This window comes from Rhinichthys klamathensis, unplaced genomic scaffold (assembly GCF_029890125.1).
Source record: "Rhinichthys klamathensis goyatoka isolate OS25496 unplaced genomic scaffold, OSU_Roscu_1.1 h1tg000040l_1, whole genome shotgun sequence".
Taxonomy (NCBI): Eukaryota; Metazoa; Chordata; class Actinopteri; order Cypriniformes; family Leuciscidae; genus Rhinichthys; species Rhinichthys klamathensis.
The window spans coordinates 8,190,994-8,263,082 of record NW_026606587.1 but is presented as its reverse complement, the minus strand read 5'-3'; the positions used below and the strand labels follow the sequence as shown (position 1 = coordinate 8,263,082).

Sequence of the window (72,089 nt, the reverse complement as noted above, 5' to 3'; positions counted from 1 at the left end):
ATGGAGCGCAGATATTACGAGTCACCATGGTAACAGCGCCAGACAAAAAGAGGTCTGCATATTTCTCACCAGCAGTATGCAAAAAAGAACTTTTTAAGTAACACGGCAGCAGCGGCGATCGAGAGAGTTAGTTTGGGAGAAAATAGTTGCTCGAATCAATGCGTAAGTTTACATTTTAATTACTGTTATACAGTGTTGGGTGTAATTACCAAGTAATCTAAATACTGTCATTTAGTTAAAGGGATTACTCTTAATTCTTCTGTAATATAAAGTAAAACATGATGTCATTGCATTAAATACTGCATAGACTATAGAACAATTCTGTTTAAAACAATAGTGGATTTAACATAACATTTTTAAAAGGTATATTTTTAATGTAACCTTCACTCTCTACACACTTTGGTCAATTCAAGAATAATTCATGCAATTGTATATTGTTAATTTGAAAGCATTAAAAGTGCAGTTTTGTCTCTTTTTGTATTGTTCAAGTGGTTGAGGTTGATATGGGATTTAGAAAGTAATTAGTAATAAGTAGACCAATACTTTCTAGAGATAGTAATTATTACATTAATCTAATTACACTGTTGAAGATGCCATTTGTAGTTAGTAATTAATAACTATTTTAGAGTAACTTACCCAACTGTTATAATATCAGAGGTATAACTGGAAGAACAGTATGTTATTCAACCTAATTTTAATTTTCATGTAGGTGCAATCCTGCAGGCATTAAAAGAACATGGCAGCAGCTGAAAATGAAATATAAAACATAATTCAATCAGGTAAGGTTTGAGCATATCATGGATGTAGGGTACCTGACTTTACAAACATTTGACATATTAAATAACTAAATAGCATCCAGTGTTTAGCAGTGCAAAAGCATTTTTAACATAGGTCTAATTAACACAATTAAATGGTCATTCTCATTTGACTTCTACTCAGCCAACAGAAAGAAGGAAGAAGCTCACAAAGATGGAGATGGAGATGCAGAGGAGATGAAGATGGAGATGCAGATGGAGATGGCCCTGAGCCTGAATGCTGGAAGGCCAATGGCTGAGGGAATTCCTGGAGGGACTTCATCAGAGCCAGTCACTCCCGAAGATTCAAGTGCCTTCATAAAATGTATAAGAGGTCTACATATGTGTTATTTTTTATAGGCTGTTTTTGATATTTCCATATATTTTACTTTGGGTTGGGTTTTTTGTTGCTCCCAACCGATTCTGATGGTAATATCTGTCTTTTGGAGCCTCCTGTCCCAACAGAACCCCAGGCAGTTGTAAATACTCAATACACCAGAAATTATGACAAATAGTATTATAAAATGTGCTCAATCAAATGCTCATCTTCACAGGATGATGGGGATGAAGAAACAGTTTCTGCTGCCACAGAGAGGCCTACAGAGGAAATGTTAATATTATCTGTCTACACATCAAACAATCTACACATTCAAATTTCTTCACATTATTTATGTAGAGTAGCCTATAGAATCTAAGTTTATTTCTAAGTATAAACGGACATTCTTATCTCTCCCCCTGTCCCCAGAGTGTGGAAGAACAGCAGGTGCACTTCAGGCATCAACTTCTGGTGCACAGATAAACACAGTTCAGTGATTTTCAGTGAATGCCACAGTTTAATTCTGTAAAATGTGTTTAGAACTACATGATGTAACTCTAATCTACTGTATTTTCAGTTGCCAGTTAAGAAGTTAAATTGACTTCATCTTATTAAAAAAATTGGGGAGAAAAAACCCAGCAATGAATAAATGTACCGAAAGAATGAATGAGGTGTTTGAACACCGCTTCCTCTTTAAAAAAATGGGAGGAGACCGAAATAAACTCTGGGTTTACGGAAGTAAACCTTCTCCCGACCAGGTTAGGTTCACAGAGTAAGTTAACATGGTAACTGACTCTGAGTATAAGTTACCTCTCTTTCAGAAACCGGCTTGACTTACCCTGCTTTCTCAGGTTTGACTTACCTCCCATTCTGAAACAGAAAACCCAGAGTTTCCCTCATTTCAGGGTTAACATACTCAGAGTTTTCACTTAACCTCCTTTCTGAAACAGGCCCCAGGACTTCAGAAAACACAACCATTCAAGGACGACGATCAACAAACACTGAGGGAAACCCCAGGGCTTAAATGAACGGGGACTGATGGGATAATTAACAGAACACAGGTGAAGGGAATTGCTAATTAAACAGACCAGGAAACACTAACAGGACTAAACCAAAATCACAAAGACAGGGGGAAACAAGATCACAAAACTGAACTAATAACAGGACTAAACCAAAATCACAAAGACAGGGGGAAACAAGATCACAAAACAGAACTCAATACATCAAAACCGTGACAATTCTTCGGGGCTTTTTTTTCCTTACTCAGGACATATTGAGGATACAAAATCAGTTGAGTTTGCTTCTGTTGCAATTTGTTCAACCTTTTTTCATAAAATGACTGGACTATAATGTGCTCGCGTGTTTGGGCGTGTTCGAGGATTTTGTCTACTGAAATGTATTTTTTTTAATATATATTTATTCATTTATTTTTCTTAAACCGACTTTTTAAATAATTTTAAACAAACTAAATGACTTAAAGTTAAATTTGCATGCTGAATGCTGATCCAATATTGTAACTCTCGAAGACATTAATATATTAATCAATCTTAACCACCATACATATTTAATATATCACCCACCTCTAGAAATAATGCTTGTAATGTAACGTTATTTCATTTCGTTTTGCATTTGAAGAGTGAGTTGTTCAGTTACTATTTGTTTTGGAATATGTAATATTTTTGTGCTTATCTGGATTAAACATTCATTTTGCAGGATCAGTTCACATTTGTTATTGGAGATACAGTGCAAGCAGTGTGGAACCACAGAGCTGTATTGATGAGGTGATGTTACAAGATTTATTATGAATTTCTGCCCAGCCAGCACACCAAGCTAAAACACTGCTATCAAGTCACCAAGTATCCCTATAACTTTTAATGCTTTGTATCTTTTCCATTTGCAAGTTATACATTCCCACCTGTGCATTTACATATGCCCCTATAATCATCATATATTTTACAGGTAACAAACCAAATGAAGAAGGCTTCATATTTCTACGCATTACTGTGTCAACCGTGGTAAATACAGGAACATCCTTCATGAAGATACGTGCGGCAAGCTTAAAATTCAAGATTACCTTTCTCAATTTGCATGGGTCATTAACCTATATTTGTGTAATTGATAAAGTTATGTTTAATTCCTTGTAAAGTAGCAAAATAAATTAATGACTTTAAGCCCAGTGTCAGTGAAGATGGCGTGGTCAGTGCAATCCTGGTGTTTGTGGGCAATAGAGGAACCTTGCCCAGCTTTCTACTAAGGTGTGACCCTGATGAGGTAATTCATCACATCACACATTCATCAACAGTTAGCAGTCAAAAGTTTACGTACACCTTGCAGAATAAACTGCTTCATCAGGGTAGTGTCACAGTCTACTAAAGGACGAGGATACGGAAGTAGAATATACACTGTTTATTTGACACATAAAGCAAGCTCCAAGACAACAGAAGACATAAGATCCAATCAGAGGTACTCAGCACACTGGATATACTTTACTGGAACAGTCCTGGGTACAGATCAATCACCAGATGATTCGCGAAGTTTTCCAGATCAAAGGAAGCACTGGTGAATGAAGCTGGGTGATTCAAGGGCGATCTCCACGTTGAAGCTGTTCAGGAGACACAGATAGGTTGTTAGCATGAGACTGACAATACTTTGCAAAAGGAGTCTTTCTAGAACCAGACAAAGATGGTTTGGAACCAGAGGGTCGTGGGTATCGTATAGACGAGACCGGACGCTGAGTGGAAAGTGACAGGGCTTTTTAAGCAGTGAGCGATAGAGGTGAGTGATGATGACATGCAGGTGGAACTGATCAGAACTCCGGAGATGATGAGCGAGACCAGGTGCGCTGAGTTGAGTTTGGTTGGGATGTGTCATTGCTGATGGGATCCGTGACAGTACCACCCCCCCTCCACGGCCAGCTCCCGAGGGCCGTAGACTCCGACGACGAGGGCGGCCCCGTGGACGAGGGCCCGGACGCTCCGGATGAGCTTGATGAAACTCTTGGAGGAGTGTGGGGTCCAGAATGTCGGCCCGGTGGACCCAGCAGCGTTCCTCTGGTCCGAATCCCTCCCAATGCACGAGATACTGGAGCTGACCCACTCGTCGACAGGAATCTAGAAGGGTGCGAACCTGGTAGATGGTCTCTTCAGCGGTGTCTACAGGAAGATGAGGGGGCACTTCGTCGGCATTAGGTTCTGAGGACGGAGAGGAAAGGGGTGCAACGTAAGGTTTCAACAAAGAAACATGGAAGGTAGGTGCTATCTTGAAGTGACGGGGAAGAGCAAGACGATAGGACACTTCGTTGATCTGTCTTACGATTGCGAAGGGCCCGATATAACGGCGACTCAGTTTCCGTGAGGGCAACCGGAGGCGTATTTCCCGGGTCGAGAGCCACACAAGCTGGCCTGGAGTGTAGTGGGGAGTGGCTCTGCGACGAACATCTGCTTGTTGCTGATGTCTCCGGACAGCCCTTTGGAGATGGACATGGGCTGAATCCCAGACTCTTTCACTTTCAATGAACCAGTGTTGGACTGCCGGAACGTCAGATGGTTCCCCCGTCCAGGGAAACAGAGGTGGTTGATATCCCAGGACACACTGGAATGGAGTTAAACCTGTCGAGGACTGACAAAGTGAATTCTGGGCATACTCTGCCCATGGAAGGTACTGATGCCAGTGATCTTGTGCTTCATGGCAGTATGTACGCAGATACCTTCCAATCTCTTGAATCTTTCGTTCTGCTTGACCATTAGATTGGGGATGGTACCCCGACGTCAGACTGACCGACACTCCCAATAGTTTAAAGGACTTCCAGACGTGAGAGATAAATTGAGGTCCGCGATCTGACACAATGTCTTCAGGGATCCCGAAGTGGCGGAATATCCCTGAGAACAGTAATTCGGCAGCCTTGAATGCGGTGGGGAGTCCGGAGAGTGCCAGTAACTTGCAGGACTTAGAGAACCTGTCCACGACGACGAGTATACAGGTTTTTGTGTCTGAGGGAGGTAGATCAGTGATAAAATCAACTGCTATGTGAGACCAGGGTCTGTTTGGGATAGGTAGGGGCATCAACTTTCCTTCTGGTAGTCGTCGTGGTACTTTGGCCATGGCGCAGGCGGTGCATCCCTGCACATACAGAGAGGTATCCGGAGACATACTGGGCCACCAGTAGCGCTGTCTGATAAGTGCGAGGGTCTGAAGATAGCCTGGGTGTCCTGAGCCTGGAGAAGTGTGCACCGATTCCATGAGGGGAATACGAAGGTTGGCTGGAACGTAGATCTTACCCTCAGGACCTCCCGGCTGAGCTGGTTCGGACAGGGTGGCATCCGCTATCAGTTCGTCAAGGTTCCATTGGATGGGGCTAACAATGAGGGTCGGAGGGAGAATGGTTTCGTTACTTTCTGCAGAATTCTCCGGTTGATGCAAACGGGACAGAGCATCGGCCTTGAAGTTCTTTGTCCCGGGACGGTAGGTTACGGAGAAATTGAAGCGAGTGAAGAACAGGGCCCATCGGGCCTGACGCGGATTCAACCTCTTGGCACCTCTCAGATATTCCAAATTGCGATGATCCGTGATCACTTGAAATGGATGATTGGCTCCCTCCAGCCAGTGTCTCCACTCTTCCAGTGCCAGTTTAATGGCCAGAAGTTCACGATTACCCACGTCGTAATTTTGCTCTGCCAGGGACATTTTCCGTGAGAAGAATGCACATGGCCGGAGCTGAGAAGGGGTTCCCTGTCGTTGAGACAACACGGCTCCCACCCCATTGGTGGAGGCGTCGACTTCGACCACAAATGGTTTGTCCGGATCCGGATGGCAGAGCGTGGGTGCGGAACAGAAGGCATTCTTCAACCTCTTGAAGGCGGTAGTAGCTTCAGTAGACCAGGTTAACCGCTTGACCCCCTTCCGTATCATCGACGTTACGGGAGCACAGATCTTGCTGTAATCCTGGATGAAACGGCGATAAAAATTGGCGAAGCCAAGGAAACGTTGCAGTTCCTTTAAGGTCTGAGGCCTCGACCAGTTGCGGACGGCCTCCACCTTGTGTTGATCCATGGAGATGCCCTCAGGACGAATAACGTATCCTAGGAAATGAATGGTTTTCTGATGGAACTCACATTTTTCTAGTTTGAGGTATAGTTGATACTCCCGTAGGCGTTTAAGGACTTACTGTACCTGTCGTACGTGTTCTTCCAGGCTGGTGGAGTAGATGAGGATGTCGTCGATGTAAATGATTACAAAACGGTGGAGGAAGTCCCGGAAGATCTCATTCATGAACCCCTGGAACACCGACGGTGAGTTTGACAGGCCGAAAGGCATGACCCGGTATTCATAGTGGCCTGCAGGGGTGATGAATCCAGTTTTCCACTCATCACCCTCGCGTACTCGGACCAGGTTGTAAGCGCTCCTGAGATCGAGTTTCGTGAAGATCTTTGCTGACCGAAGTTGTTCGAGTGCCGCAGGTACCAACGGCAAGGGGTATCGGTATTTGACTGTGGATGCATTCAGAGCACGATAGTCAATGCAGGGGCGTAGGCCACCATCCTTCTTACCAACGAAAAAGAAGCTTGAAGCGGCTGGAGAAGTAGAAGGCCTGATATACCCCTGACGTAAGGCTTCCTCCACATACTCCTCCATAGCTTTCTGTTCCGGTATGGATAAGGGATAGATCTTTCCACACGGTAGAGTGGCCCCAGGCAGTAGTTCAATAGCGCAATCCCATGGCTGATGAGGTGGTAATGTGGTGGCTAAACGTTTGCTGAACACGTCCTGGAAAGCAAGGTATTCAGGTGGAATGGTGGTGACAGAATCTGTGGTTGGACTTTCTACGGAGGTGGACCCCAAGAACATGGATGCTGTGGGCTGTGGAATAGTCTTCTTAATAGACCGAAGACAGTGTTCTTTGCCATTGACGTACCTCACCCGTAGTCCAGCAGATGTCAGGCGAATGTAAAGCGAGCCATGGACGTCCTAGGACGATATCTGCTGTGGAACCCTCTAGCACTAGAAACGAACATTCCTCATGATGCATACAACCCATGGATAGATCTATTACAGAACTGCAATGACGGATGTTTCCTCTGCCGAGTGGTTTGCCCAGAATGGAATGCATGCTCAACGGATGGGTTATAGTACGACGGCGGGCTTGGAGCCGGTTGAGTAATGATGCGGAAATGAAATTCCCCGCTACGCCTGAATCTATCAAGGCTTTTGCTGAAACAGAGTGTTGGTGATATCTCAAGATTACTGGGGTTAGTTTCAAACTAGAGACTGGGAAGGGTAAATCAACAGTACTCACCGCCGAACGTCTGGGACGGACGGGACAGTCTAGGCAATAATGACCCGGAGCTCCACAGTAGATACAGAGGTTTTGGTCACGACGGCGATTACGTTCTGCGGCAGTTAGATGTCCTGAGTCGATCTCCATCGGTTCAGGCGTTGTAGGGTCTATGGACACGGGGGTCGTGATATTGGTGCTGTGGTTGAACTTGAGTTCCTGAAGGAAGAGAATCGTGGAGAGGATGCTGTGGTTAAACTGAGACATGCAGCGCGCTGTTGCGAAATGAGAATGGATCGCTGGATCAGCTTCTCAATCCCTATGGAATCTTCATAGATGGCAAGTTGAAGACAGATGTCGGGATTTAATCCTTGTCGATAGGCGGACATCAAAGCAACCTCGTTCCAACCGCTGCTAGCGGCGATTGTTCGGAACTGCAGAGCATAATCAGACACAGTCGATCGGCCTTGGCGGAGACGTAGCAACTGATTGTGCACAGAAATAGCATTAGTAGTTTGAGAAAAAACTATTTGAAAATGTTCAACAAAGCTACTTAATGATTGCAGTGCAGGTGCATTGGAATTCCATAGTGCCTGTGCCCAGTTCAGCGCGCGTCCAGTGAGTAGGGACAGAATGAAGGATATCTTGGCGCTTTCTGAAACAAACTGGTTAGCGTTGATCTCCATATACAGGCAACATTGTAAAAGGAAACCACTGCATTCACCTTCGCCTGAATAAGATGAGGGTCTGGCCATGGGACTGACTGCGGCGGGTCTGAGATTTTGTAGAGTACGACTGAGTTCAGACAGAGTTTCTTGAAATGATGGTGGTTGCGTGGGTACTGCAGCGGCATCGTTGATTGGAGGCAGAGGTGCGGCGGCAATCAGATCGGCATCTATTCCCACTGCCGGAATCTCGTGTGCTGCTGGAGCTTGCATAGTGACGGTCCGGTCTTCTGTCACAGTCTACTAAAGGACGAGGATACGAAAGTAGAATATACACTGTTTATTTGACACATAAAGCAAGCTCCAAGACAACAGAAGACATAAGATCCAATCAGAGGTACTCAGCACACTGGATATACTTTACTGGAACAGTCCTGGGTACAGATCAATCACCAGATGATTCGCGAAGTTTTCCAGATAAAAGGAAGCACTGGTGAATGAAGCTGGGTGATTCAAGGGCGATCTCCACGTTGAAGCTGTTCAGGAGACACAGATAGGTTGTTAGCATGAGACTGACAATACTTTGCAAAAGGAGTCTTTCTGGAACCAGACAAAGATGGTTTGGAACCAGAGGGTCGTGGGTATCGTATAGACGAGACCGGACGCTGAGTGGAAAGTGACAGGGCTTTTTAAGCAGTGAGCGATAGAGGTGAGTGATGATGACATGCAGGTGGAACTGATCAGAACTCCGGAGATGATGAGCGAGACCAGGTGCGCTGAGTTGAGTTTGGTTGGGATGTGTCATTGCTGATGGGATCCGTGACAGGTAGTAGCTACTAAATAAAAAGAGAACATATACATTTTTGCATTTTTGTGTTCCCTCTTATTGCTAAAATTACTAACATTTTGCAGATACTGCAAGGTGTATATAAACTTTAAAGGGAAAATATCTATCACTTTCATTCATTTGAGCCAAATATAATAACGGACTGGATCTGTTTTATAAACAAATGTTTTCCTTCACTTTTTTTTTTCTCAAGGTATTTTTTTCTGACTTTCCTGCCTCTTTGGAACAAATCCATTCACATTTTCTTTGGAGAGCACCGGGACATTGACATAAACCGCACTTTCCAACTACTTCAAAACATTTGGTGACAAATGATTTTGGTTTTCTTGTTTTTGTGCCTTTAGATTTCTTCAGTTTTTTTTTTTGTTTGTTTTTTTTGTTTTTAGACAAACTTATATTCACTGTAATGCTGGAGTAAGCATTTTGTCCTGTTTAATGTTGGTGCTTTGAAAAGGTTCGGTAACGCTTTAATTAGGTCTCATTTGTTAATATTAGTTTATGTATTAGCCAACATGATCTAAAAAGGAATTTTTTTTACAGTATTTATGAATCTTTGTTAATATTAGTTAATTAAAATATAGTTTGTTAAAGTTAGTTAATACAATTTATAGTCATTGTTCATGCGAGTTCACAGTGCATTATAATTTTAATACACAACTTTTTAATATAATAATGCATTATTAAATGTTGAAATTAACATTAACTAAGACTAATAAATGCTTAAAGTATTATTCATTCTTAGTTCATGTTAACTGAAGGAGTTAACTAATAATACCTTTTTGTAAAGCATTACCCGTTTGAATGTTAGTGTTCACATTTTGCAGTATAACGTCAAATCACATTTTGTTTGCATTAATTCGTGGGTTGTGTGTTTGAAGTACTGTGTGTTTGCTTCTAAAATGATGTTTGTACTGGTAATCCCTAGGTTATGGTGACCAAATTACCCCAAAAGTATAGTAATACCAGTAAATTACATGGAAACAATCTTATAAATCATACAGAATGATGTTTTCTGAAAATGTAAAAACACAAAAATGTTTTCTGTGATGATAGGTTTAGGTACCTTTGTATGAGGGAGAAAATGATTGTGCATATAAGCATCATTGTCCTCCAGACTCTTTCTAAATGAGAGTTAAAGGGATAGTTCACTTTAAAATGAAAATTCTGTCATCATATACTCACCCTCAACTTACAATTAAGTGATCTTATGAATCACTGACAACTCTTAAATAACTGGTTTGTAAATAATGCTATACTTCATTTTAGAAATTATTAATTGATCATTAACAAAGTATGAAAATATAATTATTAAACACATTATAGATATGCTTATAAATCAAGAAAAAAGCATTTATAGCTGTATTTAGAAACTTCTTATTAATGTCTATTAATGCTTTATAAATGATGAATTAACTGTTAAATCATGCTTAACTAATGAATAATAGTGTGCAGTTATTATAAAGTGTTACCTTTCTTTCTTCTGCTGAACACAAAGGAAGATATTTTGAAGAATGTCAGTAACCAAACAGTTAACTGGTCCCATTGACTTCTATAGTAGGAAACAAAATACCATGGAAGTCAATGGGACCAGTTAACTATTTTGTTACTGACATTCTTCAAAATATCTTTGTTGTGTTCAGCAGAAGAAAAATTCATACAGGTTTGAAACAACTTGAGGTTGAGTATATAATGACAGAATTTTCATTTTAAAGTGAACTATCCCTTTAAAGTGTTGTAACTGTTTATGTATAGTGTTTCTTGGGTTTTTTCTTGTGCATCAACAGAAAGGTTTTTATGTATTTATTTTAGAGATTGTTTTGTCAGTAAATGTAGAGGGTTTTAAATTGAATTTGTGTTGATTGTAGCTAGGTTATTAAGACTTTTTTTTGTCCAAATTTGAAATAAATTGCAACTTTATTATTATAATTCTTTTAATTAAAAATGTATTTAATTATATAATAGTGTACATGTATATTACATTAAAGTATTTTAGTTCACATTAATTGCTTGTCAGTATATTTGGAAGTACACTTTTACCATATTTCAAAGTTCATATACAAATGTATTAAAATCCCACTTAATTTGTTCCAAAAAATAACTCTTAATATCAACTAATAGCATTTAATTTGAGCTTAATCTGTGATACATTTGAAATCAATTACATATATTATGCAATAAGTTTGTCGAAAACATTACACTTAATTCACATTTAAGTGTAGGCCTATTGTTAACTGACATTAAAGTACATTTTAGTTTACATTAATTGCTTGTCAGTGCATTGAGCAGTGCACTTTAAATACATTTTAAATAGACTAGAAGCAATTATAAAAAAGTAAATATAAAGTTGTATTAAAGTCCCACTTAAAGTGGTACCAAAAAATCACTCTTAATGACAACTTATTGCATTTTATTTGAACTTAATATATGATATATTTGAAATCAATTATACTTAATGTGCATTCAGTGCGCCGAAAACATTGCATTTAATTCACACTTAAGTGTATACCTTTAAAGTATATTATTTGTGTAATAAGTACACTTTATAAAAGTACACTAAAGTGCACTTTTTTTCACAAGGGTAAGCATACTCAACAAACCCATAACCAACATAACACACAACATTACAAAAAACAAACAAAAAAAAACTATAAATCATTTTGGGTTAATTTGTATGGAATTGTTTTTTCCACTGATTTATAGTTTTGTTTTTGTTTTTTTGTAATGTTGTGTGTTATGTTGGTTATGGGTTTGTTGAGTATGCTTATATGAGTGTTCTCTTAAGTATTATGGGTGGGGCTATTAGATAATTAAATTAATTGAAATCACGGGGTGGGTCAGTTGATTGTGAGACCTATTTATATCCCTGTATTAAATGTGTCCACCATTTGCCTGAAGAAGACCCAGTGGGGTCGAAACGTTGCTTTTTTGTTAAATATGGGAGCATAAAGCAGTGTTGCGGACGTTACATTTTCTTTTACTTCATTAGTTCTTCTTGTCCTGCACCTGCCAGAAGGTGGGATGTGCACACAATGACTCTTTTCTTTATCTTTATCACTTCTTTATCTCATCTTCCAGACAAAATATTATGACAATGTGTTTTGGGATTTTCATGTTTCACAAAGAAGCTGAGAAAGTTTTACTAATAGCACAGTAACGGGATATAAATGCTGCATAGCACATTTCTTATCGTTCATTTTGTGGCAGGACAGTGGCCAAGAAACTGTCTGAGCATGAGCTTCTTGATTAAAGACCTTGCAACAAATAATGAGGAACAATCTTCTGGTGCTAATCACTATGTATTCTATGGGTTCTGTCAGAAATAGAACCATGGGGTCATCTTGATGAAATTTGCCTTGCCTATTAGGTTGGGATGAAGACCAGGACAAATTTTCATCCTTTGACCAGAATGTAACAGCAACCTCAGCTAGGCCCATCATCAGAAGATTGTTCCTCGTATGTTGCTTCAAGGTCTGTAACATATGCTCCGTGAACTCAGCTCTTGGAGGGCCACTGTCCTGCAGAGTTTAGCTCCAACCAACTCCAACTCACCTGCCTGGAAGTTTCTAGTAACCCTGAAGAGCTTAATTAGCTGAATCAGGTGTGTTTAATTAGGGTTGAAGCTTAACTCTTGCAGGGCCGTGGATCTCCAGGAGCTGAGTTTTAGACCATTGACCTTGTGATACATCTTCGAAGGCAGAGGTCTTTAACCCTGCTTCTGTGGACCACTGGCCTGCAAAGTTTATTTCCAACCTGTTTCAGCACACCTGCCTGTGTGTTTTCAAGTGATCCTTGTAGAAGAGCTTGACTAGTTGATTGGTTCAGTTGTGTTTGATTAGGGTTGGAACTAAACTTTTCAGGACAGCAGGGTTAAAGACCTCAGTTCTAATGCACCTTCACTGCAAGATCATCCTATATTCTCTTCTTCTCTCAAGATCTTTGATCAAGAACCTCATGCACAGACAGTTTCTTGGCCATTGTGCTGCCACAACATGAAAATGTGCTATGCAGCATTTCTATTCTTAACTTGAAAGAAAGACTTTTTCACGAGTTTATGTCACAGGTCGGGGGGGTCAAAGCCAGACTGCACCCACCCCTAAACCCCGGACCACCTCGAGGAGCGTGCCAAAGACCAGACAGACAAGTAGATAAAAGTTAACAAGTTTTATTGAATAAAATGAATTTAAAAGTCTTAATAAGGTTCCTGTGTCCCTCGACAGGTGCGGGAGTCCAACCTCTGACCCCGGTCGGGGCGTAGAAGTCCTCCAGGCAACTCGTGCCAGACGCAATGGCTAAGCGAAGGAGGTCGGCTGCCGGTCCGACAGGCAGGTGAGTATCCAGGTACGTAAACCCTCCTGAGGTGTGGAGCAGGGTCTCGTGGTCGAGGATGATCTTCGCTGGGCGGACAGCTGAGTATCCAAGTAAGCAAACCTTCACAGACTGTTGAACAGTCGGGGCGTGGCCGGCACAGAAACTGATAGCCAGGAGGGGACTCTTCCACCAGACAGGTGAATAGCCAGGTACGTATACCTTCTCAAGGAGCGGAGCAGGGCAGCGTCTCGTGATGGAGGAGGATCTTTGCGGAGCAGGCGGTGAGTATCCAAGTAAGCAAACCTTCACAGACTGTTCAGCAGTCGGGGCGTGGCCGGCACAGAAACTGATGGCCAGGAGGGGACTCTTCCACCAGACAGGTGAATAGCCAGGAACGTATACCTTCTCAAGGAGCGGGGCAGGACAGAGTCTCGTGATGGAGGAGGATCTCCGCGGGGCAGACGGTGAGTATCCAAGTAAGCAAATCTTCTGCAAAACAGACAAGTAATTCACATAACGTGGCGGATGCTCTTCGGTGCAAGATCGAAGCTTACGGCTGGAGGGTGTTCTCCTGCAGCAGGCAGGGATGTATCCAGTGTGTGTCTCTCCTTCAGGCAGGCATCACACGTTAGCAAGGGAATCCTCTATTAGAGAGACAGAGTCAGTAATACAAGGGCATGCACGCTTTTCTTCAATACAGAGACGCGAGCTTACGGCTAGAGTGCATTGCTGCAAAGCAGACAGAGACGTGGCCAGTGTGTGTCTCTCCTTCAGGCAGGCATCACACAAGGGAACATTAGCGGAGGAATCTTCTATTAAATAGACAGAACAAGTCACACAAGTGCCCACATTCTTCTCACATGTAGAGGTGAAACATGCACATTCCACATTCGGAGTCTTCTTTAGTAACAGCAGACAAGAATATGAACTGGGGAATACTCGGCAGTTAATATGTGTATAAATCCCACACACTGAAACCACACTTCAAACCAATACCGTGTGACACTTCAATTCAGGCACTGCATATCCACTCTCACTCTCAGTGCAATAAGGCCAGCACTCACCCAGAGATCAATCCTTCCACTGTTGCGCTGAATCAGTTCTCATCAGAGGACGAAGAGATGCAGTTGACCTCTCACGGGCACAGGGGACAAGCGTCTTCAATGCTCTCTCACATTCAGAGGAAAGACAGCAGGAATTCGATGATGACTCAATCCAAACACTCTCAAGTGACAGTTACACTCGCGATCAATACACTTCACAACTTCATATCCAACTCGGTGCAGAGCATACATTCACATAGATCCGATGTCATATTACTTATCTCCCTTTCAATGATGATGACGTTTTCCGGTCTGGACTCGATCTCCACAATTCACTCACTTCCCATCCTTTGACGTTTTCAACTCTTGTTCACACAATCACCGTTGCACCCTCAATTCAGCCGAATCCTCACAGCATCCCCCAGATATCTCCGCGAATCAGCGTCACTGCCAAAGAAACGATTTCTCCCGAGGGAGCACCACCCTCGACTGTCTCTTCCCTCTCCTTTTATACACTCCATTTGTCTGTATAGCCCTATCGCAGATCCCCGCGCACATCCTCCACACCTGATGCTGATCTGTCATCAGCCGCCGCTGCCATGGCGACAGATACACAACCGGAACCGGCTCGGTGTTTCAGTAATGCCGTTCCGGGGGAAACACAATTTCAGCGGGATTTGGTTCCGCTTCACTTCGTCACCTCGTGACATTCACATCTACATATAATTATTATGGTAAAGGTTACGCGTACTTGGCGTGCTGTCCAGGTGGAGGGCTCCGAGCTCGGAATTTCTGCCCGAACCCAGAGTACTCCCCCCGTTGGTAAGAGTAGATGGAACTAAGGGGGCTTTCACACTGGCAGTTTAGTTCGGAACGGGGCACGGTTCGCATGAAAAATCATTAATGTGAACGCTGTCATGGGACCCGGGTGCGCACTGGGGTACCGAACCCGAGACTACCCGGAGGAGGTGGTCTGAGTTCGGTTGCTCCTGAACCGTGTAGCGGTTCGCGTGAATGTGAAAGCAGCACGGACTCGGGTGCGCACTTGTTCAGGAAGTAAAGTGACCCGCGCATGCGTTTTAGCTTATTGTGATGTATTCAGTTAAATAAAACACTTGTAAGGGATGATAGTGTTGATGATTTACCTTGGATACGAGCGAGAGTGAGCCTGCAGTGTATTCGTGTATTGCGCGTGAAATCAGGGCACCAAATTTGGAAATACACTGTCTCCTCAAAAGAGTCCGTTTGCAAGCAGCAGAAGGCCACCTTATGTGACACACGCACAGTAACCCTGTATTGTTCACTCAACTGCGCATAATAGCAGCGAATTAATAAAAAAACACAATATTGCCCTGCATTCTGTTTTCTATCATGCGCCGTGCACGTTTGCGATGACGTAATATGCACGCAAACGCACCAAGGTTCGATAGAATCAAGTTGAGTGTGAAACCAGACCAACGCTGCGGGGGGCGCCGGGAACAAACGCACTCGGGCTCGGACCGCAGCAAACGAGCCCAGTGTAAAAAAGCCCCCTAAAAGTGAGGAGATGGGGTGGAGGTGGGATGCTGATAAACTGTCAAGGAACAAGGGTGGGTTCTGCTGTTATTTATCTTGTCCTGAGTTGATTACTGACTGATTGAACAGCACCACTTGTGCTGATTGGGTTAATTATCTGCACCTGCTTCTCCTTAACCTTGTTAAATAAAACATAATTTTGTAGCAGTAGGGAAAAAGTTTTGTGTGGTCCAGGTATTCCCAACATTATGGGGGCAAAATGTCCCCACAAATATAGTAATACCAGAAATGTTTTAATCTTGTGGGGACATTTTTTGTTCCCCATGAGTAAAACAGCATATAAATCATTCTAAATGATTTTTTTTTTTTTTTTTTTAAATGTAAAAAGTACAGAAAGTTTTCTGTGAGGGTTGTGTTTAGGGGTTGAGTTAGTGAACATACTATACTGTATAAAAATCATTATCTCTATGGAAAGTCTTCATACAACATGTAAACCCTGTGTGTGTGTGTGTGTGTGTGTGTGTGTGTGTGTGTGTGTGTGTGTGTGTGTGTGTGTGTGTGTGTGTGTGTGTGTGTGTGTGTGTGTGTGTGTGTGTGTGTGTGTGTGTGTGTGTGTGTGTGTGTGTGTGTGTGTGTGTGTGTGTGTGTGTGTGTGTGTGTGTGTGATCCAGGTAAACCCTACGTTATGAGGACAAAATGTCCTCACAAAGATGGCTATATCTGAAATCCTTTTCCGTGTGGGGACATATTTTCTGGTCCAGCTTATAAATCAGACTAAATTATGTTTTATGAAAATATGAAAATGGTTTAGGGTTAAGGGATAGAATATACAGTTTGTACAGTATAAAATAATGTCTATGGAAAGTCCACATAAAACATGAAAACACAACATGTGTGTGGTAATATTGATGAATGGATATTGGATGCATGCAGTTCAGGGTAGGATAAAGTTCATCTCTGTCAAGTCAAGTCACCTTTATTTATATAGCGCTTTTAACAATATAGATTGTTTTAAAGCAGCTTTACAGTGATAATAGGAAATTAAAGTAACAGAGATTGTTTTGGCTTTACAGCAGCTCTAGAATAAAGTTATTATCCAGCTAATGTTAGTTTTGATTGATTCACTTCTGTCGCAACGATCATTAGTTATTAACTTAGGGGCCGCTAACACGACACCGTTCTAACAGAAAACCCTTAATGCGATCCGGCCGCTCATTTGCTTTGCACAAAACAGTGCCTGGTGGCTCGAGAACGCAAACCATGAAATAGGTTCCAAGGTACAAGCCTTGAAAAATGTATAATACAGAATTTATTTATTTTTATCGCTTCCGCGTAGCCACGTGAACCGGAATTATTCCGACAACGTTTATCTGTACAGAGGTAAAGGTAAGGGAAGGAGGCCTTCACAGGGGAGAGACTAGTTGACACTTCAGGACTGTGTTGTCGTCGTGTCCAGGCTCAGGTCCTTCATCAGATCCGGATACGGCCTGGATCCGGCGGACTGCGGTAAACCTCGGGATAAACAGAGAGACTCATATTAACGTAGACGCCATCCTTCTTATGATGTAACAAGTACATCAGGATTTATGGGAAGTGTTCCCGGTTCCGGCTGATCTAATCTATGCAGTCTAACATTGTCCTCACAAAGGGGCGGCAGTGGCTCAGTGGTTCATGTAGGTTGTCTACAAACCGGAAGGTTGGTGGTTCAATCCCCGATTCCACCTAGCCAAATGTCGAGGTGTCCATGAGCAAGACACCTAACCCCGGCTGCTCCTGATGAGCTGGATGCCGCCTTGTATGGCTGACACCGCCGTCAGTGTATGAATGGGTGAATGTGAGGCAAACTGTAAAGCGCTTTGGTGGCCATTGGGTCTGTGAAAGCGCAATATAAATGCAGTCCATTTACCATTTTACCATAACATTGAATTATAGAAGTCTATAATGTGTTAGGTGTATGCTAGGTCAAAGAGGTGTGTTTTTAGTCTAGATTTGAACTGACAGAGTGTGTCTGCTTCCCGGACAATGTTTGGAAGACTGTTCCAAAGTTTTGGTGCTAGTTAGGAAAAGGATCTACCACCAGCAGTCGATTTTGATATTCTAGGTATTCTAGATATTCTGTGAAAAAGAAAGCATGTTATACTCAAATTAGTTTAGTGTATATGTACGTGTTTTTTGTGTGTGCACGCATGTTTGTGTGTGTGTGCACGTGTCCACGCATGCACAGATCCGAGGCCTTTATGTTTGCAAGCACACGTCCACAAATAATGCTTTTTTCTTTTAAAAAAAAGTAGGTGCATATGCTCAGATCAATGAGTCCTACGATCAATCAGATCCAAAAAGAAACTCAAAACCTGTACTAATTGAAAGAAAACAAGTTGACCAAAAAAAAAATAATAATTAAACAGAACAAGAAAATGAGGCGCAGCTGATGTTTTGGAAGTCCAGGGCGGATCCAGTGCAATTATGGACCAAGGTGGAGTCAGAGGGCTGAGGGAGACTGGTGGAGCTTGAGGGATGGCAGAGCCTGGTGGAGCCGAGGGAGTTGAGCCAAGATGGAGCCGATGGGTCGGAGGGGCCAAGATGGATCCACTGGAGGAGCTGAGGGGTGAAGGTAGTGGAGATAAGGCCAATGAGCTGGATGGCTTTGGCAGAGAAGGAGGGAGAGGAAAGCTGGATGGGACCATTCACGATTAAGGAGACTTGGAGCTGGACGTCAAAGAAGTCTTGGTGCTTGGCTGAGCCAGTGAAAACTAAGACAACTTGGAACTGGGCTTAACCAGCGACGACTGAGACGACTTGGGACTGGCCTTAACCAGCGATGACTGAGCCAACATAGAACTGGGCTTAACCAGACAAAGATGACTTGGATGGGACCAGCGGATATTGTGGACCAGCAAATATGTCCTCATCCAGCTCATCCAATATTAATTCCGTTGAGCTCCAGCTTTGATTATATATACCTCAGGCACAGGAGTGTGCGCGGGGCTCCAATCCATGCCGATGAACTCCACCAATATGCCCTCGAGGACAGACGCTGATGCCAGCTCACACACCTGGACAAACTCCAGCGGGTTTTTTTTGTTGTTGTTTTTTTAAACACATTTAATAGATGTTTTATCCTATCATTCCCCTTGTTTTCACAAAATTAAATTATTTAAGTGCCATTAAAGGTACAATATGCAGGAATTTTTCGCCACCAGGGGTCGCTAACCTCTTACAATTACAAAGGTGTATGATGATGACGTATATTCCGCATTAAGCGGAATTATGGATCTTGTCGTCAAGCTGATGGATCTTTTATGGATGAGTGAATACATTGATGTTTTTAACATGACTGTGGTATGAAGCAGGGCGCGATTGCTAGACGTATACCAGCGCCACACGCAACGCGAATCCCGCGTATAAAAAGGAATAAGGACATTTCATTCTACCGAACTACACGCAAGTGCTGAATTAATACTCACACACAGGTCAGTTTATTAGACGAATTAAACTTGAGGTAATGCAGCGCTGTTTCACTTGCTCTAACAGTTACACTATCACACTAAACGGCATTTGAGTGTGTTGAATGTTGTTAGTTAGGTTAGCTTGTTTGTTGGCTGTATGAGACTAGCAGTGAGCTAGATCAACATTATAATAACATACAGATCATATTCTAACATTTCATCATGTTGATCTAAATAACATAGATTAGTTTTATGTACATTTGCTCACCTGTCTAATAAAGTACATGCAACACTCGCGTCTCTATCAATTCGAAGTTAGTCGCGGACGTGGAGCTCTAGGCATCTCGAAAGATGTTGATCTTCGTTTTAGTCCTCTTTTAGTCTGCTTGCCATGGTCCATAATGTTTAAACAAAACAACAACAGCGTGAGCGTCTTGCTAGGCATAACGGCAATAACCCGGTTGTCCGCGTCTGTCGCCATTGTTACGCGAGCGCAAACCTGGCGGAAACCGAGGCTAACACGGATATGACGTCATTGACTGGCGACTCCTCACCCCTGCTCACACGCCCCGTTTCCTTGGTTAAAATCGCAATTTTCTCACGATTTACAAATAGTTGGAAATATTTGGGATATTGTAAGTAATCAACAAAACAAAATATATAACATTGGCCTAGTGGTTTTTGGATATTTTACTGCAAAAATCCTGCATATTGTACCTTTAAATTATGGGTATTCCCTCCAGCCACAGTGCTTCTCAATGCTCTGTAATAGATGCAACAATATGAAGTTCAACGTGCTTAGCCTTTATAGCAGCAAAGTCAAACTGCCCACTTTACAGGTAAATGCAGTATTAGAGTATTTACATTTCAGAAATACATTACATATTAAATAATCCTGCAATCAAGACTCTCTGTAATAGCATAATAGCAGTTGTAAGAAAGGTGGAATTGTTTAGCCTCAAATGGTTTTGCAGAACTGAGAATCAGTGATCAAACTGAGCATGCTCAGGCCTGTCAGTTCTACCTGCATCCCCAAACTTGACATTATAAGCTTTCATTGTTTCACGAGTTCACACTTACATACAATTAGAGGGAGTAAAGTTTAATGTGTATTGGCGTGTGTGACGATCTGCGGCTGGAGTGCCCGCTTGAGCCTCTGCCTGTTGTCTCGTACCTGTTTCTGGATTGTCCTCTCAATAAAGCCTGCATTTGGATCACCACTGTCTGTTTCCACCGAGCAGTTCATGACAGAATACTGAGCCACTACTGATCCAGCGGCTGAGAGGAACACGGACCTCGATATGGATCCCACAGCGCAGATCGTAAGCCTCCGTCAAGGAGAACGTCCTCTCAAGGTTTTTGTGACAGATTTTTTGAAGCTCGCTCGTCAGTCCTACTTGAATGATTTCTGTTTGATGATGTTCTTTCGGGGAGGACTGTCTGAACCACTCGGCTCTGCTATACCGTTTCCGAGTTCAAGCTGGACTCTTACTCAATATATTGACCTGGCCTTTTCCATGAGCGGTTCGCTTTTTACTGTGGATTTTTTGGAAATTTTCCTTCACAAAAGATCCGACGATTCGCCATTGTACAAGGTACCCATTGAATCCACGCATCAAGTGTCTCCCGGTGAATCAGCGCTTCACACGTGCTCCGCCGAGTTTGCGCTACATGAAAGCCCACTTGAACCAGCGCTTCGTAAAGGGTCCGCCGTATCCACGCAACATGTGAATCCCGACGTTCTAACACTTCACGTAAGCTCCGTTATTTTCCTGCCTCAAGAGTTTTCTTCTGAGTCTGAGCGCGTGCCAGCCGAATCTTCTGAGTCTTCCAGTGAGTCAAGTCCATCGTCTTCTGAGTCTTCCAGTGAGTCAAGTGCATCGTCTTCTGAGTCTTCCAGTGAGTCAAGTGCATCGTCTTCTGAGTCTTCCAGTGAGTCAAGTGAGTCAAGTGAGTCAAGTGAGTCAAGTGCCGCCGAGTCAAGTTCCAAGTCAAGTGAGTCCAGCCAAGTGAAAGTTTCAAACCCAGTGAAGCGCCGTCGCAGGAGGAGGAGGAGGAGGACTCGTTTGGCTCGCCAGGCTCCGGAAGGCGTTCCCAGATGCCTCGCCCTGCCGGTCCCGCCTCTGCGCCTCGCCCTGCCGGCCCCGCCTCTGCGCCTCGCCCTGCCGGCCCCGCCTCTGCGCCTCGCCCTGCCGGCCCCGCCTCTGCGCCTCGCCCTGCCGGCCCCGCCTCTGCGCCTCGCCCTGCCTGCGCCCTTCAAGCTCCGGGAGGGCTTTCCTGAACCTGTGAATTTCCCCAAGTATTTTTTTGGGGGGGGCAGTAGGTACTCTGTGAGGGCCATGGAGGTGACGCTGACATGGACCTCATCTGAGTCTGCTCCGCCCTCGTCTCCCTCCGAGTCTGCTCCGCCCTCGTCTGAGTCTGCTCCGCCCTCGTCTGAGTCTGCTCCGCCCTCGTCTCCCTCCGAGTCTGCTCCGCCCTCGTCTGAGTCTGCTCCGCCCTCGTCTCCCTCCGAGTCTGCTCTTGCCCTGCTCTGGTCTCCAGGCCCCAGGTCACTCCATGGGCCTGGCCCCCTGCCTCTCCACGGGCCTGGCCCTCCATCCCATCCCCCGTCGACCTCCCTCCGGAGCTCTTAGGAGCGTCTGGAAGCCGCTCCTTAGAGGGGGGGTTATGTGACGATCTGCGGCTGGAGTGCCCGCTTGAGCCTCTGGGGGGCACTCCTTCCTAGTTTATTGTTTCCTTTAGGTTTCACCCTGGACTGATTTTGGTTGATTTCATGCACCTGTGTTTGATTATCTTGTTTAGCGCACCTGTCTTAAGCCTGAGTTTTCCCTTGGTTCATTGCTCAGTATTGTATGTGTCTCACTGCATCCTAAGCGTTTTCCTAGTTCCTTAGTTCCTTAGTGTTTCCTAGTTTCACGGTTCCTGGACTCCCTGCCTGTTTCTGGTCTTCCCGTTTGCCTCATCCTTGCATTATATGTTTGCTGATCTGGACTGCTCACCTGGTTTTGACATCTGCCTGTTGTCTCGTACCTGTTTCTGGATTGTCCTCTCAATAAAGCCTGCATTTGGATCACCACTGTCTGTTTCCACCGAGCAGTTCATGACAGCGTGCTGTCCGGGGAGAGGGCTGCGAGCTCGGAGTTCGGCTCGAACCCAGAGTACTCCCCCTCCGTATGTAAATGGTTAGGACTAGAAGTGTGGAAAAGGGGTGGTGAAGGGGTGCTGGCGTGCTGCTAAACTGTCAATTAATTGAGGTGAGACTGTTGAATATATATATATACCTCTTATCGTTGATTGCTGAGTGCTCGCCACTTGTGTTAATTATCTGAACGTGCTCCTCCGGAACTTTGTTGATAAAACATCATTTAAATGTATACGGTGCTCCTACTAAATGGCATATGTTTACGTTACTCAGTTTACTTTAATCTCAGCTTTTTCTACAGGTCAATCAACCTTTAAAAGAGTCTCTAACAAAATAAAAGTAGGATTTTTTTTCTTTTCTTTTTTTTACAGTGCAACAGCAATGAAAGGACAAGACCTAATATGTCCCAGTCAGGCTGAGGTGCAAATGAGGTCAGACCAATGACTGAGGGAGTGGGTGTGCTCTATATAAGCTGAGTCCCAATTCAGAGGCTGCATCCTTGAAAGGCCTTATTTGAAGGCCGATTGAGTCACCACTGCGCGACAAAGGCTGTCCCAATTCAAAGGCTCCTTCACATATGACCTCCAAATTTGTCCTTCGTTTCCTGTGAACCGATGGATCCTTCACGGGCTTGCCTACCTCAGAATTCATTGCGCGCCAGTGACGACAGGATTTTTTTTAGAGAAGTTGCCGAATTACACTTTTAAACTCAAGTATTGGGTTTCAACTTACTCAAATATCTAATGATAACATTTTAAAAACAGTTCAGTTTCAGACAGTTTAATACAACTTTCAAAAAAGTCCAGTACAAATGTTACTGTCACTTATCAATGGCAGCTGTCACAGTTGCTAGGCGACAAAAACAATCCTCCGTAGGCTAGACCATCTCATTTAACAACGCTTATTCTTCCTTGAAATTCTTTATGTATGTTTTGGAACAGAGCTAATAAGTTTGTCTGAAAACCTAACCTAAAAGCCTGTTCAAACTAACCACTCAATAATGCATTCCTCCTGCCAAAATACCCAACTAGATATCCGGTTTTTAATTACCTCACACAACAGCTCTGGTCTTTAACCTAGTGACACCTCTTTAACTTTGTTTCCGAAAGGTAATGGGCATAATTATACCTTTGTTTGTCCAAATTCTAAGGCAGCATTGCATGTGACCTTCAAAGACAATGAAATTTCATATAATTATCCAAAATGGATTAGATAGAGTCTATACAGGGGTCAAGGTTTGGCTGGTAAACATGGGCCTTCTTGCGGTGAAAGCATTTTTCTGTATTGATGCAGTCAAAAATTGTATGTTCTGAAATTTGTATTTTTTTTTTTTTTTGCCAGCAACCTATTCCTGATATTTTATCATACTACTATAGTTATTTTACAAGTGCTCAGTTTTGTTTTGGAGAGCTTTTAAAAGTGTGGGATGGACTATTTTTCCATGTGACGTCATATATTTTTTGTATTAAGTTTCTACCTATAAATATGCTCGTGTATTTCTCATTCTGAACTATAATACTTAACTCTGCATTTTATGGATGTATCTTTATGTGTTTTAATGTTTATTTATGGTGTCAATAATTAGTTGCCTTTATTGTTAGCTACATTACTCCTAAGTGTAATCCACTGAGGTGGCATTTTAAGAACATAGCTGTCCACATCAGATGGCCCCTTTGGCATGTGTATATGTGTGGTTTCTGTGGATTGAGCCTCTCAGTGGTGATTATGCAACTGTATCTGGCTTTGTGCCATACACACATACTCTTGGTGGCCTAAATCTGTTGTTTCTCCTGTGAGGCTGTAAATACAAAATACCTACTTGTCATTACGCTGACGTGACCTTCTCTTTTGGCACTCACACATATTAAATTACATAATACTGTTTCCTCCATTTTCAAACCATTCACTGTCATGCAACCAGTAGGACCCTCTGCATTGACTTTTAGTTACTGTAAACATACTATATTCTAATAAATGCATTTCTAGGACACTAATAAAATGTGGGCAATTTTGTGTCATTGAGCCTGTTAATACCTGAAAAAAAGTTATTTTTTTCAAGATGTTATTTGGTACATTCTCAAATTATGCTGAATCAGGTTATGGTCATTCAAGCTCAAGTGCTGGCATCAACATCAAGACCACACAAGGCATGAACAGAGTGCAGTAGCATAGTACAAAAAAATTAATGCATTATCTGGCAATTCTGGTGTGTAGTGTGATGTCATTACTGCTCACTAGGCAGCCATGGGGTGAATCCTGCAGTTAAACACGTGAGGAACAGACAGCCGTTCTGTCTGATCGATGGCACAAGGCAAGACAGATGAGATTGCTTTCTCAAACTATTCCTGAAGCCTCTAGAGAGAGGTTTGAAAACCCATGTCTAGAGCAATTATTTAATTGCCCGGTGGAAGGAGCTTCAAGGTTGTTTATTATGTCAATTATATATTACATTATATCATATTGCACTATTTATTGCTTAACTTGTCATATATACTGTGCAGGTTAAATCTATATTCAAATAAAGCAATGAAGAAAAACAGTTCAGTTCACTTCATTTGGAGATCAAATTACTGTTGATTTCCTGGCAGCCAGCTTCTATCAGATAAAACAATCTATCTTTCACATCAAGGGCACAACCTGCTATTGGCTTACAGCCCAGATGTTTTTTCTTAAAAAGCCATTGTATTATATTTTCTGTGTACCATGCAGTGGTGTTCAGAATTGCGGAAGCAAATTCCTCACTTTTTTCATGTAAATTCATGTTCCAGTTTCGCTTATTTCTGCATAGTTGTAGTATATAATTTTAACTATGGACATGTTACACTTATACATTTGGCAAGTGTCACAATATCTTTGTCTTTTTGAACAGTAGCAGACATTTTTGTGAAATGTTGCTTGAAAAGGGTTTGTATGAAGGTAAAATGATGCCTAAAAGAATCGCGTGCGCAGAGTAAGATTTGTGAAAGTGTACATAAGATTGCAAGCGTAAATTAAATTTGCGTGTGCAAGAGAAGATTTGTAAAGGTGTAAATCGTGTTTCAAGCGTAAGAAAAAAAAATCCGCAACATTTTGCTGGTTTTCGTAAGTGTAATACATGTATTGTGAAACTGCAGCTTCATGATAACGCAAAATAAATAGGATCTGTATTCTTCTGACTTCCATTTTTCCGCGCTTACACTTTTGGCACGGTTTTTGCGCACAAATGCGGCCAAAAGCATTGCAAGCCTGTGAACGGTGATTTGCAACCGAAAACAACAGTTTAAAGAACTGCAAACCGGATTGCAATTGTAAAACCAATCTGTATGCGTAAAAAAATAAAATGTTGCAATTGTCTAAATGACTTGTGTGCGTAGGGTAAATGCTCCCGAAATAACCTGGTTTGTACAGTTCCGATTTCTGCGCTTAGAGTTTTGGCACGATTCTCTCACTCATTGAGTTTTGCAAGCGCGAAGAGGAGGGCGGGTCCACCTTCATCATGTAGCCAATCAAATGAGCTTCTCGCTGACTCTCGATTTACTCTTATCTGATTGGTTCAACAACGCGCCAGGCACCCGAAGAGAAGACAATCCGTTTTGACATTTTGATTTGGCTCAGCATCGTCCTCGCCACCGGAATGGTACTTTTAACGCACACACACACACAAATATATAATAATACATATAATATAGACCTATATTATATTTAAATCCTTAATAAATTGTGTACCATTAAGCCGACTCCCATGTGTTCATACTGAATTCATATCACTTTCTCAAGCTCGTGTTAGGAAAAACAGATTCGAATGGTTTGGCATTTTCATTGAAATGATGCATATGTTTAGCATCAGCTCAAAGATCTAAGCATATTATGGTTTTTATCATATAATCTGCTTAGACCTTTGAGCTGATGCTAAACTATATAATTAAAACGTTTTATACCAAATCTATAGGCCTAATTAAAACCTAGTGTGTGTCCATTGCTCTTTTATTATACTATTCTGCAGCAGATTGAGCTAGTTCTCAGTATTATGCAGTGCTCATCCCAACAATCCCAAAACAATATTCCCTATCGAAATATGCATTGTTAGTTGTTCAGACGATTATGCGTGAGGTAATCAGAAGGCAGGTTGAGTACTGTAGTAGTGCAGCTACCACTCTGATTACTTTTCAGGAGCAAGATCGATTACAAAATGCCCTTAAAAATTTGTTGGACTGTGTGGAGGAAGCACGAGCACGACACAACCCCAACCCCACAACCACCCCTACCCCTACCCCTTCCCGGGCAGGATCTATTAGAAGTGGACCTCATGGTCTTACAGGGGCCACATCTGTCTCTGGAAAGCCTAGTGGATCTCCTCCAGCACCCACTGTCAACAATGAAATGCAAAGGTTAGTTATTACTTTTAAAACCATATTTTAACAGTAATGCAAATTCTGTCATTATTCACTCACTGTTATGTGGAACACAAAATAAGTTTTGTTTTAGTCATGTTGAGGAAAAATTATTTTGTCTTTCAAAATAAATCTCTAAACTCAAAAAGTTCCAGATGTCGAAGTTCAGACTTTATTGGTGCAGTCAATAAAGCCGAGATCCCAGCAGCATTTCTGAAAATTTCAGTCACAGATCTTTCTTAATACAATCTTTTGACCAATCAAATCACAGGTGTTTTCCACTTTTTCTTTTTGCCTGACCCTTAACTGTTCGGTCACAATTATTGTTCTAATTATTCTGTTTTCTCTTTAAGTGTGGCATGCCACCATTTGATCTATTTTTTAAAAAGCAGGAAAGACCAGAAAACATATTAAAAACATATTGGTCCAGTCTTTTGACCATAAAGTTGTTGAAACAAAATCAGACCCGAGGCCTGATTCCTGGATTTGTTCATACAGTACCAGGCTATTCTACAAATGCAGTTTTTATTTCTAATAAACGACTAACTTTAATACAACAAAAGCTGACAATATATTTTTGTGTTTTGCAGAATGTAGAAATATAGGGTTAGATCAATATGACAATGATAATTAAATAAAATTATGGCTGAATTATCTCTTTAAAACTAGAAACTTACATTGTTTTGACAAAGATATATTATATTGGTTTTGTGTTTGCTATACCTCAGTGTAAATTACAATTGACATTATATATGTGCTGATTTAAACCTATTTCATTTTTGACAGATCATTTCCTGGACTGTTTTTAAAAAAAAAAGGAAAACGCCGTTTTCAAGAAACCAAATCGATACGGATGTTCTCCATACAGTTCTTTCTGCTCCCAGAGCATACTGACAGAACTCCTAAGGGGGCAGAGGAGCTTAGGTTGCTTCAGGCAGGCCTTGGACGAAGGGTAGTGTCATTGCCAGAAAATGCTACTCACAAAGAGGTAGTGTGCTCACTTCAGCATATGTGCTCCGTTTTTACTTTACTGAATAAGGTGTTTCTGTGACTGTTCTTCATTCTTACTCCTGTTTCTTGATTAAGATTGTCAGTATCCTCGAAGACGAGTACCATAAAATGAAGCAACTAGCGGGCGGTTGGCTTTGCTATAAAGCTGCAGGTATGGGGATTGTTGTTTGATTCTAAAGGAATATACAGAAGCTAAGTTCCACAGCACTATCAATAGTAATTACTATAGTATGTTTATCTGTTATTCAGCAAATGTTATAATGCAGGAAGAAAGTTGTCAGCCTTTTTACAGTGTATTAATTCTATGTTAATAATGTTCCACTTCAAAATATTGCTAATCAGGTCCATGTCTTGTACTTAACAAAATTTTCTTTAAAAACAAGGTGGATGCGGACAAAGAAAACTGACTGTGGTGCCACCTGAGTCTGAAGGCTATACAACCAAATGTTTAAAAGCGGCATCTAGCAATGGAAAGATCACACTATACATTGTTCCACTGCAAGACACAATAGACAGTACACCATTATCCCCACATGCAGCAGAATTTGAGAAGATGCCCAAATCTGTTTGCAAAAAGTGTGGAGTCACCATGCCACTTCAAGTTTTGGCTCTGCACATTGACAATTGTGCACTAGACTCAGAGAATGCATCAGTAAGTTTATGTAAAGTATTGCAGATATATCATAGTTTACTTTACTACTATACTGTAGTTGTGTAATCTTTATGAACATTTTCCCAGTAAGAATTGTTTTTTTTTTCTCTAACAGGAAGAAAGTCCGGATGAGGACATAATTTATGTCAGTGAGGAAAAAAAGATCAAACCCAGCATGGTCTGTAAAAAAAAACCTTTTAAAATTATATTTATTATTGCTATTACTTTGAACACATTTGAAACACATTTGATCTATCTACATAGGAACTATGTCCAGTTTGTGGAAGTTCTTTTCCAGACGACATGATTGAATTCCACGCTAGTATCTGTGTGGAAAAGTATGTTAAAGTGCAGTTTACACATGGATGGGTTACTTTTCTTAATATTTGTATAGCATAGATTAAATGTTTGTTTGTTTTTTCCTGCAAGTTGCTCTAGAGAAATTGAGAACTTTTCAGAGTGGACCAAGGATGCTTTAGCTGGACCATCCCACAGCAGAGAAAGAGGAGAGGATGCTACATCTGAACAGCCAGAGGTAGGCAGACCATCCAACAGGAGAGTAGGTGGCGAGAATGCTGTAGCCGGACCATCCAACAGAAGGGGCGATGAGAATGCTGTAGCCGGACCATCCAACAGAAGGGGTGATGAGAATGCTGTAGCCGGACCATCCAACAGAAGGGGCGATGAGAATGCTGTAGCCGGACCATCCAACAGAAGGGGCGATGAGAATGCTGTAGCCGGACCATCCAACAGAAGGGGTGATGAGAATGCTGTAGCCGGACCATCCAACAGAAGGGGCGATGAGAATGCTGTAGCCGGACCATCCAACAGAAGGGGCGATGAGAATGCTGTAGCCGGACCATCCAACAGAAGGGGCGATGAGAATGCTGTAGCCGGACCATCCAACAGAAGGGGCGATGAGAATGCTGTAGCCGGACCATCTCTTGAAAGAGAAGGTTGAGTGGATGCAATAAGAATAATGGTAGTTTTAAATAGGTTAAAACATTTAGTCCAAAACAGTAAACAAAATGTTTTGCTTATAACTTCAGATTGGAAGAAGATTACTGAGCCAAAAATGGCTGCAGATGTGTACAGAAAACAACTACTGAGTACTGAGGAACAGGGACAACCCTTGCGTTTCATGTTGGATCTCAGGGAAGACCTAGAGGAGCAGGATAGAGAGATAATTTCTTTCTACAAGCGACCAAATGTCAACTGGGCTAGGCCATTTTCCTGTATTCTCAGAGGTAATATTTTCTCAATATCTGGATTTATTAAAGTACACTGATAATGTATTACCAAAAATAGTAAACAAATGTTTGGTATGTTCTCTGAAAATGTATTACCTTGTAAAAGGTTAGTTCACCTACACCTTGGGTGAACTAATCCGTTAATGTCATCTTTAACAGGTGATGCTGCCACTGGTGAGGGGGTGAACCGTCATATTCTTAGTACTGCAGTTTTAAAACTGACAAAGGGCTTCATGATCAATTTAGGTGAGATATGTTAACTGTTGATTCCAATGACCTTGTGTGTTAACTTGCACACAAAATTATAATAGACCAATATGAATGCTTCACTGTAGCAATTTTATATACCATAACTAAGTAAATATTTATAAAAATGAAATTTTGAACTAGTGATTTATTGGCCAAAAGTTATCTTTCACAAACCTCTTTTATAGGTAACACAGGAACAACCTTGTTATTTGAGGGTGAGCCAGATCATCTTGTGCCCTCCACATCCCAAATTCTAGTGGAGAGTGACCTTTTCCTAATGGCCGGGAGGATGGTTGGCCACTCCTTCATCCATGGTGGTCCTTGTTTGCCAGGGATCAGTCCTGCTGTGATACATGTTTTGCTAGGAAGACCAATTGAAACAGCCACTATTCAGCCACAAGACTGCCCAGACCTAGATCATCGTGAAACTATACAGTTGGTATGCAAATGTTTGGTTTTAAACCACTTATCAATCACCTGTACAATTAAAATTCTATTTGAAACTTCCCAATGAAAATGTTTTCTACAGCTTGAGGGAGATGCTGAAATTTCAGATCAAGACAAGAAAGCCATCCTAGACTTGGCTCTGTCCTGGGACCTCCCTGGTGTCACAAATGACAATAGACATTGGCTGTTCAACCGACTTCTGCATCATGCTGTAATTTTATATTTGAATCTTAACTATATCTGTATTGCTCCACAATTAATAGCAGACTAATTACAATGTAATATTTGGTCTGTATTCTGTTTTATAGGTCCTTGGAAGGACCGTTCGTCAGATCAAACAATTCAGACGTGGTTTGAAAGACACAAACGTTTGGCCACTGCTGCAAGAACGTCCAGATGCTGTCCCTTTGATGTTCCCCAGACACTCAGATGCTGCATGCTGTGCTCAGGTATTATTACATGAATTTTATGTATTATTGGACAGGATTACATTAAAATATTTTGGTTTGAATCTACAATTTGCCATTCTTCTGTTTAATCTTGATTAAATAAAGACCATCCTGGATAATATCATATGGCCTGCTGAGGAGGATGATGACGACGATGAGGATACATACTCACTTCACATTAAATGTCGTATAGCAGAGTACCTCCGTCGTTTCATTGAAAGTGGTATGATAGTTATTCTGCGTCTGAGTTGAATCAAGACTTATTTTAAAATGCAACAAATGTATTTACTAATATATATTGTTACTATTGCTTCTAAGCAAGTGCTGGTACACTTCAACAACTTGTGAAGTTCTGGGTCGGATGGGAGCTTCCCTCATGTGGCATGAAGGTTGAAGTGGTCCGTGCTAATCATCCAAGATCTTCAACATGTTTTCAAATCCTACGTTTACCTGGTCACTACAGTACATTTAATGAGTTTTCTGTGGATCTGGAGGCCTGTATTGCAACATGTGACACTGGATTTGGGTTGGTGTAAAGGTGTGGTTGAATTGGCATAAATGTGCTTCTTAGCCAAACATTCATAATGTATCAGATTGAGTTAAAATATTGTTTTACAGAGAACACATCACCACCTGATAATCGACAGTTCAGAAACAATTACAATTGTTGAATGCCATACGTTGTAAAATACATTTCCCAAATCCAGCTGCTTTCCGAGTTGAACGTTCTTGTCAGTGTTATGATGTAATTGAAGTGATTCATATCTCACGAGTTGGCATAAGTTACATCTATAATGTACCGAAATGTTATTCAAAAACAAATTGTTCTGTTCAAAGACTGATCTACAGAGAACCTCACCTGAAAATAGATAATTCCAAAAAAAATCAATAATCGTAAATGGCAACAAAAAAAATCTGTGATTCTATGTCAGTGTTATGATGAGTGTTCAATTCATTATGTAGAAAAGCTACAACTGAAAATAAAAAAATAAAAATAAACATTCAAAGACTTTTCAAAGACCAATTTGTTTTAATTAACACTGTATTCAGACATTACACAGATGTCAAATACTTACAACTTTGCTGACTACCAGAGTTTGTCTGGAACTGTAATTCTTTAAATATACACATTAAAATGTTGTTGCACATACTGTACAACTGAAATATAAAGATCACGGCCAAAACACTCTGATGGCCCCATTGGGTCCATTGCAACCCTGAGTTCCCCATATGCATCTGCAGTTAGCGGGCACTCGATTTCTGGTACCTGGATCCCAGATTCAGGCTCTTCAGGGAGGCCACTGCTTTCCCAGTCAATCAAGGGAATGTTGATGTCCTGTATGAATGAGACAGAAAAATATTTTATTTCGCCTGAACTTTCAGACCCTTAACCCTCTGGGGTCCTTCGTTTCAGAGTCACACTCAGGACCTTCGGGTCCAAATGGGCCGGAAGGGTGGGATTAATATTTATTTTTAAAAAAATCATCTTTTTTTTTTAACTTGTTTTTTATAATATTTTTTCTTTTCTTTTTTGGTGTTTAGAGATAATTTCAAAAATAAAAATTATTTATAATTAATATTAATGCAATAATTATGACCCCTTTTTTCCCCATTGAATATAATAGAATTATTTTTTATTTATCTTTTAAAGCTGTATTTCATTTTAGAGTCAAGCCTAGGCCTCATGAAAGCAATTTTTGAAATGAGATGGATGTCATCTGGTGGACAAACTGAGCATTTTAAAAATTCAAAACACATAATCTGAATTTATTAGTGTGTATGTGTATAAAAGTGTGTTTGTGTGTGTGTGTGTGTGTGTGTGTGTGGATGTGTCTGTTTTGCACTCTTGATGTTTTATAGATTCACCCCTTCACTGTTGTGTGCTTTTTTTTCTGGATCGTGGCTGATTTGTAGATTGTACGCACAAAAAAAACTCTGTATTTCACATTTTTGCCAATTTCCCATTCATTTCCTATGCGGGTCCAAATAGGTCCTGAGTGTGACTATTTTTTTACAACCACTTAGACTATTCAAATCCTGTCCCCAATTTTTTGGGGTGTTCATATACCAAGTACCAACAAAGTCACCAAATTTCGGACCATTCCGATAAAGCTATGATTTAAAAAAAAAAAAATGTTTAAATGCTTCGGGTCCATTTGGGCCTAAGGACCCCAGAGGGTTAAAGCTTACTATTACTGTGAGAATAAGAAACAATGACAAAAGCTTCCTGGATGGTCAATGACTATATCTTTTGTGATAGTTCTGCGTGAGTCCCTGCTTTGTCCTGAACTGAAACTGTTCAAGGTTTTTTTAAGAATGTCTTCACACCTCACACACTGAAAAGTCATTTATATATATATGTGTATATGAAAATGATTGGACAAGCTTCTCCAACCTTCATATATAGACATATATACATATATACATATGTTACAGACATACAATCATAAAACGTTATACGGCACCTCATCATTTTCAGGACACAAATGATGTCCTCCCATCTCCCACAACTGATTTGGAGTCAGATTTCCTTCTGTACTTAAGGGATGATTGTCCCATCCATCACGGAAAGTGTCCAGATGACTTTGAAGTCGTGGAACAAACACGTAGTGGCAACAGAAGAGATGCATACGGTTAGACATATCCAGCTGTCCTTCTTCCTCTAGTTGATGAAGCACATTGTAGTAGATGTTTGTGACTGCAACCCAGACATCTCTCCAAAGCCTCTCTATTCTGTTAATGTATTAATTCTGTGTTACAATATTGACAATTGTGTTTTGAATTAACATTTGAAAAAGGTATAACAACAGTACCACCTTTGGTTGTGGACACTCTTCCCTGCAATGAAGCTACTTCTTCCTGTACCTCGAACTGAAAACATCATACGGGCTACTTCTACATTTTCAACCCCTTGATCTCCCCTGACCCTAAAAAAAAATATTTAGATAGCACATTTTAAAAATAACTATCTCACAAAACATTTGTTTACACTAGTACAAATACAAAATTTTACTTTGAATAAAATGTTAAGTACTGTATGTATTACATTCTTTACAACCCACATTGGCATGTCACACACTGGGATGTCAAAGCCTGTTCCTGCACAACCACTGTTCTGCAAATTAGTTTAACTTCAAATTTTAACCAAACACACTTGAAACAGCAATTGCAGGATAATTGACTGGAGCAGGCTTTGATACCCCTGCTCTAGACCAAAAGCAAATTGAATCAAAGCCAACATTCACCTGAGTGGAAGACCGAATCTCTCAACTGAGCACTGGAAGAAGTAAAGTGTTGTTGAAGCCAGATTGTTGGTTGCAACACCAAGGTACATGATCTGGGTAAAAAAAAAAAAAAAGGTTTTTACAATATGCGATATAAATGTTATAGATCTCGAGCAATGATTGTAAGTTTGAAAGTAATAATTGGTTTACTTCAGTGCAGAATAGCCCTCAAATTTAAATACCTTTCTAGAGAAACCATCGATGCCCCCGAAGATCACAATGTTGTAGCTGTTTTGGAGAAAAGTCAAAAACAATGAAAAGAAAAGGCTCAGCTAATAACATTTCTTTGACTGATATAGGATGAGTAGGCTATATACATACCGAATGAGCTTATGATTAGTATCAATGTGCATCAGTGCTCTTGGGCTAGGCACAGAGTATGTTCGCCGAACTACACATCCCAACTGTGTCAGCCGGGAGATGATGCCTGCACAGTCAACTCTGTGCATGGAGGCCCGGATTCTTTCCCACTGCACTCTATGACCCTCAGCCTGCAGCAAACCCTTCACCATCCTATATCCAGCATAAGGATGTCTGGATTTTACTGCTGTGACTAATGTGTCCAGCTCCTCATCCAGAACCCTACTGTATGTGTCTTTCACTGACAATCCTATTTCTGACATTCTCCGGTGTATGGTTCTTGTGCTCACTCCCAGCAATTTTGCAACACAGGGCACTGGTAGAGACATGGCTATTAGTTCCTCAATCCGGTCCTCTGACAAAACTATTCTTGGTCGCCCAAGCTTGCCAGATTCAAAGTCTAGAATGTTGTGTGTACACACGTGCATGTTGTTGATCTCACCAATCACCTGTACAACCTCTCTAAGTCCATCCATTACAGCATGTGGAAACGAATCATCCTGGCTTGACAGTGCACTTAAAAAAACTAGCTCCTGGGAACAGGCAAACTCCAAAAAATCTAAATCAAGTGGTGGTCGATTAAGCAGATGGGACAGTCGTGCATGGAGTCTATCCAATACAGCATTCATCAAGAGTTCCTTAAGAGACAGCATTATAACAATTAGCAATATATATGCACATTACAAGTTTTAATTAGGCCTATAGATTTGGTATAAAACGTTTTAATTATATAGTTTAGCATTATAATCATATAATCTAAGCAGATTATATGATAAAAACCATAATATGCTTAGATCTTTGAGCTGATGCTAAACATATGCATCATTTCAATGAAAATGCCAAACCATTCGAATCTGTTTTTCCTAACACGAGCTTGAGAAAGTGATATGAATTCAGTATGAACACATGGGAGTCGGCTTAATGGTACACAATTTATTAAGGATTTAAATATAATATAGGTCTATATTATATGTATTATTATATATTTGTGTGTGTGTGTGCGTTAAAAGTACCATTCCGGTGGCGAGGACGATGCTGAGCCAAATCAAAATGTCAAAACGGATTGTCTTCTCTTCGGGTGCCTGGCGCGTTGTTGAACCAATCAGATAAGAGTAAATCGAGAGTCAGCGAGAAGCTCATTTGATTGGCTACATGATGAAGGTGGACCCGCCCTCCTCTTCGCGCTTGCAAAACTCAATGAGTGAGAGAATCGTGCCAAAACTCTAAGCGCAGAAATCGGAACTGTACAAACCAGGTTATTTCGGGAGCATTTACCCTACGCACACAAGTCATTTAGACAATTGCAACATTTTATTTTTTTACGCATACAGATTGGTTTTACAATTGCAATCCGGTTTGCAGTTCTTTAAACTGTTGTTTTCGGTTGCAAATCACCGTTCACAGGCTTGCAATGCTTTTGGCCGCATTTGTGCGCAAAAACCGTGCCAAAAGTGTAAGCGCGGAAAAATGGAAGTCAGAAGAATACAGATCCTATTTATTTTGCGTTATCATGAAGCTGCAGTTTCACAATACATGTATTACACTTACGAAAACCAGCAAAATGTTGCGGATTTTTTTTTCTTACGCTTGAAACACGATTTACACCTTTACAAATCTTCTCTTGCACACGCAAATTTAATTTACGCTTGCAATCTTATGGACACTTTCACAAATCTTACTCTGCGCACGCGATTCTTTTAGGCATCATTTTACCTTCATAGGTTTGTGCTTGAATTGTTATACTGCAAAGACATACATTTTACTTCTGTCTCAAGTGTTCAAGTTAAGTGTATTTTTCTGTATGTCCTTGACTTCTATTCAGTGAGAATTTGACTTTGAATAAGATCCATGATTTGGGCTGACACTGTATTACATAGACATATATAGACATACAATGTTTGAGGGAAGACAAACAGACTTGGAAATAACTTTTTCATCTGACTGTTATTTTTTATAAATTATTTTCATTTATAAACGTGGCACGTTTCTTCCCGCGCAAAGCTTCTGATCTATTAAAAACAAACTTGACGGGAGAATGTGCGCACCTGTAAATAAACTCTGAGCCACGCGCACTCACATTTGGGAGACAAAGCAGTTTGGCGACATTGATGATGAGCTGAGGAATTGACGGCAGATGAAGGAAAACTCCTAATAATAAATACAGTGCATGTTCACAATAACAGTTTAAATAAATAAAAATAATGATTTCAACTATGTTTTACATTTGATATACACATTTAGATTAAATATGCCATTCTCATTAATGGAGTTAAAGGGTTAGTTCACCCAAAAATAATTATGTCATTAATGACTCACCCTCATGTCGTTCCAAGCCCGTAAGACAGTTTAAGATATTTTAGATTTAGTCCGAGAGTTTTCTGTCCCTCCATTGAAAATGTATGTACGGTATACTGTCCTTGTCCAGAAAGGAAATAAAGACATCAAAGTAGTCCATGTGACACCAGTGGGTTAGTTAGAATTTTTTGAAGCATCGAAAATACATTTTGGTCCAAAAATAACAAAAACTACGACTTTATTCAGCATTGTATTCTCTTCCGGTTCTGTTGTCAAGCCGCGTTCACAAGTCCGTTCAACAGTGACGCTGATGGCGTAAGACGCTGCTGACGTGTTATCTGGTGTGTCCGTGTATTCGGGTTCAAATAAATATGGCTGGACAAAAAAATGCAAGTCTTCCTCTGTGTCGAAATCCTTAGACATGTTTGCGAAGATTGTTTTGTTTACAGCGTGCGTCTCCCTCAGAGACTGTAGACAAAGCTCGGGCGCACCAGATAACATGTCAGCAGCGTCTTACGTCATCAGCATCACTGAACGCGGCTTCATCTGCCGTCAGTCCCTCAGCTCACCATCGGTGTCGCCAAACTGCTTTGTCTCCAAAATGAGCGTGCGTATGGCTCAGAGTTTACTTACAGGTTCGCACATTCTCCTGTCAAGTTTGTTTTTAACAGATCACAACTTTTGCATGGGAAGTGGCGTACGCACGTTTCAACGCCACGTTTAAAAATAGGTCCTTTGGTTAAACATTTCTATTGTGATGAAAGTTACTTTGACATGCTGTAAGCCCCTCAGAGAAGGAACACTGAAGCATGACAAGGGTCACACTTACATAAGCCACTGACTCAATCCAGTCTCCTTTTTTAGCATCACTGTTTGTTTCCGGTTGGGTGACCTGGTATAAACAGATGTATTTTTGTGCTTGTTTAATGGAAATGTTGAAAGTCTTCAGTGTAATTTCTGTGCAATTTCTCTTTGTTAATCATATAGCGTCAGAACAAACAAAGCTAAAGATGAGTGAATTTCACAAACACTGCCCAAACACACATACTGTGCACATAAGTATTTACAAACAACATAATCAAGTATGAATATTCATGTTCAGTAGCTTTACATAAGTGCCAGAAATAACCTTTTTCCAGTGTGAATTATTAATATTTGGTGTTGTAAAAGAGACAAATGAATAAAATTGAGAGATTGGTATCTGGAAGTTGGTCAATATAGTGCCCCAACCATGGTAAAATAACCAATAGTGATGGTATAACTATGGGTATGTTTACACGACAATGATATGCTTAAAACTGTGAAGTTTTTCCTTTGAGTTTTCCGTGTACAGACGACACCATTGTCAAAACGTTCCCCATTCACACGAATCCGTGAAAACGAATGAAAAACCCTATATTCTGCTGCCAGGCCGTTAGATGGCGATGAAACACTATAGATGGAACACGTAATACGCATGTGCATGACGTCATCGTCTTCAGAGATTCACGTTTTTGTTATTTATGTAATGTATTGACTGACTATTGTAATAGTGAGGTTCTTTTAAGAGGCTAAAAGCCTGGGGAGGGCATTCCTGTTTTTGGGGTGAATATGTTTTTTTGCCAGAGTGTTTTCTGGGGTTGGCAGAGCTAGATGTATGTTCTATGCTGCCTTGCCCCAACGCAGCCCTCTACTGTGTCTTATGCAAACATTGTCGCTGCCTTAAAACACCAATACAGCCCAGCGCCATCAGAGATTGTTCAACGTTTTCATTTTCACAATTGTAAGCAGAAACCTAATCAACGCATTTCAAACTACATTCCTGAGCTTCGACGTTTGTCTGTGCACTGTGCTTTCGGGGTAGCCTGGATGCCAGCCCGAACCCCGCCCACAACATTTTTTGGTCGGGAAGTTCGGTCTGTACTCGATCCATTGAGGAGTAATTACCGTAAAACTTCAAATAATAGCCGAGTCCCAAATAGACGCCTGTCTCTTTTACACGCCTGGTGTGGCTGCAGGTTTGGGTAAATAAAGGCCGGTCTCAAATAGAGGCCGGGTCTGTTTTTTAGTTTCGGGTTGTATTTAATCCTCTAAAACCGCCAGATCGCCCGCTTTTTGGCGGCCGCCAAAGCACATTTTTGTCCCTCCAAAGCCTTTTTTTGATCGATGAGTGATGTAGAATACAATGACTGCAGCGCTTGACGAGCAGAGAGAGAGAGAGAGAGCGCCCTGGCCGCGCGCGCGCGCACTCTCCCGTCTTCAAACAACACGAGCACTGTCTTGCTCTCTCTCCCTCGCGCATATTAATCAAAATCAATTGACGCGATAGTAAAAGGTCGGAAGACCGCAGTTTCACGTGGAGCATTTGGAGATTTTTAGAGATTAGAGACAGGCCTATACACTCAATGAACAACATCTCAACACTAAATTATAAAGGCCTGTCTCATATAGACGCCTGTCTCAAATACAAGCCGGTGCAGTTTGACGATTAGGGTAAATAAAAGCCCGGGCTACTATTTGAAGTTTTACGGTATGATCGGTTCAGAAATCGTCGGGCCAATCAAATTGCCAGGACGGGCTTTATACGATGATGGACAGATGATCTGCAGTTACGTAATCATCACGTTATCAAAGAGTGCTTGGGTTGAACTGGTTTCCCTCAAAGTTGACTGCAGCTGGAGAATTGAGATGTATAGATTCCGCTATTCCGTCTGTTGTAAAAGAAATCGACAGTGCATTAATTTTAAAAGACGAACAGAGAACTGCAATCAAGGCTTTTGTCGATCGGAAAGATGTGTTTGCCGTCCTTCCCACGAGATTCGGCAAAAGTTTAATTTATCAGCTGGCTCCGATGATCGCTAAGAAGATGGGACGCAATGAAAGCCCTGTGGTCGTTGTGGTTTCTCCTTTGGTCGCACTCATGGAGGACCAAGTTAAAGAAGCAACACTCATTATTTTACTACTTCTTCCAGCGTGCCTACAGTTGAGTTCTGTTAACAGCTATGCGTAGCTCAACATACGTCACTTACTGCGTTGCTCTGATTGGTTGTAGACACGCCTCATAATCAAAGCCCTATGGAGCAGTATCAGACTCACATTCTGACTAGAATATGAGTATGACGAAGTCAGGCTACTTTCGGGGATCAGTTAGAAGCAATGCTGCGTGATTGAAGAATCGTGTGCAGGGTTATGGATGAAGCGCTACGGCGACCCCTGCTGGCTGAGCCTATGCTAACTTTTAAAGAGGCAGAAGAAAAGGCACTAGCTGCTGAAACAGCATTGTTAAATGCTCGCCTACTTTGTCAGCATCAAAACGAATCACGACTGGAGGACGATGTTCATTATGCAGCCCATGCGCATGCATCAGTTCATAAGACAGCAGCTTCAAATGAAAATCCTAAACGTGACAAGCCATGCCTCAGATGTGGTGGTCAGCACACCCCACAAGCCTGTAGATTTTCCACTGCTATATGCCATTACTGTAAAAAAAAAAAAAATGATGACACATTGCTTGTGTGTGTTTAACAAAGACTAAACATGGTACTGACAAAGATGCAGCCAGCACCACAGCAGAACGGTACACAAACATCATAACTCGCAAAGAACAAAATGATTATTCTGTTTACAGCACCACTAATAAATCAGAAAGAGGGGGCAGAGGCCATATCTGGCCACTGTTATACTGAACAAACAAGCACACACAATGGAAGTGGATTCAGGAGCGGCCTGTTCCTTGATTAGTGAGCATACCTATCATGCATTGTGGCCCTCCCAACCCCCTGAAATACATGCAAACAATGGAATACATAAGCAGTGGTCACAGGCAACCTTGGAAGTGAAAGGAAAAATATTTGTGGAGGTAATGTACAAAGGTACACGAAACACACTGCCCTTGTTCGTCATCCAGGGCCAGGGCACTAGTCTGTTGGGATGGGACTGGTTTGATGCCCTGGGAATATCAGTGGGAGGAGTACACAGGGTACAGCTGCATAGAAAAAATACTGACTGAATACTCAGAGGATTTTCAGGACATTGGGGTTTGCCGCCCCCACAGAACAAAACAGAACTTCAGGCATTCTTGGGGCTTCTTAACTTTTACAGCTGCTTTCTTCCCAATAAGGCCACCGTCCTGGAACCCCTGCATCGCCTTCTGGACCAGTCTGCTACTTGGCAGTGGGTCACGAAGCACAAGATGGCATATGCTCAGGCAAAGGGTTGCTGCAAACGGACGAATGATGAAAAGAACCCCCTGGCAGTGGTTTGCGACGCCTCACCCTATGGGCTTGGGGCTTTATTGTTCCACATGGAATGTGATGGCCAGGAGAGGCCCATTTGCTTTTCTTCCAGAACAATGTCCACCACTGAGCGTAATTATGCCCAAATTTATAAGGAGGCATTGGCGGTTGTTTTTGCAGTCAGAAAGTTTCACCAGTATCTCGCAGGCCGCCATGTCGTGATTTTTTACAGATCACAAACCCCTGCTGGGACTCCTGCACCATTCCAAGCCAATGCCTGCCATCCTTTAACCACGGATGCTACGTTGGAGTTTGATCATTGGAGCGTACGACTATGAGCTGTGCTACAGACCGGGCAAACAAATGGGCAATGCTGACGCCCTGAGTCGCTTACCCTTGCCGGTATCTGATGCTGTTACACCCCCACCATTGGAAGTGCTGCATGGGTGGCCGGCTGATGTAATGGATAGCCGGTTCAAACCATTCCTTATGCGCCACCATGAACTCTCTGCACACAAGAACTGTTTGCTATGGGGAAGCCGTGTGGTTGTTCCTTGCTTGGCGAGGAGAGAAATACTGGCTATGTTGCATGACGCACACCCGGGCATTGTACGCATGAAGGGACTCGCAAGGAGTTATGTGTGGTGGCCGGGCATGGACCGAAACATTGAGGAGACTGTCAAGGCATGTGAAACCTGTCAGATTTCACGTCATGCACCTCCTAAGGTGAAAGTGCACCCATATTGACTTTGCAGGCCCTTTTCAGGGCAAAATATTTCTCATAGTGGTTGATGCACATAGCAAGTGGCTGGAGGTGTCTCTGATGAGTTCCATGTCATCATCAGCCGTCATCAACACACTGAGACTACTTTTTGCAACACATGGTTTGCCTGACGTCATAGTCTCAGACAATGGTGCTTCGTTCACTTCTGCGGAATTCCAAGAGTTTGCCGAGCGCAACGGCATTCGACATGTCACTACAGCACCTTATCACCCAAGCTCAAATGGTCAAGCTGAACGCATGGTGCAGACAACCAAGGAGGCCCTGTCTCGCATCACCAAGGGCGAGTGGCAGACCAGGCTCAATCGCTTCTTGTTGTCACAGCACGTCACACCCAATTCATCAACTGGAAAATAGTCCTGCTGAGTTGCTCATGAATCAGCGACTCACCACTGCCCTGGATCATCTGCATCCTGACCATGATGGTGATATGCTTCGCAGACAGGAGCTGAATACTGAAAAATGCCCTGACACAGTCAGAGAGTTTAGACCTAAGGACTTGAGAAGCTACACCAGAGATTGCAACCAAGGAGGCCCTGTCTCGCATCACCAAGGGCGAGTGGCAGACCAGGCTCAATCGCTTCTTGTTGTCACAGCACGTCACACCCAATTCATCAACTGGAAAATAGTCCTGCTGAGTTGCTCATGAATCAGCGACTCACCACTGCCCTGGATCATCTGCATCCTGACCATGATGGTGATATGCTTCGCAGACAGGAGCTGAATACTGAAAAATGCCCTGACACAGTCAGAGAGTTTAGACCTAAGGACTTGAGAAGCTACACCAGAGATTCTAAGTGGATGCCTGGAATCATTGTAGACGTCACAGGTCCACTGTCATACAAGGTCAGAGCTAGTGATTGGCAAATGCACAGACGACATGTTGACCAGCTGCTGGACAGGACGGCACCCTTGTCTGACCAATCAAGGCCTGAGCCAGATGGCTACACTGTCCATCCGCCTGAGTCCCCAGGGGCTGAGATGCTTGAGTTACAGCCGCCTGCATTAGATGTGGGAAACCCTGATGTTGACCTTACTGGAGTTGGAGCTGAGGACATGTCTGAGTCCCCTCATTCTCGGAGGTACCCTGTAAGAGAACATCGCCCTCCAAGAAGATTTTCAGACTTTGTGGACTGGGGAAAAGGGGTGTAATGTATTGACTGACTATTGTAATAGTGAGGTTCCTTTAAGAGGCTAAAAGCCTGGGGAGGGCGTTCCTGTTTTTGGGGTGAATATGTGTTTTTTGCCAGAGTGTTTTCTGGGGTTGGCCGAGTCAAGATGTATGTTCTATGCTGCCATGAGTTCAGTAAAGATTCACAAAGTTACAAACGTCTCCTCATGTTATTCAAGTATATTACAGTTTACATGGAGACCGTTTTCAAAAACGTGCATTTTTTCAGACACCCAAAACGCCGTTATCGTGTAAACGAAGGGCCAAAACACATAAAGTTTTTAGTTGTGTCATGGATCAACTAGGGATACCGTCTAGAGCTCTTCAAACAACACATGGAGGACGTTAAATGCCAGTTTTCTGTTTATTTTAGTTTCTCCCAAGCCAGTAAAGTGCAAGGTGCTAACAAGTGCAAAAACATGAAAAAAATCAAAAAGGGAAAAAAACTTCCAAAAAAAAAAAAAAAAAATCCAACTTCAATATACAAAAAAAAAAACAATAACCTTGGATCAGGTATAATAATTCAATCAGAGTACTCAGCAGATACTGCACTCACTGACACCAGTCATAGACTAACAGACCACTTCCTTGTGTGAGAATTTATACACATGGGCATTTCTCAGCAATAATAGCATGAAAAAGTATTAAAGATCAAGTAAAAGTATTAAAGATCAAGTAACCCCATTTCCTTCAACACACAAATTTAAATAGCACAGCACAAACTTAATTTCAACAATAATTATAGAAAGTAAAGAGCAATAACCTCATCAAAAACAGTTCCACCCCTTACCCACCATACTTGGTATCTCCAACCCCCATGATGCAACACAGCACAGGTATAAAAAGCAAGATAAAAGTCCATTCTGGTCTTTCACTCAAATCAAGATGGCCACCACCATGTATGCTGATCCAGGTAATGGTCAACAGTTTGAGAAAACCTTATATGTCCACTGGTTTAGTGCTCAGGTGGCCAGTCTGAGACACAACAGTCTAGTTGTTGGTGTGTGTGTGTGTGTGTGTAATCCATCTCTCCCTTCACTGGTACATCAAGGTAAATAAAGAGTCTTTTAAAAACCCAAGTAGGTGTTCATGTGTTTCTAGAAAGGGCTAAGAAGGGGAACACAGGGAACAGAGGGCAGCTCTGTGACACTTCTCCCCCATTCTGCAGACGACCACTGTCGTCCCAAGTGTCAGATCTCCACCCCTCCAAGAACCGGGGTCAAAAAGCCCATTTTAGTATTTACCTCCTCTGGGATACGGGACAAAAAGTCAGCCACTTTGTTCCTGGTTCCCGGGCAGTATTTTTACAGTGAACTGGTAGGGCTGGAGAGAAAGAGACCATCTCGTTATCCAGGCATTGGAGTCTTTCATGCGTTCCAACCATTGCAGAGTTGGTCAGTTTCTAACACAAAGGGTCTCCCCAGAAGGTAGTACCGAAGTGAATCCGTGGCCCATTTAATGGCCAAGCACTCCTTCTCCACTGTCGAATAACGTGTTTCTCGAGGGAACAAGAATGCCACTGGCCACTTTTTAAAAGCTGTCAGTTCTTTGGTTCTGGCAGTTAAAGGAACCTGCCAGTACCCCTTGCATAAGTCCACAGTGGATAGGTATTTGGCTCTGCCCAGTCTTTCCACCAACTCATCAATTCTTAACATCGGATAAGGGTCAACCTTAGACAGGCTGTTAAGTTGTCTGAAGTCAATGCAGAATCTAAAGGTGGCATCCTTTTTGGGGACTAAAACAATGGGGCTACACCACGCACTTAGGGATGGTTTAATCACACCCATGGAGAGCATAATGTTGTCTAGTTCATCCTTAACCCCCTGGGGTCTGCAGTTGCGCCAGCGATACCAGCTCGCTTTTTTTCTTATCAGTGCAAAAGAGACTCAAAATACTCTGTTGATTTTGATCTTACATATAAGTGTTGTACATCATTCGATCCTGTTAAGTGTCTATTTTTTGTGTGTATACTCACAATAAAAACAAAGTGTTGTGCTTTTCGCCAAATAAAGAAAAATAAACATTTGCGAGTTCTGCCTTCAGATGCGAGTTCTGCCTTCTCTCTGTCAGTGAAGTCTATTCTGAAACGCGTTCGAAAATGAACTAACTCAGCGAATACTCAGTCACACAGGCAAGATATGTCTTTAAAAAGCTTGAATTCTCTTCTTTTAAATGAAGTAATTTATGTAAAAAACAAATATTCTCTGTTTATGTAATCTGTATGAAAAGAGAGAGATGTCAGTCGTTCTCAGTTCAGCTCATTATCTGCTAATGATCTGAGGCAATCCATGCAAACCTGTGAACGCCCACATCAACTCGATAAAACACATCAAGTTTAATCAGCTTAATGTACTCTACGTCATCTTGCTACGCTGTGAGGAATATATAATCGTAATAATAATAATCCTGGGAAATTTACCTCAGAAGTGCCGGTTTAGTTTAGGGGGGGTGCTTGCACACGCAAGTTATCTCGCTCGCTTTCCCTCTCTGCCGTGCGCGCGCTACGTGGTTTGGAGCACAATCTCTGTCTCGCGTGCACGCTCACTCTAGATTATGGGAGATTTTAACTAATTTGCGGCATAACTAGTCGATCACGAGTGGCTCAACAGGTAGATATATAGATAAACTCATCTTCCAGGCATTTGACCGAGCAGGTTGACACTTCACCGTGAGAAATCAGGGGTGTGGCGTGTGAGCGTGTGAAACCAATCAAATGCGTGTGTCTCACGGCCAATGCGTGAGAGTTGGCAGCTCTGTTTGTGTAAGAAAGCTTTATGCGGGGAGGCGTTAACCACCCATTAATATTGATGGGTTTGACACCTGAGAAAGACAAAGACCCTCCCCTAATGGCCCTATTAGGTGATGATGTTATGAGGAGCCTTGCACAAAGAATGAGGAGAGACTTAAAAAAGAATGGCTTTTAGATTGTTTGGATTTATTTACAATACAGCATAATCCAAAGATACACAACAAATGACAAAAAAGCACATTAGTAAACACACTGATCTAAAGACAGAGACTTGGTCAGTCACACACCTTTGTGCCATTCCTAAAACATAGTAGGCTACATGCCTGTTATCTCCAAGGTGTTTGATTTTTCACTTTACCATGTTCATGTACAGAGAATCATGTGAATGTTTAAGTCAGCAGGACTCATCAGTGGCATCTGGTCCCTTTAAAAATATTTTTTTAGAAAAAAAAAATGCTGATATCAAGAGAAACTATAGGGCTGCACGATTTTGGGAATACATTTTAGATTTTTCTGGTTAAAATAAGGAAATTTACTAAATACATACACTATATATATATGAACACCAAATTTGTTGTGCCTTGTATGCATATATGTGGGGAGCTATATAAAATATTAACAATAGCCTAGATAGCAGGCAGCCTATAAATCGTTAAAAAGGAACACTTCCGTAACACCGCACTAGAGAAAAATATATGGATTATCATGTTACTTCAAACGTTTCCATACGTTACGACGTTATGAAATGAGATTGAAGTAAAAACATGAAGCCTAATGTTTGGTGCGTTTATCTTTTCAAACCCACACCACGAGTGACTCAAACTCACAGCGCGTGCAGAGGACATTTACTGAAGCGATCAAGCCACTCCAAACTATGAAACATTATTCTTACCATATTATACATATCTACGTGTGAGCAGATATCCACAAACACAGTATTTAACAGTAAACACAGGTCTAAACATTATAATATTCACCATGAATAAACACTCATACGAGCCTACTGTTATATCGTGCTGTGTTTAATTATCGAACATAAAAACATTCTCGTGTGGTACATGTAGGCCTATATACATTTAGCATTAGGCTTCATGTTTTTACAATCACATTTCATAACGTACATTTTAGTCTGGCACCAGTTTAACTAGTAGCTACAATGTAAAGTTTATGCAACAATAACATGCTACTATTAGTGTCTTACCTTAACCCTCTGGGGTCTAAGGGTTTTTGGGGTCCTTCAGATGTTTTGACATGCCCTGACATTTATGCTTTTTTCAGTTGCTTATAAACAAATTACTGGCAAAGGTGTAATTACACTCTATTTAGCACAAACAGGGCTACCATAATATGTGAGCAACATGTATGTACATGTTTGTATTTTTGAGAGAATATTGTTTATGCATGGTTATTGAAAAAACTAAAACTTAAAGTTTCTGAAATAAGGCCACAAAACACATACTAAATATGTGTCCACAAGACTTTTGACTAATGGATGTTGTCGCCTTGAGTTTTTTCTTCAAAATGATCTGAAAATCATCCTTTCTAATCATTCACATAAAACAATACATTCGTTTATATGACACTTTTTGTTTGGAAAGGCAATATGCGCAGAGGCGTGACTTGCTGTGATTCACACCTGAGAAGACAATGGGCCCGCATAATGAGCGCATAATGGGGCTGCATACTAATGAGCCTTTCATTCAGGTGTGTCACTGAGCCACAAGAATGCAAGGACAATATATATATATATATATATATATATATATATATATATATATATATATATATATATATATATATACAATACAAAATTGGTTCACAGTTCCAATTTTTTTCTTCTTCAAATTGTGCTTGCAAATTGTATAATATCCAAGGTAAACATTTCTAGTAATTGTGCAGTTAATTCTCATACTGTATTTACAGAAAGTTTTGGAATATATCCCAAATGTGTCACTAATAAAACACAATACAAATATTAAGAGAAGGCTTATATTGACCTTTTAAGATTTTGTTTACATCTACCTTGTACCTATAACTTTTAAGTAGGGTTTAATCCTTAGTCGGAAGAGACTAATATTCCTTGGCCTTTTCTCATACCACAATGAGAACAGAGGAGAAAAAAAAACTATGATAAACCGGATTAGTTTTGTTGGTTGATAACTTTGTTGTGTATTCCAGGGCTAATTGAAGATGTCAATACTCCAAGGAGGCTTCATTTGCCTCAACATATGCTTTCATTTGGTGATGTTCTGAAGGCCCCAGATATAGACTATGTTTACATGGACAGCAGTATTGACCTTATTCTGAAAAAGACAATATTCTGATTAAGGTGTTTATTTGAGTTTCTTTTAGAATATTGGGTAACACTTTATAATAAGGTTCCATTAGTTAACATTAGTTAATGCATTAGTTAACATGAACTAACCATGAACAACACCTCTGTTCATCATTAGTTAATATATGTTAACGTTAACTCACACATATACTAATGCATCAATTCACATTAACAGCACGGTTAGTTAACATTATGCATTAGTTAACATGAACTAACCATGAACAATGCCTGTAAATAGCTTTACTGTTTTGTAAGGTTAACTTACTGTACATATTTACATTAGTTTATGTAGCAGTTGACACACACTAAGTATGAACATTTCTAACTCACCATGTTACCCTAAATGTAAAAATACTGTTGTGTACCTTATCAACACTCTTTCATATAAGGTATTGATTTGTTGGTAAACATAATTCTACAGCGGAAAACAAATGTTAGTAACACATCAGTTAATGTTGAAATAGTGTACACTTTACAATAAGGTTTATAAATTCCATTAATAAATACTTTATTAATGGTAAGTCGTGTCAATAAAGAGTCTACAAATGTTAGTAACACATCAGTTAATGTTGAATAGTCTACACTTTACAATAAGGTTCATAAATTCCATTAATAAATGCTATATTAATGTAAAGTCATGTCAATAAAGAGTCTGTTAGTAACACATCAGTTAATGTTGAATAGTGTACACTTTACAATAAGGTTTATAAATTCCATTAATAAATGCTTTATTAATGGTAATTAATGTTAATAAAGAGACTACAAATGTTAGTAACACATCAGTTAATGTTGAAATAGTGTACACTAAATCCATTAATACTTATTTGAATGCAAGTAATGATAGTAAAGTGCGTATAAACATGAACAACATATTTTTCCGCTGTAGAATTATGTTTACCAACAAATCAATACATTTTATTTACACCATAAATTATAAATCAATAATTTATGGTGTCTAGATCATAACTGTAAATGCACATTTCAGCCAGTAAAGTTTTGATGCAATTTTCTTTTATTATTATTATTTTATTATTGCCTCTCTGTATAATGCCTATTGCCTATAATAATGAAGAGTTTATAAGTGCAGCTCTGCTTTATGTATCCGCTATACCTACTGGCAAAGAGTGAATTTGCATATTTGAATTTGATGTCCTGAGAGCCTTTATGGGATAAGAGTGAAGGAGAGACAGGAAACGACAAAGGAGAAGACTTGGGCACATGATCAAGAAAGGACCATGCCGGTAATTGAACTTGGTAATGCTATTGAGAGACATATTGGAGCTCTGCCCATGAGGCTATTGCTTCTACAAAATGGAAAAATTCAGGCAAATTCAGAATTGTATTATTTTTTAAAACTGAGAAAAAAACAATAGTTATCAAAATGTATATTTTATCTGTTTCTTAAGAAAAGTGAAAAAAGATTGATTTTGACTTTGTTTCCTATGTTTCAGTTTTACAACAAACAACAAAACCTTCAGAGTGTTTACCTGCACATTTATTATACACCGTGGAAAATATTGTTCCTTCCTAGAAATTACCAATCAAATTGAGCTGTTTGTAATTCTGGTTATATATATATATATATATATATATAGGAGATTATATTCAAAAGATGCATCCTATCCCCACTTTAAAAAAAAAAAAAACACACAGGCTCTCTGAGTTGATAATTGATAAATGTTATCATTTGATCTTATGACCTCTGATGCTTATTGCCTTTTTCTCTTTTCTGTTCTTCTTTATATCCCTCATATCCTCTCTTTTTCATCTTGTTCTTCAGCTCAGTTTTCTCATCTTTCATTACAGGAACCTCTTCTCTCAGCTTCTGAAACTTCTTTAGATCAGCACAAAAAAGTACCTGAGAAACAAAAAGACACAATAAAGAGGTCATCAATGTGGAAAAAATATAAATATTATTATCCAATGAAGGTTGTACAGTATTACTCACAGACTGTGCCCAGCCAGCATAGGGACCCCAGACTTTTCTAAAGAAGTCACCTAGAAAAATAGGATCAAAGATATACCTCATTTACTTTACATTTAAAGTAGATTTTTACTTTTTTTTTTTAAGAAAACGTGAGTAGAGTTTGTCAGTTCAAAACTCACAGGCACAAATTGCTAGACTGTTGTGTGTGGTTGCCAGGCAGAGTATATTATGGATACTAACCAATCTCTTTGTAGACTCTATCAGTCAAGGTCTTCTGGCTGTTACCGGCAGCAAAATTGTAGTCACGTTTGGCGATCTGCCACACATGTGTGTCCACAGGAAGAGCCTCAAACTTGTCCAGTGACATCAGACATACACAGTCAGCCACCTGATCCCAAGCAAACATATATTTCAGATGTAACACCGATGTTTACAGATATGACAAATCTATGCGTTTTACAGCTAGAACGATCAGGACAGTTAGGCTGAAATAAAATAAAAGCCCTCATGTACTTTGAGACCAACTCCAGGAAGAGTTCTCAGTGCATCTCTGGCCTGCAGGTAGGGGGCGCTTCGGAGTGACTGGAGCCAGTCAGGGCCATGAGAGTTCACAATGATTTGTGAGCTCTGCTGCAGGAAACGAGCACGGTAGCCGAAACCCAAGTCTCGCAAACGCATCTCCACACTAGGGTCTGCCACATATATACAAACAAAGATTCAAATATTAAGCATTATCCTTTTCAGTGCTTGTTTAATTTTGCATTGTGGTGTGTCAATGATTTTGGATTTTAAACACATTTACTCTTAGTCTGTCTGGAATATAAGATTGTGATGGTCAATATTGGCATTCAGCAGCCAAATATTTTTGCATAAGAATGCTAAACTATATAAATAACTGTTGTCATGGGCAACCCATTTCTTACATACCGTATATGTGCTATTTTCACATCTCTCATATAAGTCTATGATCTTTCTTCTCATGAAATAGAATTATTTAAAGGGATAGTTCATCCAAGTTCTTGATCAGATTTAATGTAGCTCTTTATTCATATATAAACATTCAATCAACACACAGAGCACATCAAATATGGTAAAAGGATACTCAACGGTACATGCTCGACGCGAGAGAACAAACCTCATTGGTTTTTGCGGAAGCTCAAATGTGCTTGCATCACACATGAGAATAAACCTCATGTGCATCAAGCAAGCACGTTTGAGTTTCTATTTATCATATTTGATATGCTCTATGTACAGTATGTGTGTTGATCAATGTTTTATATTGAGAACAAAAACCTAAATCATATAAAGCTATCAAACTTGGTTTAAACTGCCCAATTCATATGGATTACGTTTTCTTGCATTTTATTCACTTTTTGAAGTTTTGGGTGAATGTACTTTTAATGAAGGGACAGAAATTTCCTTAACAAAAGCCTTAAGGATTTGGAACGACAAGAGTGTGAATTTGTATGTGAACTAACCATTAAACTCAAATCAACATTTCATGTCTATTCTTTTAATTATTTGGTATGTACCAGGGTCAGAAATTAACAAGATATTGTGGCAAAAATGTCACTAACTAAAATTACTGCAGATATTTAAAATGCAGGCCCCCATGTGCTTTTTTTTTTCTTTTGTCTTTTAACTAAAATTTAAAATATTTCATTATATCCTATTGTAGGCTCAAAGACAATTTGAAATAAAAAAAATTGAAACAAACCGGTTTGCTAGTTTCCGGTTATATAGTTATATAGGAGATAGTACACACCCGCTGCATTTGGACTTTGAATGGATGCCCCTGGGACGATGTCTAAGGGCAATTAAATGTTCTACAAATTGCTATAAATTTACTTTCGTGCCTGAAGCAATACGGCTATGTAATACATTTTGGTGATTTTTTTATTATTATTATTATTTTATTTATTTATTTTATGTATTTGAATGTATGTGCTAAGTGTTTTATGTGAGGCACCATGTAAGCTCAAACTAATTGCCCCACGAGGATTAATAAAGCTCTAAACTAAAAAAATAAATAAAAATAAAAATATATGCATTATTAATGAGCAGTTGTTGCCTAGTTTCCGAAAGTGTTCGCAAGATTTTACAGTCTGTATATTTTCAGAGACAGAAGAGGAAATATTCTGACATTATCGTGTACATCGTATTAAAAATACGGTGTTAAAAGTTGCTTTAATTCAGCTAAGCTTGTCTGAGAAAGCAATGGCTGGTAAACTATGTAACCGCATTTCACCAATTCTCCTCAGATGGATGTCTGAAGTAGATCACAGATCAGCTTGAATGAGATTAAAGGGTTCTCTTTAAATGAAACAAATACATGCTTTTTAAACACTGCAATACTTCATGTGTGAGACCTGACAAACACAACTACCCTTCATGTTTTTATTATATTGATATTTGAAATATAATTTGTTTAAATGAAAAGTGTCACTATATGTTAACATGCAAATGCATATTTTATTGTATAGCTATATGTAAAAAGTATCAGTCGCCATGGATGAGTTCGGTTGAAATTAATTAAATGTTTAATAGGTTAAATAAGCTCAATTAAGGACTAAATTCCATTTTGTCAGCTGCTTCATTCTGTTCTGTGTGATTTAGTCAGAGTAAACAGCTAAGTACAATTTATTTGTAAATTGAATCCATATAAGACACTTCAATAGTTGTATGGTAGAATTTGGTGGTAGCTCAAAAGGTATGAATTAGTAGTCCATTAGCTCCTTTCACTGCAAATATCTGTATTTGATGTCTAAGAGGCGAGTGGTGTTATGTAGATATGAAATAAATACAAACATGAAGAAAGCACCCCAACAACTTAAAACAGTGATTATAAAAAACTACTTCATACAGAAAACTAACTTCGAGACCAGTGAAACATTTTTAAGAGTGTTTTCATGGCAAAAAATAAATTACAAAAATACAACTATCATATAAATACAATAAAACCAAGCAAACAAACAAGTCATATTATACAATTTTTTTTTACCTGTAAGTTCTTGCAGAGGGGGAAAATCATGATAGGCCACATCATCAATCTTGCAGAGGAGAGTCCCGAGTGTCTGACACAGTCTGTCAACCATGCCCTGAATCCGTGAGATGTGATTATTAGAGCTACAGATGAATGAGAAAAGACACTCCCTGGGATCTTGACGTAACAAACGCACTCCTGAGATATTCAAAAAGACAGACACATCCACACACACATTAAAAGGGATTTTTTTTTTATTAAGAACCACTGCTCAAAAGATAGCACTCAGTAGATTTTAGTTTATGTTGCACTAGCTAATATGTCAGTCACCGTGGATCTATAGACACAAAGTTTGTTTCGTGAAAAAAGTGAGTAGTGTTTGGCTGGTCATGTGATTTCAACATGTCTGGCCTATGAAGCAACCTGCTTCCTGCCGGATCCCGGCCGTATCCAGATCTGACGAAGGAGCTTCGCCTGGACCCGATGACAATGCAGTGCTGAAGTGTCAACTATCCTCTCCCTATGGAGGATCCCTTTCCCACTCTACAGATAAAGCGTTGTTGAAAATCCGGTTCGCGTACCCCGAAGTGATAAAATAAAACAAAATTCTTTATCAAATATATAGGCAAGACAAGTAGTTTGTTTAGGCATGGTTTGTAGGGAAATTACAAACCTGCGCACATATATTCAAACGAATATAACTATAGAATCAATTCTTAAAGGGTTAGTTCACCCAAAAATGAAAATTAAGTCATTAATTACTCACCCCCATGCTGTACCAACCCCGTAAGACCTTCGTTCATCTTCGGAACACAAATGAAGATATTTTTGATTAAATCTGAGAGGTGGATCACTGCTACATAGGCTGCCTAAGGGAATGAAACTTGACGGCCCAGAAAGTCATTAAAGAAAATGTTTAAATATTCCATGTGCCTACAGTGGCTCAACTATAAGTTTATCAAGCGACGAGAATACTTTTTGTGCGAAAAAAAACATAAATAACGACTTTATTCGACTATTCCATTACTTCCTTGTGGGCCTGAGACGAGAGTTCAAGAGATTTCCACGACGCATGCGCGAGAACTGAACAAGAAGATTTCCACGACGCATGCGCGAGAACTGAACAAGAAGTAGTAGAAGAAGAACGTCCTCTTCTCAGTTCTCGCGCATGCGTTCTGGAAATCTCTTCAACTCTCGTCTCAAGGCCCACAAGGAAGTAATGGAATAGTCGAATAAAGTCGTTATTTATGGGGGTTTTTCACACAAAAAGTATTCTCGTCGCTTGATAAACTTATAGTTGAGCCACTGTAGGCACATGGAATATTTAAACATTTTCTTTAATGACTTTCTGGGCCGTCAAGTTTCATTCCCTTAGGCAGCCTATGTAGCAGTGATCCACCTCTCAGATTTAATCAAAAATATCTTCATTTGTGTTCCGAAGATGAACGAAGGTCTTACGGGGTTGGTACAGCATGGGGGTGAGTAATTAATGACTTAATTTTCATTTTTGGGTGAACTAACCCTTTAATGCGCATGTGAACGCCATCCGGTCACAGGTTCGCGTTTAAAGTCTGTTTAGAGAGAACGCCATCGTCTTAGTGGCCCCTAATTTGATAACAAATGATCATTTTGCTGGAAGAGAATCAATCAAAACTAACTTTAGCTGGAAATAGCATTATTCAAAAATCGCTATAAAGCCAAAACAATCTCTTTTACCGTTTATCTCTGTAAAGCTGCTTTGAAACAATCTACATTGTTAAAAGCGCTATATAAATGAAGATGACTTGACTTGACTTCCTGTAAAATAAATCAGCTTTTATTAGGCTACTTAAACTATCGGTCAAAAGTTTTCGATTTTTTTTGTTTCTGAAATAAATCTCTTATGCTGACAAAGGCTCCATTTATTTGATCAAATACAGTAAAAACAGTAATATTGTGAAATATTACAATTTAAGATAACCATTTTTAATTTGAATATATTGTAAAATGCGATTGTTTTTCCTGTGCTGATTTTTCAGCAGCCATTTTTACGTGATCCTTTAGAAATCATTCTAATATACTTATTTAGTGCTCAAGAAACATTTCTTAATATTATCAAATGTTAAAAATAGTTGTTAGAATAGTTACAGACATGTTAATAGATACAAATATGATGTGTGTAAATCTTCTTTAAACCGAAAAATTACACATGAGTGCACCTTGAAAGGAGAAGAAAATACTGTGATTGTTACCCTCAAGTTGTTTGAAAACATACAATAACCAATGGGTTTCAAAGTGTCTGGCAATGCACCATAAATGCATCATAAAAGTATAAAACTAGTCCATGAATTATTTTTACATCTTCTTAAATGTACACTATGTAACTTTTTCCCCTCTAACGGTTAAAAAACAAAACTGCATGCATTTTGTTTGTGCTTCGGCTCTGCGTGACTGTGCAGATGAATTTGGTTATCCAAATTGCTCATAAAACATTCACTACTTGCCTTAAAGAGATAGTTTACCCAAAAATGAAAATTCTGTCATTATTTACTCACCCTCATGTCGTTCCAAACCCGTAAGACTTTCATTCATCTTCGGAGAGCTAGCAACTTCCACTTTGACGCTTCAAAAAGTGTATAAAGAGATCGTAAAACTAATGCATATGAATTAAGCGGTTTAGTCCAAATTTTCTGAAGAGACTCGACTGCTTTATAAAATGCACAGATTGAATTTAGGATTTTATTCACATATAAACATTCATCAACTCACACATCAGTTGTGGTAAACAGAAGCTCAAGCATATTCGCTTCACGTGCGAGAACCAATGAGGTTCATTCTCATGTGTTACGCAGCACGTTTGAGCTTCTGCAAGAACCAATGAGGTTACTTTGTTCTCACACGTCAACCAGGTTCGGTTGAGCTTTTGTTTATGTTCGCTGATCAAAGTTTAAATGTGAATAAAAGCCTAAATTAAATCTGTTCATTATATAAAGAGGGACTCTTCAGAAAATGTGCACTAAACCGCTCAATTCATATGGATTAGTTTTACAATCTCTTTATGAACTTTTGGGGGGCAAATTTACTTTGCACACACTCCAAAGGATGAGGACTCAGGCTCGATTTGATTAGGTAAAACTGACACCATTGTTACTGTTCGTATCACTCGTTATTAGGGGTGTGCGATATATATCATCTGCGATAATATCGTAATTGTTGTTTTAACAATGTGCAATCTGACATTATCAAGTACATCCCTCACACACACAGAGAGTGGACGCATAATCTACGTGATGTAGTCTATTAGATTAGACTAGTTCGGGTGCGCATTTTGAGTGCACGCTTTCACTGCGTAATTTAGTCTAATTTATATAATTTAATATAGTTAATAAATATCACACGAAGAGTGCAGTTTTTCTCCAGATATCAGCATGATAACAAATGTGATATTGATTTTATACAAGTTTAATAAACAAGAAGTTAATATTAAGTGACTTACATTTTAGTATTTATTCATCTTTGTTACCCAAAAATACATACAGCTGTTCATTGTTTGTTCATGTTAGTTCACTGTGCATTAACTAATACAACTTTTGATTTTAAGAATGTATTAGTTAATGTAGAAATTAACATTAACAAAGATTAATAAATGCTGTAGAAGTGCAGTTCATTATTAGTTCATGTTAACTAAAGTAGTTAACTAATGTTAACTAATGAACCTTATTGTAAAGCGTTACAGTTGAATCAATTACTAAGATGGATTAAGTCAAATGCTTCCTGAATTATCAGCCGTTTGAATGAATCGGTTGAATCATGACTCACTCATTAACGGTGACTTGCTGCCACATAGGCTAGTACTGACGGTTTTAATTTCACATTTAAAGTATCTTTTCATGTTTTAAATCATTTCAAATATAAATTATGTTTAAAACATCAAAACATTATTTATGCATTTGTAGCTGCAGGTTATTCATTCGTCACCTCTGAGCTGCATTAAACATTCAGTGTGAATGCATCTAAATGCCGCTTCAGATGCAGCTTGTTTCTCCTCTCCATTGCCCAAGATGGATTTAGTTGATATACTCATTTAATTTGATTGGTAACAGCCCTATTGTGTCTTATTATTATAATTAAATTTGATACAATTTATGAAATTGACACAAAAGATGATGCATGCATATAATTAGATTTGGATTAAATGGATTTTAAAAAGGAAAAAATGCCCATAAAAGGTAAATACTAGGAATTCACCGAAATTTCGGCCGCTGAAAATTATCGGCCGAAAATGGCATTTTCGCTTTTTGGCCAAAAGAGAAAGAAGGCTGAAAATATGGCGCCCTGCCCCTCCTCTTCATTGTTCAGCGATAAGGTTGCACTCTCGTGCAGCATGTTTTGTAACTTTGCAAGCGGCTCCGCTTCCAAAGATGCACAGCTTCGAAGCAACTGCTCAGTATTTCGATCCGTGTGTGCGATGAGCTCTCTTCTGTCGCTCACGGCCCAAACGTTCCAATCATGCACTCACGATCACCATAAAAGCAAAGTCCACTCAAATAACGTGCCGAAATGAAATTTCTCTGGACTTGTTTCTGGTATAGACGGTATAGCCGTTCACTGATCCACCCCCAGCTCTGCTCACAGGACTATATAGAACTCACATGCTGATGATAGGTGTAGTTCATATGGGGGGTGGAGTCGGACATGCGTTTGCAGGGGGGCCCCGCAGATTTGCGCTACGTCACTGATTCTTTCAATATATGGAAAAGAGCATCACGGAAATTCAGCATAACTGCATTTGTGTTGAAGCTGAAATCATATGAGATGAGAAAATTATGACAGAATTTTCATTTTTGGGTGAACTATTCCGTTAATTAGATATGTACCTGTGAAGACGTTTGCTGTATGCTTAAAGTGTGGATCTGCGGTGCTCCAGTTCCTGTAGAGATCCCCTAATTTAACATCTAACTGGAAATAGTCCCTCAGAAGTTCCTCCTCTTTGTTGTCAGGTTCTGACAAAACTGTGCACATTCCCACTTCTTCCTGCTTTATGTCAATCATTCTTTTTGACCTCGTCCCCAATAACTGCTCCTCCTCTTCCACTTTTTGTTTCTGTCTGTTTTCTGTTCCTGGATTTTTTTGATGATTGTAAACATAGTACCATAACGTATCCTCTGTTTGAGTAAGCGTCCACACTTTTCCCCGCATTACTCCCGTCCAGTGACCATCTTCAGTCTCACGCCATCTAAAAAGATAGACAATCATGAACAATTGAACATAGACATTCATACGCTTAAAGAAACATTATCTGCTGCTTACTGTATTTTTAAATACAGCCCATATTTACATATCACCTACTCTCAGTATTTAGCAGCTTGGTGGGAGTGTTGTTAATTATTTCACATGTGTCTTGGTAGGCCAGTCAAAACACAATTTACACAGACATCTTAAAGGTACAGTATAAAAACAGCATGCTTAGGGTGAGAGACGGTGTGAAATAAAAAAATAAGATTGGCTTGGGTATGAGAAACAATGACTAACATTATAAATGGACTGCAGGGAGTAAATAAAATGCTACAAAAGCATGGAATGGGACCCTTTTAAAATAAATGTTTCTTTTGAAGAGAGCAATGAAACAGTAGAATATAGTTTACCTGAAGGTCTGACCACAGCCCAGAGTGAGATCCAGCCGAAGCTCTGACTGTGGACATGTGAGTGACCGCCATGCCTTACAACCCACAGAGAGCAAAGCATGCTGGGACATTATGTAGCTTTGATCCTTACACCATCAGGACATATCAAGTCAGCTACTGTGATAACAAAATAGAAATAATAATAACAATAATTCAAGGAAAGAATAAAATAAACTGAAACAAACTAAAACATGCTATGAAAATACACATATGGTTTGCACAGAAGAAAAGTTTAAATAAATTATGTCTGTAGCGCACAAAGAGACACCCTATACTTAATATATCTTGTGCATGCTGTATTCTATACGACAGAAATAACAGACAGTTATTTTTCCAAAAATAAGTAAACTTCACTCAGTACAACATTTTTGCAGTCTATTGGGCAGAAAATGTTGCCAGCTTATCACTGTGTTCTATGGACAAGGGGCGCTCAAGCTGCATTCAGATCTCACTTTGTTTGTTTTTCCCTCACTTCTTATTGTTACATTATTGTTAGAATGTATACAATAAATTGCCTAAATTATGAATTCCAAGGATTGGTATCTGAGATACAAATCGAAACCCGTCCTAGTAAGCTCTTGTAAACGATGTGATTGGTTTATCCTGATCAGCCCTGAAAAGATAAATAGACTCACAACGCCATTTTGATGTTTCAGCATCGGCAGAGCAGATTTAAAGTTTAGCCTCCAATGTCAACAACAACAAAACTTAACGCTGGGTTGGGAAGGAGGCAAGACAGCGTTTTTCAGACGTGTTTTTTTCAGTAGGCTACGCCGAATAAACATTTTGTTCACTTAATGAACTGACAGCCCATCGGCTAATCTTCAACATTGTATTTATCTTCTTTTTCCGATTGAATTTTATGACAGAATGAACACCCTTCGGAGCATACCTTCTTCTTCTTCTTCTTCTTCTTCTTCTTCTTCTCTAGGATTAATGGCGGGTCGCAACCAGCTTTGTTGAGGTGCATACCACCACCTACTGTACCGGAGTGTGTAATTTCAAGGTTTTAGTACTTGGTATTTAATAAAAAAAAAAAAAAAAAAACTATATGATATGATCTAATCGTGTATATTTAAGATATTTACATACAGCTTTGCAGCACTCCCTTGTTTCTTCACTCATCCCTAAAATCCCTTCTAAATTCCATCCCCGTCCTAATTCATATTGTCACGTAAGATGTTCCTCTCAGCATCATATTTGCTACACTTCATGATGACATGCTCGACATTTTCAGGCACATTACAAACCTCACATTTATCAGACAGACAACCTTCTTCTTCTCCTTCTTCCTTGGTGTTTTATGGCTTTTGGCATCCAAAAAGTTGCATTACTGCCACCTGTAGTCTTTTAACTTGTCACTTCATATAATAATTATATTCGTCTTTCCAGTCAAGTCCTCCTTAAAAAATTTATATTAAAAATATTACAAATATTTCCTCCCTTGATCACTATTCCCGCATTCTAATATAGGCTACTTTTTACATTATACTGCCCTACACCAATTTCTTGTAAATTATATTTCAACTCCTGTCTTTCTTGTGTAAATTTCCTGCATGACATAAAAATGTGCCTAACTGTTTCCTCCTCTTGATATTCATCGCATTGACCAGTGGTGGGATGTTTTCTTAATATACAAAGAGTTCCATTTAACTTACAATGCCCAATCCTGAGTCCATGCATTACATCTTTGTTATTTCCTTCTATTTGTTGCTTTTATAATGCCTATTATTCTGAATCATGTATAGATGTCTTCCTTTTCTTTCATGATCTCATTGATGTTGCCATATTTCCATTACCTTTTTCCATATAGTCTAATGCTTTTTCCACATGCTCTTTCTTTGTTGCCTCTTTTGCCAATTTATCAGCTTTCTCATTATGCTCACATGCGCTGGTATCCACACATATTACTTTTTCTTCATACCCTTGACTTTTCCAGACTTAATCCTCATAAGAGCTGATAAAGAGTCACTATAGAATGTTGACATCCCTGGACTGTTTAATCAATTCTAATGCAATTATAGCACATAATTCAACTGTACAAGCATCTTGTTACAAGACAGAAGGGACTGAAACAAGGATGCAAGTGAAAGTATGTTTATTGAACAATCAGGTGAAAGTTCGGCAGTGCTGGTGATGGGTAGATGATGAGAAGAGATCCAGATGATCTACTTTGGATAATCACAGTTCGAATACTTGCAGTTGATGAATAGAAGACAAACTGGGATTCAAGGAGACTCAGGAGTTTAGGATCAATGAAGACTCGGAGAAACCCCAACGGAGACTGGATTGCAGATATTGGAGTCCAAGAGGTAAGCACAGCGTTAGCGTCTTGATGCAAACGATACCGGACAAAGAATGAGAGCGAGAGTGAGGTTTAAATGCAGGAGGTGATTGCAGTACTGATGATGTGCAGGTGTGTGATGAGCAGGTGTGTAATCAGTACTCAGGAGAGGGAGTGCGCTGTGATTGTGTGAGGGTGGAGCCTGGCGTGATTGTGACATTACCCCCCCCCTTCACGGCCCGCTCCTGAGGGCCGTGGACCCCGACGTCGTGGTGGCCGGCCTCTGCCCCGGGGGGCGGGTTTCTCCGGATGAGTGGTATGGAACTGATCGAGCAGGTTAGGATCAAGTATATCGTCTCTGGGTACCCAAGAGCGTTCTTCAGGGCCGTATCCCTCCCAGTCCACGAGATACTCCAGTAGACCACCACGGCGCCGGGAGTCTAAGATGTCGTGAACCTGGTAAGTGGCACCCTCTTCTAGGATGAGCGGAGGAGGGGGTTCTGCTGCTGCGCCAGGCTCTGTGGAAACAGAAACAGAGGGATGATAAGGCTTCAGCAAGGAGACGTGGAAGGTAGAATGAATCTTGTATTGTGGTGGTAATTGAAGTTGGTAAGAGACAGGGTTGATCTGCTTCACGATGTTGAAGGGGCCAATGAACCTGGGACTCAGCTTTCGGCAAGGTAAACGTAGCTTGATGTCTCTGGTGGACAGCCAGACCTTCTGACCTGGCTGATACGTTGGAGTGTCGGAGCGGCGAAGGTCGGCTGTCATTCTATGTCTGCGCAGTGCCCGTTGTAGCTGGTGGTGAGCAGAGCCCCAGACCCTCTCGCTCTCTCGGAACCAGTAGTCAACGGCAGGGACATCCGATGGTTCCCCAGACCAGGGGAATAGTGGGGGTTGGTAACCGAGCACGCACTGGAAGGCAGTGAGTCCAGTGGTAGGTTGCCGAAGGGAGTTCTGTGCGTACTCGGCCCAACCCAGGAACTGGTTCCAAGAGTCCTGGTGGCCGTGACAAAAGGTACGGAGGAAACGTCCAATCTCCTGTATCTTTCGTTCCGTCTGCCCGTTCGACTGCGGATGGTAACCAGAGGAGAGGCTGACCGTCACACCTAGGAGCGAGAAGAATGCCTTCCATACCTTGGAGATGAATTGTGGTCCTCTATCTGACACAATGTCCTCGGGAATTCCATAAGCTCTGAAGATATGGTTGAACATAAGCTCGGCAGTTTGCATGGCGGTGGGAAGACCCTTCAGCGGAATCAGACGACATGACTTGGAAAATCTGTCGATGATTACTAGAATGCAGGTACAGTTATCAGAGGTAGGTAAGTCAGTTATGAAATCAACTCCTAGGTGTGACCAGGGTCTACTGGGAACGAGCAGAGGATGCAGCTTACCGGAGGGAAGATGACGTGGACTCTTGGAGATAGCGCATTCCTTGCAACCTCTCACGTACCTTCTGACGTCCGCTGCCATGTTAGGCCACCAGAAGCGTTCTCTTAGCAGCGAGAGGGTCTCATTGACCCCTGGGTGGCCAGTGCCCAGCGATGTGTGGGAAGTGTGGATGAGAGGAGTGCGCCGAGTCCGGGTGATGTAGAGTGAGCCTGGTGGGCAACCCGGCGGAGTGTTGGTGGAGACATTGGAGGAGGGTAGGGTTTCCTCAGACCAGGTGATGGGGTTCACAAAAAGGTTCTCAGGTAGAACATGCTCTGGATCTTCTGTCCTCTCTTCAGGACTATGGAGACGGGATAAAGCGTCCGCTTTAAGATTCTTGGGACCAGGGAGGTAGGAAATGGTGAATCGGAAACGGGTAAAGAACAAAGCCCATCTTGCCTGTCGTGGGTTTAATCTTTTAGCGTCTCTGAGGTACTGTAGATTTTTGTGATCAGTCAATACCACGAATGGATGTTGTGCCCCCTCCAACCAGTGTCTCCACTCCTCCAGAGCCAACTTGACGGCTAACAGCTCCCTATTGCCGATGTCGTAGTTGACCTCCGCCGGGTTGAGTTTGCGGGAGAAGAAGGCGCATGGATGAAGTCTACCTGGGTTCCCCTGTTGCTGGGAAAGGACCGCTCCCACTCCCGTGGTCGAAGCGTCGACCTCCACAACGAAAGGTTTCTCAGGATCGGGATGAACTAGGAGGGGAGCGGTGGTGAAAGACTTCTTGAGGGATTCGAAGGCTTGAGTGGCAGCAGGTGTCCAGGACAGAGATTTGGGCTTGTGTCGAAGGAGGTGAGTAAGTGGACTGGCAATGATGCTGTAGTTCAGGATGAAGCGACGGTAGAAATTGGAGAATCCGAGGAAACGTTGGAGTTCCTTAATAGTTGTGGGTATGGGCCAGTTGCGGATGGCATCCACCTTCCCTTCGTCCATCCGGATGCCACTGCTATCGATGTGATAGCCAAGGAACTGCACAGAGGATTGGTGAAAAGAGCACTTTTCTGCTTTCAGGAACAACTGGAAATCCCTCAGGCGTTTCAGGACCTCCGCAACGTGGTGACGATGTTCGGTCATACTCCGGGAGTAAATCAGGATATCATCTATATAGACCAAGACAAACTTGTGGAGGAACTCCCGGAGTACCTCATGTATGAAATCCTGGAATACGGAGGGGGCGTTGGCCAAACCATATGGCATAACGAGGTACTCGTAGTGGCCTGTAGGGGTCACGAAGGCCGTCTTCCATTCGTCCCCCTCACGTATCCGGATGAGGTTGTAGGCGCTGCGGAGGTCCAACTTGGAAAAAACAGTGGCACCTCGGAGATGTTCCAGTGCAGCGGGGACGAGAGGAAGGGGGTAGCGAAACTTGACAGTGATCCGGTTGAGTGCGCGGTAATCTATACAGGGGCGCAAGCCTCCGTCCTTCTTAGCCACAAAAAAGAAGCTGGAAGCAGCAGGGGAAGTAGACGGACGGATGTAACCTTGATCCAGAGCCTCTTTGATGTATTCCACCATGGCCTTCTCCTCCGGGAGTGACAGGGGATAAATCTTCCCACGGGGCACTGACTCACCCTGAAGCAGATCGATAGCACAATCCCATGGTCGGTGAGGAGGCAGCTTGGAGGCTCGCTGGGGACAGAAAACATCACTGAAATGTGCATAACAAGGAGGAATGTCCACCGAAAGCTTCTCCACTGGACTTTCAATGGAAGTAGAGTAAAGAGGAAGCTCTTTGGCCTGAGGAGTGGCCGGCACTGGAAGTGCAGAGAAACAGTTGGGAAAACAGCAGTCCCCCCACTTCAGTATTTCACCAGTCTTCCAGGAGATGATGGGATTGTGCTGCTCCAACCATGGGCGCCCTAAAATTACATCAGCAGTGGAATCCTCCAAAACCAGCAAATGTTGTTGTTCTATGTGTAGGGCTCCTACTTGAAGCTGTATGGGACCAGCACAGAGACGTACCTGCTTACGGCTGAGGGGTCTGCCAGTTATCGAGTGAATTTGGTAGATGGACGGCGTGGCGGTTGACTTGAGCTTGAGCTGACGGCAGAGGGCTCCAGAGATGAAGTTGCCTGCTGACCCTGAGTCGAGAAGGGCGATGACTGGAATAGTAACATCAGCAGCAGTTAAATTCACAATAGTTGAGAGTGGTTTCAAGTTTTCAAACGTAGGAATTATAGCACTCACCATGGGACGAGGAGGACGAATGGGACATTTAGAAATAAAGTGCTCAGAGGAACCACAATATAAACACAGACTCTGGGTCAGCCGTCTATTACGTTCAGCACGAGTCAAACGTGCGCCATCTAACTGCATGGGTTCGTAGGTGGATTCTGGAGGGCTGATGGACTCAGTTCGACGAAGAGATGGAAGAGTGAATGGCAGGTCCAGATGTTCCTCGAGACATGACTGCATACGAGTGGCGAAGCGGATGGAAAGTTGGATAAAGCGCTCTAGCCCGATGGAATCCTCGTAGGCAGCGAGATGCAATCGCACGCGAGGATTCAGACATTGACGATACGTGGTGAGCAGGGCTTGTTCATTCCATCCGCTAGCGGCAGCTAGTGTACGAAATTGCAGGGCGTATTCATTCACAGATTGGGAACCTTGTTTTAACTGATACAGTTGTTCTCCAATCGATGAGTCCCAGCTAGGCTTCCCAAAAACTTCTCTGAAATGAGAAAAAAAACTGGAGAGAGATTGAATTATTGAACTCTTCTGGGACCAGAGTGATTCAGCCCAGCGTAGTGCTTTGCCATTCAACTGTGAAATTACAAACGCAACTTTAGCAAGGTCATTAGGATACAAGTGTGGTTGCATCTCCAAGACCAGTGAGCATTGTAGGATGAACCCACTGCAATCCTCCGCCGATCCTGAGAAGGGCGCTGGTCGGGCCATGGGACTGACTAGCACAGGTGGAGAAGTAGTGATGACAGCGTTGGCGGAAGTGGACGCTGTGGGCGGCGCTAGTGGAACGGACGGTAGAGACTGTCGGACATCGTCAACAAGGTTCTGGAAGGGATCCGTGGTGCTCATGCTGAGTTTCTTCTTTGTGGTCCGGTATTCTGTTACAAGACAGAAGGGACTGAAACAAGGATGCAAGTGAAAGTATGTTTATTGAACAATCAGGTGAAAGTTCGGCAGTGCTGGTGATGGGTAGATGATGAGAAGAGATCCAGATGATCTACTTTGGATAATCACAGTTTGAATACTTGCAGTTGATGAATAGTTGAAGACAAACTGGGATTCAAGGAGACTCAGGAGTTTAGGATCAATGAAGACTCGGAGAAACCCCAACGGAGACTGGATTGCAGATATTGGAGTCCAAGAGGTAAGCACAGCGTTAGCGTCTTGATGCAAACGATACCGGACAAAGAATGAGAGCGAGAGTGAGGTTTAAATGCAGGAGGTGATTGCAGTACTGATGATGTGCAGGTGTGTGATGAGCAGGTGTGTAATCAGTACTCAGGAGAGGGAGTGCGCTGTGATTGTGTGAGGGTGGAGCCTGGCGTGATTGTGACACATCTAAGCTGTCAGATGTTTTTTTTTTTTTTTTTTTTTTTGCTAATTCCTTTTTAAATTTTAGAGATGTATACCACAGACCCTGTTGTTTGTAAATCCTTTGATCCATCTGTAAAAATCTGAATACTGTCTTTATACTTGTTGTCCTTATATTTATAATATTCGCTAATTATAGGCTATCTATATTTCTGTTACATCCTTTGATTGATAGAAGCTCTAGATCAAACTTCGGAATTTCCAAAGTCCAAATTGGTTTAACAGGCTATACCACAGTATTAGAAAATGGTTAATTATACACTTTCACTTTTTTTGCAATTAAATCACCTGTCCAGCCAAAACTTTCTTCTTTCTTCTCTTCTTTTCCCAACACTTCTGTAACACCTTTTTTTGTTGGATTATTATTCTAATGCCCTCTAAGATTTATCCAATAGTTTCCTGCCAATTGTTTCCGTCGAAGCCACAATGGCATTTCACCTCCCTCAACCTGAAGTGCACATACTGGGAAGGTTTAAAACGCACGCTTGCACAATGTCCAATTCAGCTAACACAGTCTTTGCTGCTGACCCATATACGTAATACACCCATAGTTTAATTTAGATCTTATCAAAGCAATTTAGATTTCAAAGCTGAAACACTTGCTCCCCATTCCAACCCTGAGAAGACACCTACAAGACATCTTTAGCACTTTCTTTTTTTACATGTATTAACTATATAAATATATGTTATCTCCATGTTAGTTTTGTATCAAAGTATAATCCCAGAAAAGTACTTTCTCTAATTTTTCTTGCCCTTCTTTTTATTTGTAAAAACCATTACTTTTACATTCCCCAATTTTCAACTCTATCAATTCCTTCTTGCATCTTCTTTAATATATACTCAACATTTCTACATTTCTTCCATATAGCACCATCATCTGCAAATAAAGACCTCCACATATCCCCTGGAAGATATGTGGTCTGAATGGAGAATAAAGTTGGACTAATTACACTCCCCATAGTGTCCCATTTTCTACAGCATATTGCTTTGATATATCTAATCCAATTTTCACCTGTATATTCCTTCTATATAAGAAATCCATAATCCAATTAAACATTTTCCCTCCAACTCCCATTAAGTGTAGTTTAATTAGGCGTCCCTCCTTCCACAGCACACTCTAAAAAACGATTTGTTGGCTGAACAACCATTACTTATAAAAGTTATTAGATTTAACACAAAAAATTAAGTATTCATAACTTTTCAACCTCTAGGCCTACTTAACATATTTAGTGTGTGTAACACAAAAATATAAGTAACTAGGTGAACTTAAATGTATGCATAAATAAAATGAAAAAACATAAGTCATGTCAACTACTATAATAATTGCTTCAAAATTAAGTAAATCGAGCATAACATTTTAAGTAACTATACGAGCCACGTGATATGCAATTTCCCGTGATGACTTTCCAGCCAAAAATTGGAGCCATTTTGTGAAGCACATATGTGAAGACGCTGAAAAGAGGTAAGCTTAACTTTTTTTAACTTAAGGTACACTCAATCGTTTATTGCATTTTAAACTGAATTTCAGAATTGCTACGAATTTTGCATCAACAATTAGAAACGTGGTATGAACACCTATGTAGTCTATAAGTTAATGTATGAAATGAGTGACTTTACACGAGAGTATATTTGAATTATTAAGCGAGTGTGCTTCCATCGAATAGGCTATGTCAAGTGTTTATAGTAGTCAGAGTATTTATTGTGTTTTTCGAAATATATGACCATGACGTTGGCACGTATGCATTAATGGTGTGTTCACACCGAACGCGAATTTAATAATTTGCGCGAGTAGATTACAAAGTCAATGCAAAGACACGAATAGACGCATCATTCGCGCCGGGCGTCGCGAATGACGCGAATTGGGTGACGCGTTTGCCGCGAACGTCTTCCACGCAAGTTGAAAAATTTGAACTCGAGCAGATTCAAGCGTCTAACTAGACGCGATAGACGCGTATTTGACGCTCTATTCGCGTTCGGTTTGAACACACCATAAGAGGACAATTCGGACGGCGCTTTCCCCCACGGATAAATTCGTAGGCCTACTTTATTAACGAAATGTAGTTGTCATTTATTATATGCAGGCTATGATTATTTTTTTTTTACTTTGCATATTTACAAATTCCCATATATTCTGTTCTCTAATATCTATAAATGGATCGCGGGAAAGGGGGGCGGCCAGGCCTTGGGCGCGGGTTAGCCTACTGGTAACGTTCGTTAACATACAAATATTAAATTCGAAAACACATTGGCTACAGCTCCGTGTGCACGATTTATCATTAAATAATGGCGATCTTGATTCAAACACAATATTATTCCTAAATGACAGCTACAACCCTGTCTATTAAACCTTCAAAATTATTATCAAAATAAGTAAATACCCTTTAAGCAAAAGTTTGGCTTCAAACGAAGATTGTAGATCTTTATTTACTGTTTGGCTATTCCAGTAGTGACTGACTGACTGACTGTTAAAATGTTTTGAAGAGATTCGTTCAAAACCTCTGGACAAAAGTCTTCATTAATTAACTTCCCAGATAGCAATGAGTCGGCGGACCACCGTCGGTTCTCCGGCGGCAGTAGAAGCGTCAGAATGGCGACATCGCAAACACGTTGGACGGCGCACCGCCGGCGGCAGCCGCTTTTTAAAAGCGGCAGCCGCCTTCGTTAAGCGGCCGGCCCGCGGGCCAACCGCCGTTCCGCCGCCTTTATATTGAAGGCCGTCCTTCCGCGGCCCGCCGGAGGCAAACGCTATTTTCGAGCGCTCTGCCGCCGCTTATTCTGGCTATATATATATTTTTTATTTATTTATTTATAGCATGCAGTTTATCAAGAATAATGATTGCTCAAACCAGACAAATTTACAATTGGCATTTTTATTCTACATTTCAAAGTACAGTAACTGTCATTTAAACAAGATGTTTCAGATCACTGAAACATAACAGAAAAAAATAAATCAATATACTAACATGCAGGTTTCCAATTCAATTTTGGTTAAACAGCCTTACAAGCAAATTACAACACTTACAATAAGTGTTCATATAAAAAGGACAGCTCTAGGGTAAAAAATTACCAGTAAACATTATGACAAGTGAAGAGGATATTTGATACCAAATAATGTGCAAGATACCAAATAAATAAAAGTATAACTACATTTACAAACCATTTCTAACAATATGATAAGTGGTAGTAATTTATAGTAAATCTCTGGAGTAGAATAGGCCATTATAACGGCAATGCTGACCTGTGGCACAAGGATTTACAAGCTTTATTTGAAAAAGAAAAAAAGAAAGTAATTTCCACAGTGAGTGAGTGTAGTCTGACACTTCTGACTTCTTTAGGGGTCTTGATTCTACTGACTGCAAGATAAAGAAAGGATTCCAGTTGTCAGTGATGCTGGGGTGTCAGTAGTCAGTATAGTTTTAAGTGGTCGGCTGTGGGTCCCTCTCAGCTGTGCGGCGCCTTTTTCTGCCTTCGCGGTCAGATGCTCCTTTCAGGTAACGCGTAACGTTAACCTGGACCGCCTCATCAATGCATCCTAGGTTGCCGGGTCCTTCCGGATGGCTAATATAGAAAATACAGATCTGTCATTTAATTTGAATTGCATGAGGACAATAGGACATACACATCTACTTAAATCTAAAAAAAAATATCCAACTTACTTTGAACAATGGTCTTCAGGAACATGTCTCTAAAACATGCTTTATCCCCTACACCAAGCTGAAAATCCAAAAAAGTGTTACAAATTACATTTCTCTGAAGCTTCTCATAAATAAATAAAAAATGTGAAAGGCTAAGGATTCAGACTGTAATATATGCAGTATACAATGTTAAATTTTACTTTATATCTAGGTCTACTACATGTACAGGTAGCCCCAGTGGGAATTAAACCGACAACCACAGGTGCTGTTTGCAAGTTGTACCTAATTGCTCAGTGCAAGCAAACGTCTTCAACATTGTTTGTTGAACTTGCTTCACCTGCTCTTGAAGTAAGATTTTACAATTCGTATTTTTATATGTAATATTGTAGTGTTTATTATAAATGATTTATCTGTGCACTTCATTATTCTTTTAAAATTCATGTAGCCTTATAATCTTTAATCAAATACGTTACCCTTCCCTCCCCCCTCGAAACGACTTCTCTTCTCTTCCGGTCATGTGCTATGGCGCGAGGGCGTGGCAACTCCCCTCAAACCGTGCTATGAGCAGAGATGGAGAAGAGGAGCGCTAGAGTAAAACCCTGCCCTCAGTTCAATATACTTTTTCACTTTTAAATACGTCACAACACTGGAGACAAGTCGTTTGTAACTTCCGGTTCATGCCGACTTCAAATAGAAGCAATAGTTTCCAAGACAAAAAAACTTCACAAATAACATCACTTACTTGTACTCAAACTCTTGGCTCTGTGAAGTGGAGTCTGGATTACTGGGGAGAAACCTGGTTGCGAGAAAGAGGAAACAGAAATTTGAAAATCTAACAAATGGTATAGTTTAGTGGCAGGATCACAAATCCAGCATCACAGCAATAGATTTTACATACCAGTTCAGCATTTTCCTGGTTTTCTGGAATCGATGCATCTTTCTAGAGTTTTTTTTCTTGAGACTTCCAAGATTCTAGAGTAGAGTAGGGAATAATGAATGAAAAAGTCAGTTATCCACAATAAACAGAAAATAAATTAAACAGATGAAATACAGGAAAATCAAATACACAAGTCAGACCCATTTACCTGCTCCCTTCATGAACTTAAAATGATGTTTCTCCCAGGTGCTGTGTGGAGGTGTGCAGAGGATGGCTAAATTGTTGCCTTCGTCTTTTTGCTGAGGTTAAATGGGGGCCAATGGCACATGCTCTCTTGCGGAACCACTGCAAATGGCAGATCCTCCTCCTTGATAAACTGAACAATGTGAACCATCTAAAATAGAAGAACATTTTGCATAAAGTATACTTTTTGATTAATTTCCAGGCAAAATCAATAACATTAAAATGCTCACCCCTTCAAAAAACGAGTCATTTTCACAAATGGATCAACAGAAAACCATGTTCAGAAAAACACAATCATATACATATACACAGTACACACATATATACATACACACACACATATATATATATATATATATATACACACACACACATCGTTATTTTTGTAAGAAAACACCAAAAGTTAAACTTTCTAGATGTAAAGCTTTCTTTTTTAGATGTAAAGCTTTGGCGATCTACTGTAGCTAGATACATTTCAACATGTCGAACATGCTTGAATTCAGTGAGTAAAAAAGGCGAAGCAGCATGTGTTAGCTAACACTGTAAGTTAAACTAGACTAGCAGCATGGTTGTCGAATCAAACAAAACATCATTATGTTTAGTTAGAAAACAACACAAGTTATACTGATCAGTCTTTCTTGTCGTAAAGATGTTGCTAACGTTACCATTCCCACGTGGGCGGGAGAATTGTCCTTCAGGATTTAGTTAAGTAAGTTAGTTAATTATTCGACTGACCAATACTATCTTAAACCACATACTGTAGTACTCACACTTGCATAAACATACGTAAATATAGTTAAAAGAAGAAAAGAAAAAACTAACGCCAGGAAGAAACTAAGTAACGTTAGCCTAACTAACATTAGCTATGTCAGAAACATGACGCAAACTTTGTAAACAGGCTAACTTACTAGCTTGACTAGTAAGGCAAGAACATATTTGAAAAAGATGAACTAAAAATTTAAAAAATGAACATACTATTGCGTTACACAAAAAGGAAAAATGTACTTACTTTAAAGATCGTAGTCAATGACTATAGGATATCCTCTCCAAATACTGAAATCGTGTGACGAGTGGCCACTGTTGTGTTGGTAAATCTGCTTCCGTTTTTTAGGTACTGCCCCTCTCGGCCGGTGGAGGTACTTCTCTGTTTGTGCTTTAATACTTTCTTAAAGGAGTCATAATGTAGTATTAACTTTGATACCCACGCTCTATTATAGTCATTTCATGCCCTTCTAAAAAAGAAAAATTGGAAAAAAATAAACACAGAGCTCGTTTGACCCTTATTTCTGAATGCATTATTGTCTCGCGAGATCTGATGCGAGGTTTTGGCTGTCGTGGACGGTCATTTTAATAATGCAAATGAGGGGCGCGTTGATTGGTGGCAGGAAGGAGGGGGCTTGACACCGCAGGTAACTTCAGCATATCATTCCAAAAAGAGATCATGGCGCAAGTTGTGAATGAACCCGACCTGGCCGCGACCTACGGGATTCAACCGTATATGTTTGAGCCAGA

At 40.7% G+C, this 72,089-nt stretch overlaps 1 protein-coding gene, 1 long non-coding RNA gene and 1 pseudogene across 2 annotated transcripts; 1 reads left to right on the top strand and 2 right to left on the bottom strand.

Moving 5' to 3' along the window:
* The first annotated feature begins 40,558 nt into the window (after positions 1 to 40,558).
* LOC130081775 (uncharacterized protein K02A2.6-like) lies at positions 40,559 to 42,864 on the top strand (annotated as a pseudogene).
* A 6,796-nt stretch (positions 42,865 to 49,660) lies between these two features.
* ogg1 (8-oxoguanine DNA glycosylase) lies at positions 49,661 to 59,837 on the bottom strand. The gene is made up of 8 exons (XM_056246744.1): positions 59,814 to 59,837; positions 58,502 to 58,657; positions 57,734 to 58,092; positions 52,896 to 53,075; positions 50,408 to 50,586; positions 50,135 to 50,282; positions 49,916 to 49,965; positions 49,661 to 49,825 (listed from the first exon to the last, which is right to left on the bottom strand). The coding sequence occupies exons 2-8, from the start codon at positions 58,609 to 58,611 to the stop codon at positions 49,661 to 49,663; spliced, it is 1,191 nt and encodes a 396-aa protein (XP_056102719.1). The 5' UTR covers positions 58,612 to 58,657; positions 59,814 to 59,837.
* A 10,361-nt stretch (positions 59,838 to 70,198) lies between these two features.
* On the bottom strand, positions 70,199 to 70,654 carry LOC130081821 (uncharacterized). Its single transcript, XR_008806719.1, has 3 exons — positions 70,543 to 70,654; positions 70,356 to 70,429; positions 70,199 to 70,253 (listed from the first exon to the last, which is right to left on the bottom strand). It is a non-coding gene; the product is annotated as an uncharacterized LOC130081821 (long non-coding RNA).
* Between the last annotated feature and the right edge of the window lie 1,435 nt (positions 70,655 to 72,089).

Bases quoted from the DNA above. Each gene is read 5' to 3' on its own strand.
- ogg1 (XM_056246744.1), bottom strand. From the start codon at position 58,611: ATGTCCCAGCATGCTTTGCTCTCTGTGGGTTGTAAGGCATGGCGGTCA. The intron at 58,093-58,501 runs GTAAACTATATT...CTATCTTTTTAG, and splicing joins GGCTGTGGTCAGACCTTCAG to ATGGCGTGAGACTGAAGATG. The intron at 50,587-52,895 runs GTAAAAAAAAAT...TATATGTGGCAG, and splicing joins CCCTCTGCAAGAACTTACAG to ACCCTAGTGTGGAGATGCGT.